The sequence below is a fragment of the Rhinolophus sinicus genome, chromosome 3 (genome assembly GCF_057876585.1).
Source record: "Rhinolophus sinicus isolate RSI-liver-muscle chromosome 3, RSI-T2T, whole genome shotgun sequence".
NCBI classification, from domain to species: domain Eukaryota; kingdom Metazoa; phylum Chordata; class Mammalia; order Chiroptera; family Rhinolophidae; genus Rhinolophus; species Rhinolophus sinicus.
This window is the reverse complement of record NC_142503.1, coordinates 102,009,177-102,071,545: the sequence shown is the minus strand read 5'-3', so window position 1 is coordinate 102,071,545 and position 62,369 is coordinate 102,009,177. Positions and strand designations below refer to the sequence as shown.

Here is a 62,369-nt window from a genome sequence, read left to right as displayed (position 1 = left end):
ACTTGAAAAGCCCTTGGCCCAGGATAAGCCATATCAATAAATGGTAACTCATTCTTTAAAAAAACTGAAGGCCCCAAATCTCCTCCTGCTCACCTGTAGGGGTCCAGGGAACCACCAGGAGCCTCCACAAGCAGGCTTCCCAGGGGCTGAGCAGGAACCAGGGGCTACAGGCCAGCACCACACCCCACCCAGCACCGCCTTGTTGGGAAGCCAGCCAAGATTTACAGGCAGAAAGGCCATCTGAGGGTTTGGTTTCAAGGGCAAAGTTTCCATTAGGCCTCCTTTATAAAATAAGAACAAAGCACATAACACCCGTGCAACAGGTGATGCGTGAAGGGTCAGGCAGAAGAGAGAAGAGAAAGAGAGGATGAGGAATTAGGAGGGTGAGGGCAGGGCAGGACACAGGCCCAGGATCGGGGCAGTGCTGCCCGCTGTCACACTGGGCCCTTCTTGGGCGTCCCCTAGGCTGTCCCCAGGCGTTCACTGGACAAAACCCCTCCTAACCTTTGTGGAGCTGGAGGAGACCCAAACTGGGGCCCTAGGCTGTGGGAGAGGCGGGGGAGGGGGCATGGGCCTCCTCAGAGCATCAGCAGCAAGGCCCATGTCAGCACTCCACCCTCCAGCGGCCTCCTGCTAATGGGATCGGACAGACCCCCTCATCCTCAGCAGTTTGCAGAAGAGGCAGGGAGACAGGGCTGCAGGGAGACAGGTGAGCACTCACTGAACCCTCACAAAACAGGAATGGCTGGGCCTGGGCTCAGGGAGGGGGAGGGGGCTGAGGCCCACACTAGTTTCCTCCTCACAGCCTGGGAACCCCCAAGAAGCCCCGACCTGTCTGCATGTCCCTGGAATGGGGGGGAGGAGGCTCTGGGGCTCAGGCAGAAACGGGCAAGGAATGCAGGCTGAGGGGTCCCCGGGCTCTGCCCGCCTCGCCCTGCTTCTCCTCCTCCTTCTCCTGCTCTCTGGTTCCTCTGTCAGTCCGTGTCCCCTCCAGCTGGGTCGCACACCCGCTGCCTCATCCCTGGCTCATACCTGTCCTGCTCCCAGGCCCTCAGCTGGGGAGACCTGGCCTAGCTGGAGCCCCCTCCCAAGCCCTCAGGCCTGTCGGGGGATGGCTGCTCTTCCCGTCCTGCTTTTACTCCCACTCACTCAGAGCATCACTTGCTCCATGACTGCCCCCCCCACCTGGTGTGATGTGAGGGCCACAACGAAAGCCACCTGCCACCAGAACTTCCCTTTCCATGGTGACGAACGCCCACCAGTAAGGCCCCGTAACTTAGAGCAAGGTGTTCGTCTCCCAGGCTCTGTCCTTCTCTTCCTCTGGTTCTTCTCGCCTTCTTTCGCCCTTCTCACCCTCGCAGGCAGAGTGAGGATACAGGAAATGTGGAAAGGTGGTGAGACAGCCCCTCTGACCCCCCCACTACTCTTTCAGGAAGAGAAGGACAGCAAAGATGACCACCTGCTCCCCTCACCTCCACCCTCAGTTCTCCAGTAATATGGGGATTTCAGGGAAATTGGTGGCACGCCCTGGCCCCTGCACGGCGTCTCCTTCCACCCATCCAGACAGCTCAGCCTAGTTCCCGGAGGGAGAGGGGTGCAGATCTCAAGTGATTCTCCTGAGCCCTGTTGGTCCCAGGGAGGAGTTGGGGAGGGTGGCGACAGGATTTGGAGTTGAGAAACGCCCCACCCCCCAGCGGCCAGATGGTCCCTCCTCAGACACTGGAGGCCCACGAGAGAGCTGGGGCATCTGGGAGAACGTCTGCTGAGCCAGAGCTGCTGGCCGTGCCTCCTGACCCAGCTGAGCCAGAGGCTGCTGGGAGGTGGGGAGCCATATGTGAGGGGACTGGAACGGAGCCACAAGGCCTGCTGCCCTGCCTCTAGCCCAGTGCCCACCAGGCATAACTGTTCCCAGAATCCGGGTGAGGCTCCAGGAGAGCAAGGAGGCCAGGGGGCGCTGGGTCGGGGGAACAGCGACATTGAGGCTGCCTCAGCCCTTCCTCAGCAGGGACTGTGCTTGCGTGTGTTGAGCATGAATGCAAGTCTATGTAGGATCAGCACAGTCTGTGAACTTGGACATGGCTTTTGTGTTTCTATGTGTGGCTGAGGTCTGTGGCCTGTGAGTGTCTGTGTGTCTGTCTGAGGTCTGTGGCCTGTCTGTGTGTCTGTGTCTGAGAGGTCTGTGGCCTGTTTGTGTGTCTGTCTGAGGTCTGTGGCCTGTGAGTGTCTGTCTGAGGTCTGTGGCCTGTGAGTGTCTGTGTGTCTGTGTCTGAGAGGTCTGTGGCCTGTTTGTGTGTCTGTCTGAGGTCTGTGGCCTGTGAGTGTCTGTCTGAGGTCTGTGGCCTGTGAGTGTCTGTGTGTCTGTCTGAGGTCTGTGGCCTGTCTGTGTGTCTGTGTCTGAGAGGTCTGTGGCCTGTTTGTGTGTCTGTCTGAGGTCTGTGGCCTGTGAGTGTCTGTGTGTCTGTGTCTGACGTCTGGCCTGTGTCTGTGTCTGTCTGTCTGAGGTCTGTGGCCTGTGTGTCTGTCTGAGGTCTGTGGCCTGTGAATGTCTGTGTGTCTGTGTCTGAGGTCTATGGCCTGTGAGTGTCTGTGTGTCTGTGTCTGACGTCTGGCCTGTGTCTGTGTGTCTGCCTGAGGTCTGTGGCCTGTGTGTCTGTGTCTGTGTGTCTGCCTGAGGTCTGTGGCCTGTGTGTCTGTGTCTGTGTGGCTGAGGTCTGTGTCTGTGTCTGTCTGTCTGTGGCCTGTGTCTGTGTCTGTGTCTGAGGTCTGTGGCCTGTCTGTGTGTCTGAGTGGTCTGTGAGTGTCTGTGTGTCTGTCTGAGGTCTGTGGCCTGTGTCTGTGTGGCTGAGGTCTGTGTCTGTCTGTCTGTGGCCTGTGTCTGTGTCTGAGGTCTGTGGCCTGTCTGTCTGAGGTCTGTGGCCTGTGAGTGTGTGTCTGTGTCTGAGGTCTGTGTGTGTCTGAGGTCTGTGGCCTGTGAGTGTCTGTGTGTGTCTGAGGTCTGTGGCCTGTGTCTGTCTGAGGTCTGTGGCTTGTGTCTGTGTGTCTGTCTGAGGTCTGTGGCCTGTGTCTGTGTGTCTGTCTGAGGTCTGTGGCCTGTGTCTGTGCATCTATGGGATTTCGCATGGATAGATGTAGGTGTTACTCGGTGGAAAGTGGCCACTGACATGTGCTCCAGCCTCAGGGTTGCACCATCTCCCTTTCAGTGAGGGCTGGGACAGCAGCGACCTCTGGGGACAAGAGCCCTCCTAGATGACCTCTTGAGGTCATCAAGAACTGAGGTTCAGTGACCTTTCACATCTCCCCAGTTAGCAAAAGAAGGGGCAGGCTGGACACAGGGACCCCTGGGTCCCACAGGCTGCTCCAGAAGGCCTATCTACTGCCCCAAGGCTGGCCCCTTGGGAGACAGGGGTTCCTAAGCCCAGGTGCTTCCCCAGCTTGGCCCATGCCAGCTCCGAGCGTGGGGCTGCGTGGAGGTAGGACAGGATGAGGTATCCAGATGCGGGAGGCTGTCTGCCCACTCTGGGCACTTTCACAGTGTTCAAGGTGAAAAGTAGAAACAACTCCCACCTCTAAAAGGAAAACAATTAGTTTTTAAAAGCAGATTAGCATATTTCCCATAGGTCTCTGCCATTCAACGAGAGCCCTGCAGAGCAAACCCTCCCTCCTCCTCTGGTCCTAGTCCTCTGGCTGGGCTGCCTCCCTCCTTGGCATGTGGCTCAGACACAGGACCAGCCTGGAGACCATCCAAACACTCTGCCCAGGCAGAGCCCAATCCCCTGCACGGCCCCGCTCCTCTCCACATCCATGTGTATAAGGGTTTCCGGCTGTTGTTCCCAGGCAGCCAATGCGGGGTCTGTGAGCCAACCCTTCCCCCCCATCACCATAGCCAGTCTCTCACCCCCCTCTTTCCCTACTTCCTCTCTCGTTCCCATCCAATCTTCTCCATTCATCCCCACAACTGGCTCCATTCATTTGCCTCATTCCTTTCCCTCCTTTACTTATTGAGGCTTTTTTGTTCAGCCCCTTCCAGAGATAACCTGAGTACATTTCTCTCCCTACATCTGAAAACAACATTGTATTGAATTCTCACTGTGTGGCCAGGTTCATGTACATCCTTAGATTCCCAAAGGGAACTTCACTTCATTGTTTTACTAAGGAGCGGGCCAGTCAGTGGGTCTCTTGGCAAGTGGCAGAGCCAGTTTAGTCCCACCTCCTACCCTCTGAACCACTGCTCTTCCATGTCCCTAGATGGCCAGGCCAAGGACTTCAGGGCAGAGCTCCCTCCCTCCCTGTGCAGGAAGCCCTTTAATGTAGGCTGGAGGGCTGCCTTGCTGGTATCTGATTACCGCTACAGAACTGCTGCCTTGGTGGCTGCCTGGGGGAAGGGTCCCCTCCCTTAAAACCCCAAAGATGCTCCCAAGTGCTGTTCAGACCAAGACCCTGGGGGGGGGGGTGAGGGACTGCTGGAAACGACCCCAGGTTTGGGGGCTCCCGGGAGGCTGGATATGAGCACGACATCCTGGAGGACGGACGCCCTTTTCCCTGTCCAGATCCCTGCTCACTCACCAGCCCAAGGGAAGAGGTAAAGGGAGCGTGCAGTGCAGAGCACAGGACCTACAGGACCAAACTCCTGCAGTGGAGCCACCCTTCTCCAGGTGCAGAGAGGAAGGGCCTTGCCCCCCCTCTAGTCCCCTCAGGTGGTGGGAAGGAATGGCAGCTGGTCAGCCTGACTCCTGGGTCCCCTGGGGGCTCAGAGCAGGAGGCAGATGTGGCTCTCCCTCCAGCCCTCAGGTTACCCAGGGTTTCCTGGGGCCCCTATAGCACTAGCCTGGGAACAAGGCGGCCCACCTTGACCTGCTCCCTTCTTTTCTTCCAGGGAAGAAATCAAGCACAAATTCAGAAAATAATTTAATAAGGAAACAATGACTGACACTCCAAACGGGCCTCTGGTAGGGCAGACAGATGGCTCTTCCAAGGAGGCGGTGAAGGGTGGAGGAATTAGAAATCACCAACACCCTCTGAGTTATGGAAAGAATGCCCCAAACAACTCCAGGTGTGTACAATCTTCTCCATGTAAAAGTCATTTTGTCCTCCTAAAAGCCCACATTGGGGACTGAGGAAATATTAGCAACCCCACTGGACAGATGGGGAAACTCAGGCTCAGAAAGGGGAAGGCGCTTGCCCGGAGCACACACTAGGGGAGCAGCCAGCCCAGACCTGGACGCAGGTTTCCTGGGCTGCCAGGCCCCTGAAGCCTGAGGGCTTAGCAGCCCCCATGCCTGCTCTCCCAGGCCAGGACCAGCTCTTCAGCAAGTAGGGGGTGTTCCCCAAAGAAGGACGGAGGCAGGAGGAATGAGCACTGAAGTCTCCTCCCCTCCGCTGGTGCCTCGTGGGCCAGAGCAGGAACAAGGCATGGGTTTCTCCAATTTGCCAGGCCACAACAAAGTATATTATTTTCATGTTTGAAGGATTATCTCAAAATACTGAGAGGGTGGGCAAGAATCAGCTTCCAGGAAGACTGGCGAGTTCCGAGTGCAGACCGTGGGGTAGGTGGTCCCTGAGTAGACTTGGAGTGCTCAGCCCAGCACAAGAATGGATGTGAGTTGCAATCAGGGCTCCCAGCAAGGACAGGGGTAGGCACAGGGCGCAGCTGCCCTCGCCCTCTTCTCAGAGCAGAAACAGAAGTCTTCATGCTCCCAAACTGATGGGCTCAGGGCCCAGCAAGCACCAACTACCCAAGGTCACATGAAAGAAACACTTCTCCCAGCGCCCGCCCCACCACCACCACCGGCCCCCGGCCAGGCCTAATGCTCCCAGCACGTGCACACATACACCCACCACCCACCCCCAGGCTGTTAGACCGTTTGGGGCTGGAGAGTATCCTGAGGGGTCGGGGATCTCGGAACTGTCCATCCAGGAAGGCTGCTCCACCAGGTTGCAGGGGGCACAGGACTCTGGGCAGCAGCATGGGGAGTACAACCTCCACCTCCGGGTGTCCTGTGGGGTCACTGCAGGGTGCAAGCTGTGGAGGGGTGGTGGGGGAGGGTCAGTGTCAGTCATCTTGCTAAAGGGACAGAAACCAAGGCTGCCCCCAGCCCTCACCCCTCCTTGGGTGGAGGGTAGGACACCAGGGTGGAACTCACAGCTCCGAACAGACTCTGACAGCCCCTCCTTATCCAAGGTCTCGGGTTCCCAGGGAGACTCTCTCCGCTGTGGAAGATAAAGGCAGCACGAGGGGTGAGAGGCAGCCAGGGCAAGTACAGGAGCTGCACCAACAGCCACTGAGCAACCGAGCATGAGGGACGGACACAGCAGTGGAGGCCTTTGGATGGAGACCAGAGGAGACACGCCCACCCGGGGGGGGGGTCAGACAGAGAGGAGCAGAGCCCACAGCCTCGCCCTGACAGGGTCCCGGGTCAAGGCCCACCTTGACCTGCTCCTTCAGGTACTCAGCTCGTGCCATGAGGTTCTGAACCTGCCAAGGGAAGACATGCCTGTGGGTGTGGAGAGAGGGGCCCTCAGAGTGAGCTCCTCACTCCTATGCTCTCCAGAACCCTTTGTCCTGTCAGAACAACTCCCGAGTCTTTTATCTGCTCCTTCCTCCAGGAAGCCTTCCTGACCACACAACCCCGCCAGCCTCCTGCTGCTGGATGCCCAGGTCCACCTGTCCCACTGCCCTGACCTGAGCACCCAAGCCCCAGTGGAGTGCATGGGGCCACCGACTTCTCCAGTCTGGGAGGTCAGACTCCCTGAGAGAACCAGAGGAGGTTCCCCCAGATGGAAGCAGGCTCAAAGGGGAAGACGAAGCGTCCCAACCCTCCCAACCCCCGCGGGCACCTCAGTGTGAAGCAGCTCCCGCCTCCGGCCTGGGGACTCCGCTGCAAAGAGAGGGAGGGCATGTGTGAGGGCAGGGCAGCAGGGGCTGGGAGAGTGTGGCGGCAGGGGCCTCACCTGCTAGCAGCAGCAGCAGCTCCCCCAGGCTGTGTTGGTACAGGTCCAGGGCGTCCTGCTCCCCACCAGCTTCCTCCTCCTGCACCAGGGGCACCAGGTAACTGAGGGTCATGACCTAGAGCCTCCCTGCCCCACCTGGACTCCTCCCACTGGGGACAAACCTTGGCCATGGCAGCTGAAGCCACTTCCAGGGCAGCTAGGAGGCGCGGTTTGTCCCGGGCCATCTCTGGGTTGAGGGACAAAGGCTCAGCGTGAGGGGAACAGCCTGTTTTTCCGCCCCAGGGAGCTGATCCCAATCTGCCTCCCCCCACAGGCTGGAGGGAAGTTGCTGGGGGCCTGGTGGTCAGTCAAAAGCTGGGCCTACCTCTGAGAAGGTCTCGCGCAGAGGCCCCCTGCCTCAGCAGGGCCCGATTAGAGGAGGACACGATGGCCTTGAGCTCCTCAGCCCGGGACACATACTGTCCCACCTGCAGGAGCACAAAGGGCTGAGGGGGGCAGTCCCGCCCTGCCCCCAAGCCAGCACCCACCGCCAGGTTCTCCCCCCAGGTCCTCAGGGACTGTTCCAAGCTGTACTGCCAGGGGTCACCTGAGGCCAGCCCGACCCCTTCCCAAGACAGGAGTCTCAGTCCTAAGAAAGCCAGTCCCTGCAGCCCCCAAACCCGTTGCCCGTTTCCTCCATGGGACTCACTCACCCACCTTTGCCTTAATTGCCTCCTTCCGCTGGGCGTCCACTTCGTCTGCAGAAAGTGGGAGTTCATAGGAGGAGTCTGAGGCAGGGGTCCTGACCCACACTAAACCCTCCAGAATCCCCCAAAGCACTAAGTTCCAGATATACTCTCTAACTCGTCTCCCACAAAATTCTGGATGGGGAGCTGCTTCTGGAACCCAGTGCAGCGCGGGCTGAGCCACCCCCGCGGCATGCGCACTCCAGGCACTCACAGCGCAGGGCCGGCACGAAGAAGTCCAGAGCCTTGCAGTAGAGAGACAGAGCGGCCACCGCGTCCCCCTCCTGATCCTTCTTCACAGCCTGCACTACCAGGGCAGTCTGGGGCACGGGCAGGTCCGGAGTCACAGCCACCACGACGGGAACAGAGCAGGTCCCCTGAGCCCATGCACTGCCCCCTGGGGCCAGCCACCTATTCACCACCAAAAGGGGTAGACGAGACCCCCAATCTGCCCTCACCCCAGCCAGTCCCCACTGGGCTGCTCACTGCTCGTGCCGCGCTCTCCCCACTGGGCATGTGCTCCAGGTCCACCCAGGGATGGGTGAAGAAGTCCTGGAAGGACATGCGACGACTCGGGTCCCGCTCCAGGAGCCGCTGCAGCAGGTCCCGGCAGTCTCGGGACAGCGGGGGCCGCAGGGGGAGCTGCAGGGAGAGTGTGGGGGGCAGGTCACACTGGGGTCCCACACCTCAGCGCCCACCCTATCCGGGGATGCCCCAGAGGTACATGCTTGACGGTGGAGAATCTGAGAGCCAGGAGGACACTGACAAGTCAAGGTGAAAGGCCAGGCCTCGCCCCAGGTTCCTGCCCGTGCCCTCACTGGAACCCCAAGCTGTTGTAGAACCCTGGTTTGGGTTTGTCGCCCCTCCCTGGATTATGCTCCTGGGAATGCTGGGTCTGGGTCTGCACAATGGCCTGTGGGCAGATCTGGGTCCCTGGGACTGAACGGAGCTTCAAGCATGCCCGTGAAGGGGGCAGTGAGGTCTCTCACCCCAGGGCCCCTCACTTCCTCTGCTCCCCAGTGAGTTGCTGAGGCCTTGCAGGACCCACCTCGATAACCCAGTTACTCCGGATCTTTTCTTCCAGCTCCGTAAACGACTTGGAGGCAAAGGGGGGCTGCCCGAAGAGGGCTTCTGTGGAGGGAGGCAGAGGGCAGGCTGGGAGGGGACAGGGTCCAGCCTGGCCTGGCCCACTCCTGGGAGGGCCTGACACCCCTCAGAGCAGGGGCCCCAGGGCAGTAGAATCAGCCTTCTCGCTAGAGCCCTTCAGGAGTGGCCAGAGAGACCTTGCCTCAGGACCCATAGTGCAGGACTCAGGGTGGGGGCAGGGGACAGAGCTCTCACCGTACAGGATGACCCCCACAGACCAGAGGTCCACACGGGCGTCGTACTGCCGCTGACACACCATTTCAGGGGCCATGTACAGAGGGGAGCCACGGAGCACATGCTTCTCATCCCACGGGGACATGTGCTGTGCGAAGCCGAAGTCTACAGGCAAGAGGCCAGGCAGCAAAGCTCAAATTCCAGCTGCTTCTGCTCTTGGCTTTTGAAGCCTCACACTGAGCACCAGCACAGGGCTCCTCCCCCTTCCAGACTCGCCAGGATCAACCCTCCTTCCTGGCCTCTGCTCATTATTAACTAGGAACACCGCTACATCTTCTTCTGGGACCATAAATCCTACCCGCCCTACACAGCCCCGTGCACCTGTTCCAGGATGCCTGCCCTGCTCACACCAGCCATGAGGACAAAGGCCACCTGGGGTTAGAACCCTCCCTCACTGTCCCATCAAGCTCAGGTTATACCAGACTCACTGGCCTCCAGCCTCAAGTCAATTCTTCTCCAAATCCTATCAGGGACTACAACCACCCCTCCCCCAGCGCACCCCCCCAACTCTTGCGGCAGATTGAGTCACAGTTTGAGCCCCAACCTGGTGCAGACCCGCCTTGACCCTGGTCACACACTGAGTCTGGATCCTGACGCCAAGCACTGCACTGCTGGAGTGCAGCGTGGGAGCCCAGGCACGGTCCTCCTGACGGTCAGGAGGCTGGTCCCTGGATCTCCCGACCTACGGTGTCTGATGACTCACTAGAGGGTTTCACAAAAACCCGGCCCTCTCTCCAAACCTCCCCCCTGCTGTTCCACACTCATACCTGCCAGTTTAAGGTGGGGCTTCTCCAAGGAGCTCAGCAAAATGTTCTGTGGCTTTAGATCCAGGTGAGATATGTTCCGTTCATGCAGAAACTGCAGGGCACTAGCTGGGGAGTAGGACACATGGAGAGAAATAGGTCAGAGGAGCCCATCTCCCACCTACCTTTCGCCTCCCCAAACTCACATCTGCTTCTCCAAGCCTGCACAACCCCAGTTCTGGCCTGGCTGGTCTACCGAATGTTTTGTGTATAAATACCAGGTTCCTTCCATTTCTAAGAATTTGCACCCCACTCCCGCCTCAAGGGCCCTCGTTCCTCCTTTGCCCCTACCCCAAGTCTCCCCTCCTCCTGGAAGCCTCCCTGGATGCCCCAGCCCTTTAGGCGCCTACTCTTTCTCTTAGAAACGCATTTGGACACTAGCACTGGAATGTTCTATTGTTCTATGAGGACCTTATATTCTGATCCACATGTGGAAAACCCAGCCTCTTCACTGATGGGGCTCCTTCCTCTGTCTCTTTCAGAGCGCCCTTAAGCCAGGGATGGGCACGTGGCAAAGATGGGGCCCTCAAACTCCAAACTGGGAAAGGAGGCAACTGCTAAGAGAGCAGGGGCTCTAAGCCTGGGGCAGGGGTGCAGTGGGAGGGCAGAGACCACGGGAAGGGTGAGGCTGGGGTCTGAGGCTTTTACCCAATTGCTGCATGAAGACCCGAGCCACCTTCTCTGGCAGAATCCGGCGGGTGTGGATGAAGCGAGACAGGTCACCTCCTGCACAGAACTCCATGATGAGGTAGATGTTGTCATTGTCCCACTGTGGTTAGAGGCAGAGGGACAACTTGAAGACAGTGTCCCTTCTCCAGCCCCCTTAGGGGGTGTCCCCACCCCAGGCCCACACCTGGAAGTCTTTCAGCTGCACAATGTGGGGGTGTCGAATGCCCTTAAGAATCTCAATCTCTGTCAGGAGGTTTTCCACAGATGCCTTGTTCAGACTCTTCTTGGCCACGCACTTTATAGCTACCACTTCTCGAGTGTCCTTCTGCGGGGACAGGAGATTTGAGGGCTCTGCCTCGAGGGAGCCAGAGCCCCTGCCTGGCCAGAAAGGCTGTGGTTCCCACTGCCCCTTTCCCCTCACTGGGTCTGCCCAGTCACACCAGCATCCAGGCTTCCCACCTTCCCCTCTCCGGCCAGTGAGGCCCCTGACTCTGGAATCCTGGCCTCCTCACCCAGCCTGGTGTTGTCCAGCCCTCTGCTCCATGAGCCCTTTCATTGTCTTCTGGGTGCCCCCGCTAAGGCATGCCATTCAGTGCTCTAGAACCGCCCCCTCTGCTCCCTAGGCGGTCCAGCCTTCCAGAAGCCTGTCCCAGACTCCTCCGGGCCCACCAAGTCTCCTCCCGGTTTTGAGCCTCGTCTCCTGCCACCGACACGAGGCTCCACCCAGGTGTTCACCTGCCTCTACCGACAAAACAGGGGTGTGTGAACTTGTGTTTGTTTTTAAGACCTAAAGGTGGCAGTCAGCTCCCACCTCGTCCAGCCAAGGTCAGATCGGGGCGTGGCAGGCCGCGGCCACCAAACTGCTCTCACGCTGTCTCTCACCTCCCGTTTCCCGCCCCAGCTCGCTCGGGGTCTGGCGGGCACCCGGCCAGGCCCCCCGAAGTCCTCGTGCCCTGGTTCCGGCCTCGTCCCGCACCCACCTTGGCGTAGGCCTTGTACACGGTGGCGTACGTGCCACTGCCTAGGCGCTCGGTGAGGATGAAGCCGTCCAGCCGCGGGGGACCCCAGCCGGGACCTGCCATCCCGGCCGCCCCGCGCCAGCCACCGGGCGCTTCCTGCTTTTAGGAGCTGGTTCCGGTCAGGAGTCCGACGAGAACGCGCAGCGGCAGGGCGGGACTCCACGCTGCCCCCAGAGCGGCTCGGCGGAAATGCAGCGCGGGGGGCGGAGCCCGGCTGCCCGCGCCCCGCCCCGCAGGTGCCACAAGTGCTGCGCTAGGAGCGTCCACCGCCCCCACCCGCACTGGAAATCACTAGATCTGATTCTCCAGTACCCGCAAGATCCATCTCAGGAAACTGAGGCCCCCGCGGGCCGAACATACTAAAAATAGAGGCGAGGTCACCCGCGAATCCCATCCCGGCTCGGATAGCATCCTAGAGATCCCCCACGTGAGAAACAGGAAGGGAGGAGCCCGACCCAACAGGTGTGTACGGTTGGGGGCGGATCAAAGACGCCCCTCCCCCCAAGACCAGCAGCTCTTAGAGTGGAAGTACTGTGACCTCCAGCAGCTCTTAAAGCAAGTGCTACATAAGCGGCCACTAGTGATCTCAGCAACGGGCTGGTCCCCAGGGGTGAGAGGCTTGTCCTGTCACAGACCAGCCAGGGGGCAAGTGGCCAGATGCAGCGTCTTGCCTGTCCCCTCTCACCTATCACTGGAGCCCTCAGCCCTTACCCCTGTGGGGCACCCCATCCTCCCAAGTCCAGCAGACATGAGGACCAGTGTTGTCTGAAAATGTCTTTTTATTTAAGCACAAAATTGAGACATAACATATACATCTGTACATGGAGAAAACATTCCAGAAAGAAGTCTGTAAAACCTTGGTCACTGCCTATCATTCAGTGGCTCTGGGACAGAGTGGGCTGGCAGCCTGAGGGCAGCCACTGGGTTGGCCAGCTTTTTTGAGATGTCCCCTCAGACACCCCCCCACTCCTACACCCTCTGGAAGACAGGGTGCAGGTGTTAACCATGGACTCCTAGTTGCCCATCAGTGACACACCTCTTGGGACATACCTAGGACCAGTGGCAGGTGACCTAGACTCCACAAGGGGTATGGGGGCCCCTGGAGGATTAGTCCGGAACCCTCAAAAAGGCGGCTTATCAGTCCAGCTCGGGGATGCAGTTCTGGCCTGATGGGCCTGCCCTCCCAAAGTGTTACACAAAGTAGATATTGCTGAGCTGAGGTGCAGAGTGGGTGGAATCAGAGGCCAAGGCAGAGTATGGCTGTCCCCCAGGAGGTGAGGAAAACTAACCAGCCAAACACCTCACACCGGAACAGTCAGAGCTCCCTCCTAGAAGACTGCTAAAGGCTGGGCACGACAACTCGAGGCCGTCTTCTGTCCTTCCCCACCCCCAAATCCCAACCAACCCCATTGCACATTCAGTAAGTCTAAAGAGGGAAGGGCTCAGGGAGAGCCCCAGAGGGCACAGGGTGCTGCCCACAGCAGGAGGGTACAAGGGGCCGAAAGGGCTATCATCTGTTTGTGAAAAACACAGGCAGGAAAGAGGCTGGGGAAGCAGGCGAGATGCTCTGGAAGCACAGAGACCTGTCCAGAGTGATCTGGGGAAGAGAGCCCGGATGCAGCTCATTGAAAGGGGAGCCGTTGGGAGGTTACCCAGTAGGGGCAAGAAGAGAGGACAGGGCTGTGGAAGCCACAGGCTGGGTCTGTGGAGCCGGGTTCAGGCCAGGCTGCTGGGGGAGGCATGAGGCCCAGGGTGCTGACAGAAATACAGTGCTAGCTGGGGTGGGCACAGGTCGGCCGGTGAGCCAAGTGCGTACGTGCATGCGTGAGTGTAGGGAAAAGACAACTTCAGTGCCACTGCTTCCAGAGAGACCAAAGAATCCTACCAAACCACCACCAGAGAAGGAAAGACCTTTTTTTCCTTTGTGTAAAAAAGTCCCTGTGCCTCCCTCTCCTTCCCTCGGGTGAAAAGGAGAGCTGGTTGCTGAGAGAGGAGGAAGAGCCACAGCAAACCCATCCTGGTCCGTGCTGGGCACACGTACTGTGTAAGGCACCCATGGGAAGTACGGGTCAGAAGGCAGGCTAGAGGCAAGGCCGGAGCAGAGGGAGGACAGCCAGCACTAATTCCCCTGGAAGGCTCCTTGGGCAGCAGACGAGGCAGCGCTGCGGAAGGTCCTGCTGCTGAAGATGCCCTGGGAAAACTCCTGCTGGGCCTGCTGGAAGCTGGCCCCCGTCCGGCGGTACAGGGAGTGCACCTGGGGCGAGAGGCTGTGTGAGAGCGGTCCCAGCCCACCGAGCTTCCCACCCAGTGCCGGGGAGAAAGCTGCTGGCCTCTGGGGACCCAGGAGGCCCCTCTGTGGAGCGATGAACACCCCCACAGTGAAGGCAGGGGAGAGGAGCCTGCTGCCTCTGTTTGCTGGCGGCCCAGCACCCACCACTCACCCGCTTCAGGAGGAAGAGGGAGAGCGCGGTGCAGAGGGTGAAGAAGCCAGCCGCCACCATCATGATGATCGACACAGCCAAGTTCTGCCTCAGGGTGGACAGGGCTGCAATCCAACCACTGCAAAGGGAGCAGGAAGCCAGACAGAGCATGTGGGGGAGGGCCATAGGGGTTCCCAGGGAGCTTCCTCCAGGTCGCCGCTGTGTGTGACCACCACCCACGCATCCCCCTGCAGCACCCAGCTCTGTGGGCCAGAAGCCTTTGGCCTGTGAGAGGCCGAGGGGCCCCCCCACTGCCCCTGGGGAATCTGTGGGCCACATGACATCTGAAGGGAGGATGTGGCTGTTGCCCTGAGTCAGGAGTAGCACTGGGTACGGCCTTTTCCTGCTGCTGGAAGGCCTGCTGCCCACTCCTTGAGGGCCCACCCTCTGGAAAGGAGAACTACTGGCCAACCCACTGCATTCATCCTGTCACCTCAGCGCCTCCCACTGGGGCCAGGGACAGCCCCTCCGTCAGTCATGTCTCTTTCCTTTCCTCATTTATACCAGGGAATATCCTCATACTTCGGGACTTAAACACTTCCTACTGTGTTTCCCCGAAAATAAGACCTAGCTAGACCATCATCATCATCTAATGCGTCTTTTGGAGCAAAAATTAATATAGACCCGGTCTTCTATTATATTATAAGATGGGTTCTTACATAAGACCTGGTACTATATTATATTATACCTGGTCTTAAGACCGGGTCTTATATTAATATTTGCTCCAAAAGATGGAGTAGAGCTGATGGCACGGCCAGGTCTTATTTTTGGGGAAACACGGTGCAAAGCTACAGATATGAAAACAGTGCGGTACTAGCATAAGGCCAACCATATATAGATCAGTGGCATAGAATTAAAGAGTTCAGAAACAAACCCATACATCTGTCGTCAACTGCTGTTCACAAGGGTCAAGACCAGTGAATGGGAAAGATGGTCTCCGAAACAGATGATGCTGGGACAATGGGATACCCACACACAGAACAGTTAAGCTGGAGCCTTACTTCAACCATACACAAAAATTAACTCAAAACAGATCAACAAGTTAGTAACAACTCACACTATAAAACTTAGGAAAAAACAGAGCTAACTCTTCATGACCTTGGATTTGGCAATGGTTCTTAAATATGACACCCAAAGCACAAGCAACAAAAGAAAAAGATAAGTGGGACTTCATCAAAATTAAAAACTTTTGTACATCAAAGGATACTATCAAGATTGAAAGAATAACACAGAATTTTAAAAAAAGAAACTGTAAATTACATATCTGATAAAAAGCTAGTATCCGGAATATCTGAAGAACTCAACAACAAAAAGAGAATCCAATTACTGAATTAGCAAAGGCCTTCAACAGATATTTCTCCAAATAAGATACACAAATGACTAACACACACATAAAAGATGAACAATCAGGAAATGCCAGTCAAAACCCATGAGATGTAACACCTGTAGGTTGACAATAAGAGAAAAAAGAAAAAAATAACAAGTGTTGGCAAGGACGTAGAGAAACTCTTATACATTGCTATTGGGCATGTAAAGTGGCCACTACGGGAAACAACTGGCAGTTCCTCAGTAAATTAGACACAGAACTGCCATGTGACCCAGCAATTCCACTCCTAGATACAAAAATCCAAAAGAACTGAAAACAGGTACTACAAACTTGTACAGAGATGTTTGTAGCAGCACTATTCACAACAGCAAAAAGGTAAAACAACCCAAATCCCTATGAACTGCTGGGTGGATGAACAAGATGCAGTTTACCCAAACGATGGAACATTCTGCCGTAAAAAGGAATGAGGTACTGATCCATGCTACAACATGGACCGTGCTGTGTGAAAGAAGCCAGACACAACAAGCCACATGCTATGACTCCATTTATATGAAATGTCCACAACAGGCAAATCCAGAGAGACCGAAAGCAGTTTAGTAGTTGCGAAGGACTCAGAGAAGGAGGGAATGCAGAGGCACTGTTAATGGGTGTGGAGTTTCCCTTTGGGGTGGGGAAAATGTCCTGGAACAAGACAGAGGTGGTGACTGCACAGCACTGTGAAGGTACTAAATGCACTGAACTGTATACTCTAAAATGGTTTTTGGGGTGGCCGCTTAGCTCAGTTGGTTAGAGCATGGTGCTGGTAGCACCAAGGTTGCCGGTTCGATCCCCGCATGGGCCACTGTGAGCTGCGCCCTCCTTAAAAAAAAAAAAAAAACACACACAAAAATAAAATAAAATGGTTTAAGTGGTAAATAAAATGGTAAATTTTATGTTACGTATATTTTATAATCAATAAGAAAAGGGGGGAGCGATTATATCCGCCCCACCGTGGGTGTTAGGAAGAGAGATGAGAAAGGCATTGGGAGGCTGGAGGCCACAGAGGCTGTGAGGGGTGGAGCCAGGACCAGAAAGCAAGCCTCGGGACTCCCTGAGTCCAAGGTGCAAACAGCAGTTATTAATCACAGCCTTTCTACCAGGACCTCACTGAGGGTACAGAGCAATGAAATTGGGTCTTCAGACAAAGAGAAAGGGGGCCAGATTAGAGACAACACAGAAGTAAGAGGGGTAGGGGGAGGGCAGCTTGCCCTGCTCGGACTTCCAGGTGAATCAGCCCCTTCCCCACTGCTCAGGACCTGCCAGCTCCTCTGGAGGAAGGGGACCAAAACAGTGCACCCCTTCCAGCCTCAGGCTTTTAGCCAAATATAATGTTTCCTGGGCACTGAGGCAGAAAGGAAAACATTAGCCATCAGCTTTTCTTTTTGAGACTAATTCTGAGCGGAGGCCTACAGCACCCAGGAAACTCAAACCAACCATATGCTCAGAGAGCAGGCAGAGGAGCCCACCCAGAAGAGGTTACAGGACCTCTGGAAAAAGTCACAGCTCAGGATCTGCAAAGACCAGGCTTCCATCAGCAGTCACTCAAACCCAAGGGCTTGTCTGGGACATGTGGAAAGGACACCAGCCTCTAGGAGGGCGTGGCAGAAGAAAAGGCAGCCTGAGGACTCACGCCAAGTTCACCCACAACACCCCAGAAAGTGAAGGGCAGGCAAGACAGTGAGTGGCTGGCCACCAGTGAAGAACTGGAGAGGGGCCCGCAGGCAGATCCACGCTGGCCCAGCCACCACTCTCCCCACCGTGGTGCAGGCGGGATCATCGGTGCGGGCTCTCTGGGGCTGTGAAATAGGGTGAGGGGCTGAACCTCGTCTCCAAAACACAGTTCCCTCTGTACTGCCCCAGGTCTCACCTGTCCCCCAAGTTAGGGATGCCGATCAACTGGATAATATAGATCCCTATTTGACAAAAAAATACAAAGAAGAACACGAAGAAGCTGAAAGAGTTGTCGGACCTGTGGAGAGAGGGGAAATCAGGAGTCACAGGAGGGCTTAGGACTGACTCCTCAGCATTCCTCACTTCATCTGCCATTTCTCCTCCCTAGGAGCCAGGATAGAGGAGGGAGAGAAGACAGCTCCAGGGGCCCAGCCACACTGTGTCTACAGACACAGACACCCCTGACTATAACCAAAAAGGGCCTGCCTTTCGCTGCCTTCCCATCGAGGGGTCAGTGCTTGACCCTTCCTCAAAGAACTAACAAGGTTGCTTCCCCAAAGGGACAATATAAAGAGCTTAACAGTCCATCTCCTGGAGTATTTGCATTTCCTAACAGGGAAAAAAATCTAAGCTAAAAGAATAAACCTCTGACAACAAAACTGTACACCTGGGTGGCAGAAAGGGTGTTTGGGGAGAAAACACTAGACAACACTGGTGTCTGGAGTACCTCCGTCTCCATGACCTTGAGGGCTGGAATACAGTCAGAGTTCAGGTCCTGCCTGCTCAGTGCATGGGATGGGGGTTCAGCCACCGCCCTGCCCCCTATTCCTGGGGCCTGCTGGACTCTTAGCACGGAAAACGTCAGCTCTGAGGAACAATCCCAAAAGCCCTAGGCGTCTGTGAAGCGGATCCATTAATGTCCACAGTATATTCTAGGGCAATCGGTCAAATATTGGCACTCAGAGATGCTCCGGAGGAACTAGGGAGGGCGGGGAGGGGTGTAGGTGAGCACAGAGTGAGTCACTGAGAGGATATCTGAGTCCGGCTCTAGCAGAGACACACCCTAGAGCCTCAGAAGGGAGCTGGCAAGTCCCCTCCCTCTTCCCAGGGGCTGAAATCCTGCACCAGACAGATCGGGCCCAGTGGGAGGACTAGTAAGGCTCCTGTTCTCCTCCCTAGGTCTCCTGGCCTGGTCCAAGGACAGTGCCCAGAGCAGACCTCAGCTACAACAAAGGGGAAGGACTCCAATCCCTGCCTGCTCAGACTGTGGGTGGGGCTGGAAGGGAATTTCCCATCATTCTCTTCTGCTCTGGCTGGGACGGGCCCCGGGGCTCCTGGCCCTTGCCCAGCTACCTGGGAGGGCAGCCATACACTACCCCCTCGCCCCAGCCCCACTCACCTGAAGGCCTTATAGATGGGTCGGTACCAACAAAGGAAGGCACAAGGGGTGAAGATCACAAACCACAGGATCGAGAGGCCAAAGTCCACTCCCTTGCTGCTGTCGACTAGGAACCAGGCCAGGCAGGCAAGCAGGTTCAGGAACAGAGTCACTGAGTGCACTGCGGAGGGGCAGAGACACATGGGCTGCAGCCAAGGTGGCTGAAGGGCCCCCGACATGGCCACCAGACCGGAGAGGAGGTGAGGTCCATGAGAAGGGCAGGCTGCAGCAGGAGTAGAGGCCTCCCAGGGGTAGCTCCCATTCCTGCTTTTCTGGGACCAAACCAGCTCCTAAGAAGTAAGGGGACAGCCCAGGATTCGACGGGTGGCGGTGGAGGTGGTGTGGACCCAAGGGCTGATCTGTGGGGAATGAAGTCTTTTCCTGGGGTGGCCCGGGGGTGCGACAAGGGGTCTCTGCCTCACTCCTAGGAGCCCAGGGGTCTGAGGGGACGCCTCTGTGCAACAGGCTCGCACCCTCCGGCTAATCCCACCCACTTGACCCGTTGTCTGGACTAGCCCTTGAGGGAAGGCTCCCAGGACAGGGAGCAGATGGGAGGGCCACGTTTCCCACAGCCCGGCCAGCCCTGAGGAAGGTTGCAATCTGCCAGGGAGGAGCAGCCAGAGCATAGAGGGGGTTCTCGGGACACACGCCACCTCCTCCTTGAGCTCAGAGGGGCAGGAGCCGACTCACACATCCAAAGATAGTAGAGCATCTTGCATATCCGCTGGTAGTCGGCCGGGATCTCTGTGGAGAAGTCCTGATAGAAGCAGGGCTTGACAGGGCACCAAAAGGGGAGGGGCGGCCAGTTGTTCTCTCTCACTGTGTGGAAAGACAGGACGAGATGAGGCCCACTTTAGCAGCAGCCGGCAGGGGGCACACACCGCCCAGCTATGGGCTCCCAGGGCTCCCGGAGGGGCACCAGCAAGCAGGGCACAGGGTCTCCATGGGTATGAGTGGGATGGGACACACGCCCACAAGCTCACTCCAAGAACAATGGACCCCAAATGCACTGGGAAATAGAGCTAAACAGCCTAAGTGATTATTTTTATCAACAACAGCCCATAAGCAAGGAACCGAGGGCCAGTGCCCCTGCTGGATCAAAGAATTTTAGGGCCGGGAAGGAGCGCAGAAATAAGCCACACCTACGAGTATCACAGTGCAGGCCTGCACTCCCACCCTGCCGCTCTCGCCAGGCCCAGCACCATTCTGAGATGACCGAGAGCTCCGCAAAGGTGAGGCTGCCCCAGGAACAAGCAGGCGAGGGCACTGTCCACCCAGGCCTGCTGCCCAGGGCCCGCCGGCCTCCCTTACCATGTAGGCTGGCCACAGTGTTCTGTAGCTCCCGCTCCTTGCGTTCCAGCTCGGCTGCCTTCCTGTCCAGTTCTTCCTGCTGCCGGAGCAGGCTTGCCTGGGCCGCAGAGGCCACAGCCTGGAGCAAAAAGGAGACATGGGAGCAACCGGACCCGAGAGACAGAGGGCTAGTGAGGGACGTGCCCCACGCAGGGAGAGCCAAGCGGGCAGTCCCAGGCCCTGCGTTGTAGGTGCCTGAGACCACCACAGAGAGGCCTGGCCCTCAGCACCTCTGGCCCTCGCCATTACCTGGGCTCTCCTCTCCCCTTCGTCCTGAAGTGAGACAGGAGAACCATTCCCTGTACTGGAGTCCAGGCCAAGTTCAGGTACAGTGACTTCGAGGTGATATCAATGAGTAAGAGGTCTCAGAAGAGACTGCCCCGTAGCCAGGGACCCAGGGACCAAAGCCTCATTTGAGAAGCCTGGCGGAGATGTGTATAAAGCGGAACAGTGCCAGCGTGCTAGCAGCGAGGGGGGAAGCGAGGCATTGGGGGATCTCTAGTTAAGGCCCTTCCCCTGCTGTGCTGCCAGGAGCTGCCCCGAGGTCCCCCTGCACTGTGACCGGCTGCAGCCCAGGAGGGCCCCTTAGGCTTGGGCCTGCTCTGCCTGGCTTCCATGGCGTGCAGAGTCCAAGCACTATACCCTCCCCAGGCAGAGCAGGGCCTCTGACTGAGGCAGCCAGGGGCCTGTATGTGAGGCTGAGCAGAGCTGGGCCTGGAGTTCTAGCCCACGGCTCTGCTCCTCCTGGGAAGTGCAGCTGGGGGGCCCAGTTCCTCCGAAGTCTAAAGTCCTTTTCAGGGAGCAAATATCAAACTGGTCATCTCACTGAATGACAAGCCCGGCATATGTGTACATACATATGTGTGTTTCCTCTCTCTCCTCTCTCTTTCATTCTCATTCTCTCTCTCTCTCATTCTCTCTCTCTCTCTCTCTCTCTCTCTCTCTCTCATTCTCTCTCTCTCTCTCTCTCTCTCTCTCTCTCTCTCTCTCTCTCTCTCTCTCTCTCCAAAAGGAGTGCTCAAATAGCTAAGGCGGGGAGGCCGGATGGCTCAGTTGGTTAGAGCGCGAGCTCTTAACAACAAGGTTCAATTCCCGCATGAGATGGTGGGCTGCGCCCCCTGCAAGTAAGATTGAAAACGGCAACTGGGCTTGGAGCTGAGCTGCGCCCTCCACAACTAGATTGAAGGACAATGACTTGGAGCTGATGGGCCCTGGAGAAACACACTGTTCCCCAATAGTCCCCAATAAAAATAAAAAATAAAAAGTTAAGGCTGCCTTCAAGAGGAAAATTCTGGGCACTGGGGTAGTAGCAGGACCAGAATCGACCACACTGAGGGTGTTCAGTCTCTTCTCCCCAAGTCTGACTTTAGTTGAGCAGGACCCAAGACCCTACAACCCACCACCACACCACCCAGTTGGACAAAAAAGACGCCCTTGACTCTAGGCCTTGTCTTGCAAGATTCTGGGGCCATGGATGGGACCCAGGCACCTAGGCAGGGCAGCACTTCCAGACTGAACCGGCCAGACAGCAGGAGCAGCTGGGGGCCCCCGGGGCCCAGAGCCCAGCTTGGGCAGGCTCGGGCGCCGTGCTCACTGCACTGCCTACCTTTGGAAGCTTTCGCATGTAGCTGTCTCTGAGAATACTCTCTCCTCCTAGTAGCATCTGCCTTTCTGAGAGCTCGCTCACCGCCAGAAACCTGGCGGGCAGGAACTTGCTGGCCTGTCTAAGCAGGAGCTGCAACACACAACTCACTGTGGGTCATGCTCACCAGGGCGGCGAGGAGCGTAAGGCAGGGCAGTGAGGCAGCAGGTGGAGAGCTGGGCGCCAAGCAGACAAGAGTCAGTGTTTGGTGACAGAACAAAGGAAGGCAGGAATAAATGAGTTTTAAAAACCCAGAAAGATCCTGGGCCCTGAGTAAGAGAACAAACCAAAAGCCCAGGGAGGATGTGGAATGGCACGGCCAGGGCACTGTTCTGTCTGAAGACACCTGGGAGCCAGCCTGGTGAGTAGGGCTTGTTTTGTGCTGACAGTGGGGTGTGGGGTGAGGGTATGCGCAAGCAGACCCTCAACGTGTGAGTGACGACCCCAAAGAGATTATCAAGAGGGCCCTTGAAAGGGAGCCAGGGGTGAAGGCCCTCTGCCCACCCTCCAATCTCGGGACTCAGCTACTGATCTGGGTGCTTTCATTTCTGGGAAGAAGAGACAAAAGGGACCTCTGTCAACAGTACCTGCGGTGTTGGCTGGGTTGGTTCCACCGAGGGCTGGAGAACTGCTGGCTGGGAGGGCCCCGGGACCTGGGTGACAGGAACCGTTGTGGCTGCATTTGCCTGCGTGGGACGGATCAAAGGAGCGAGGTGAGTGGACTGCACTCATTAGCCACACGGGGGCAAACCCACAGCAGGCTGAGTGATGCCCCTGCACTCCCTCTGGGCTTCCCACGGCAGCTTCTCAGCCGAAAGCCTCTGGCTTGGCGGTGTGATGCCTGACCCAGCACCCCTGGCCTTTCTGGCCCCAGAGCACCTGGCACTGCCCTACCCACCCTTTTCAGGGAGGGGCCCAGATCGTGGACCCCAAGGGGAGAATTCCTGACTTCCTCATCTTTCCCCACCCACAAGTTCACGTTATTGTCTCCTGGCTGCCGTGGGCTGCCGTGTGCTGCTGTGGGCTGCCGCGGGCTACCGAGGGCTGCTGTGGGCTACCGTGTGCTGCCGTGTGCTGCTGAGGGCTACCGTGTGCTGCCGTGTGCTGCCATGAGTGGCTGGCCGTTGATCGATAACCAGCGACCGGCTGCCTCAGCCGGGGGAGCGCAAGGCTCATAATACCAGCAGGGGCCAGGGAGCTGTGTCCTACACAACTAGGCTGAGAACAACGGCTTGAACCGGGGGTGGGGGTGGGGTGGGGGGGGTGGAAAGAACCCGGGAAAGGGGGCATGCTCACCAACCTCTGAGAAGGGGTTGAATTCAGCCAGGCCACCTTGTGGGGCATTGGTCAGCTGGGTCACAGAGGGATCCTGAGAAGGTGAAAAAGAGCCATTAGGCGTGAGGAGAAGAGAGAACGTTGATGAGACGGAGAAATGTCACCAGCTCAGGGCCAACAGGCAAACCCAGAGACACGGGGCTGAAGCGAGGCTGGTGAAAGTCCTTCCTGGGGCCCCGAGCAGCCTTTCCTGAAGGCTCCTATGCACGGCCCGCCCAGCCACACAGAGTTGCAACCCCTGTCCCTTTTCTGGAAAGGGGCTGGGTTTCAGCCCAGATGACTGCCCATAAGATACAACGCAAGCTTTACCCTCTGAGGCCTGGGAAGTGACACCACACATGCTGCTGTCAGTGCCCTTTATAGGTTCACTCGGTTCATAGTATTTACTTCCAGGTAGTAGGGGTTGGGGCGGGGGCGGGGTGGTGAACGGGGTGGCGACTTTTCCCTTTATAACCTTTCTATACAGTTGTATTTATTATTTTACAGAAAGCCTTTATTCCTCTTAGTTTTTAAAGGACAGCTGAAGGTTCTGGAACAAAAACATACTGCTGGCTGCCTGTGCTGATTTGATTAAACCAGGCAGACTTGCTAGGAATAAAGTGATGTGAAGGGTGCAGATAAAAACCCGGAAAAATGATTTTCGTTGTTTTTATCTGGATTCTTTTGAAAAAATGCAAAAATGTCCTGAGAACACAGCCTTTTCCTAAGTGTTGAATCTCTCCTTTCCCATCCCTGGCCAGAGCCTGCACAGGGCTCCCTGCCACCCCTTTCACCCTGACGGTTCCAGCCAGGCTGTCTGCAGCCTGCCCTCACCCAGCAGAGCTCTATCACCTGCCCTGCCCCATACATAACAGGTATGGGGCTCAGGTCCAGCTCCGGGCTCAGCTCAACAACGATGCTTGGGCTCTGGGGGAAACAGCTGTTGTGAGGGTGGGCAGACAGCCACTGCACTCTGCCAAGGCCTGTTGCAGGCTCCCATCTGCACACCTCACCCTCCCACCCCCATGTCTCACTACTCACCCAGAAGCTCCTATCCTTCTGGCCGAGCCTCACCTCCACCAGGAAGCCTCCACAGGCCGCATTCTTAATCACAGCATTAACATTAGACAGGCCCCCAGAGAACACCCTCAATTTTCCTACTGAGGGGGTTCTGTGGGGGTATGCAATACTGGTCCTGGGTCTCAAGATAGGAGCTGGCTCCCTAGTCTAAACATTTCTAGGGCTCAGGGTCAGGTTGAGTATGTTCTCTAACCTTTTCACATGTATCAACTCTCATTTTCCCAGCTGGGCCACCAGTTCCTAGAGGGTAAGACTGTCTGACCGGCCCCAGAGCCTAGCTCAGAGCTGGGCACACCCACCAACTCACTCCTTGTCTCTGGTTGGGCCTCACGCTCTGTACCCCCACCCACTCTCCTCTGCAAAGAAGCAGTGTAGCTATGTCCTTTTTGCTGGACACCATCCCTGCCTGGTGGCTCCTGCAACTTGGACAAAGTGACGAGGTAGGTTCAGGAGAATACTTGGAGATGGAGGAACTGGCCTTGAGGTTATGTTTTGAGGGAACGACTAGCAGATTTCTCCTGGAATGAGTGGGCTAGCTTCCTGCAAGAAAGATTTGGGCTCAGTGTCTGTTCCCCTTTTCGACTGAGCAGACACGAAGCCACAGCAGAGTGAGGGAGCTGAAGTCACTGACATGAGACCCACCATCCGAGGAACTGGTTACTCCAGCCAGACTCGCCACAGCACACAGGACGGAAGGCAGCTCTGGTGGCAGTTTCAGGAGCTGGCATACACATGCTTAACAGGCACCTCCAGGCCCATGAAGAGGTGTCACTTCCTTTACCAAGGTCAGCCAGAAGAGGACTCTGGGGGCAGGGCGCCGACTACCCTGTCCACATGGATCCCTCCTCCTTTTTCCAAACTCTTGAAGACACAGGCTCACCATGAACAAATCCCACCTTTACAAACAGGCTGTAAATGCTGCAGCCAGGCGCTTCTGCGCCCGGTTCATACCCTGCGCTCAGGGAAGCGCTTGCAGAGCCGCAGCTCAGACTACATCCGAGGATAAACGCTGCAGGCCGGAGGGCTCCTCTGCCTTCTCTTGGAGGCACTGCCCAACGCCAGGGCGCACAGAGTAGGGCACCGGCACCGCAGCGGCAGCCCGAGGGCCCAGAGCACCTTGCTTGGGAAGAGGAGCCTGGAACACTCTGGGAGACACGGGGACTTCCCACCTGAGGAGACCTGGGCTCTTTCCGAAAGATGTGGGTGGTTTCAAGAGAAGCTGAGGCCTGGGAGAGGGAGGAAAGGAGGGAGGGAGAGAAGGAAGGAGGAGGAGAACTGAGGAAGGGAGCTGACATTTACTGAGTGTCTACCGTGTGCCAGGCTCCCCACACCAGGAAGCTACTATGAACTTCTAGTCACCCCAGAACTGGCCACTGTGCCAAGCCATCGGAAAAGAAGGATCTAGCAGCCTTTCTCAAGCTGGTTCCTTGAGAGGATAGAGCCTCACTGCCCTAAGGCATCCTGTTTGCAGTGACTGGACTTCTCCCCGCTGTGCATCTAACACTGTCCTCCTTACAGTCCCTCCTTGGGAGAACGGAGAAAACAGTCATCAAATCAATTTGTGTCCTGCGGCTCAGCCGGAACCCTCCTCCCATTCCACCACCCTGGGAGGGGGAGTATTTGTCGTTTGCAGCTGGAGAAAGCGCCGGTCTGGAGGGGAAGCAGCTCATCCAGGATCTCAGGGGTACCGACTGAGCCCGAATCTGAATCCAACTCTGTCTCTGAAGACACAGTGGCAAACCTGAGTGAGAGGGAAAAGCCCAGGTCTGCCTGGGTCAGCAGTGTACCCCACAGCCAGAGACATGGCCCACAGATGGAAGGTGCTCCATCATGTGTGGCTGAATGGACGAACTCCACTCCGGAAGGACTTGACAAGGGCCCCAGGAGTGGCTGAGACAACTGCTTCTGCTCATTTCTTTATCCCTGGGCCTCAGAGAAGTCCTGGGGAACACCCTCGGCAGGACACACACAGTCTGCCCACTGGGGCTCACCCCGGCTGGCCTGAATGAGGACCCTCAGTCACAGATACAATCAACAGCAGCAATCCTTCCCACTCCCCAAGCATCAGCTGACTCATAAGTGGGTCAAGCAGTTATTTAAAAGGATGGTAAGAACTAAGTTTCACTTACAAAGAAGTAACCTAAAACCCCCTCGGTGTCAAAGGCCTCAGACTGGCGAAGGCCTTGTACTAAATTTATAACAAAAAGCTGCTGCACTCAGTTCTTTTCATTCCGTGAACAGTCACAGTGCGATGGACACACCAAGATGAACAGGGCGCAGCTCCTGCCCTTCCAGAGTCTGCGAGCGATCAGGAGCTGAGACCTGGCACTCAGAAGGAGAGGCAGGGCAGGCGGAGTGAGAACAGGCAGGGAGGAGAGGCTTCAAGAGCAGGGGAGGAAGGCCCACCACAGCCCAGGGGCAGGGGAACACTTCCTCGTCACAGGGTGTGAGGGCCGCCCCCCGCAGAGTTGGGCCAGAGCTCTGTGGGAGAGGGGGCCTTGACAAACACACTTGTTTTCACTGGTTTGGCAATCTCTTCCCCTGCGTCTCACAGGTCCTGGCTGTGCTCGAGCTCTGTGACTTTTCCTTGCTTTCCCACCCTACACTCCACCCAAGCTCCCAGTGTGGGGTTTATTTCAGGCTCCAAATAAACACATTAAATAAGTACCTCATGGACTAAGAAAACTCAGCCGTTCTCTCTGGGAGGCGTAGAGTGACCAATACTTTGGAACAACTGTGAAGTCCTATTTGCTTTGGAGGCTGTGTGTCACAGAAGAAGGACAAGCATCCCCAGACAGGCTGGCAGGGTCCCAAGCACACAGCGTCACAGCCAACCTTGGCAGTCTCTGCCCCAGAACCTGAGAATCCGTCCTCAGGAAATATATCAAAAACATGTAAAAAGCTGTATATGCAAGATATTCATTGCACCAATATTTGCAACAGGAGAAAAAGCAGAAGATGACTTAAATAGCCACTGACAGTAAGCACAGTATGTTTTGTTGCTTCCTCAATGGCCTCAACAGCCATTAAAAATCACAGCTATGAACACAGAGCAGCAACACAGAAAACGCTTTGTTACATGAATACATTTTTTTTTTCTTTTGTCAAAAGCACTCACATGAAAAGAGACTGGCAGGAAAACACATCAAAATAAAATGGTTACAAAAACTGGTAGAAACATGACTGATTTATTTAGTTTTCCAAATTTTCTATAATGTGATTATGTTATTTTTACTTTAAAAACACACATACTTTTAAAAAAGAGCTTGAGTCCCCACCAATGAGCAAGGGCCCTCTCGGGGCCCTCCCTGCATGGCACAGAAGCACCCAGAAAGCAGCCTCAGCTGCCTGGCCTGGCCTCTGGGCCCTGCACCACCTGCTGCACGCACTGCTGTCCGCACAGCCCATCCGCAGTCACACGGAGCCACCTGCCACCTCCTTATACAACCCATTACACACCAAGCACAGGGCGAGAGCACCAAGGACAAGCATTGGTTCTTGGCCTCAAGAAGCAAACAGCGCAGAGCAGGAAACAGAGGCCGGGGCGGCGGAGACAGCATGTGGTCAGTGCTGTAAAGGTGGGGGCACAGACAGAGGGACGCAGGGACGAGGCTCTCTGGGGGAGTCAGGGAAGGCTTCAGTGCGGTGGCATCTAAGTGGACCTTAAGAGGCTGAAGGACTTAGCACGCACTAAAGTGGGAGGCAAAAACTGTTTGCAAACACACGGCATCTTTAACAACAGCTTGCATGGGAAGGAGGTGGCAGAAGAAGGTAACTGGGGTCAAATATATGGTGATGGAAGGAGAACTGACTCTGGGTGGTGAACACACAATATGATATCAACCAGGGATGCCAAAAAATGTGTACAAGTGGACACTTTGGTCACTCTGTTCAAGCAGTAGGTCGCCTTCATCAGAAGTGTCTGGACGCTGATGGTAACCACTTTGAGCACCTCCTGTAATTGCAGAAGTCAAACGTGACTTGTATTCATCTTTTGTTATCGGTATATATTACTACAATTTTAATAGTTTTTTCCTTTCTTAAAGTGTGTATACATTTTTTTGGTACCCTCTGTGTAGATGATGTATTACAGAATTGTACACTTGAAATCTGTGTCAGTTTACTAACCATTGTCACTCCAATAAATTTTAAATAAATAAAAACAGCATGCATGTGCCCAAAGAATGGGAGAAGATTCTGGGGGCTGGGCAGTGGGGTGTGGAGCCAGGAGCAGCAGGGTACCAGCCTGAAGCATCGGGCCAGAATGCAGGAGTTGGGACTTTGGCCTGTGGGCCATGGATGGAGAACCCGAGATTGTGAGCAGGGAGTGCTGTGACCGTCTCCTCCAGTAGCAAGAGCACGCCACACGGGGAGAAGGATACTAGGAAGACTGGCAGGGACGCGACAGTCCACAGGGTGACAGTGAGGACTGAACTACGGCAGGGCAGCTGGGGATGGACAAAGGGGACGGACTCCAGGGACCCTGCTCAGGTAGATGCCACAGGCTCGGCCACTCTCTGTATTGGTCAGGGTATGGTGCTACTGCAGGGCGGGGGGGGGGGGGTAGGGAAGGGAAAGGAAGTTGAGTGACAGCTTGCTAGCTTGGGTGATGGGGGAACAGGGCCACCAATGAGCAAGAGAAGTAATGATGGGAGAAGAAGAACAGGTTTTTCAGGAGTGGGTGTGTGGGAGCAGGGAAGAGGACCCAAGAAGGTACTGGGTTGGACTGGAGATACCTATGGAATATACCTGGTTGCAACGGTAGGAAATGGCCAGGTGACAGCCGAATACTGGTTTGAAGCTCAGGAGAGAGGTGAGGGCTAGAGTTCTAGACCGGGATCATTGTTATGTGAATACTATTCTGAAGCCATGTCAGTGGAAGAAATTACTCAGAGACGTATACAAAACCAAGGACAGAACTCCAGGACACCCCTAAATACATGAGACAGAAAGTGAAAACAGGCGGAGGAGGTGAGAGTTACCAGAGTTAGAGGCCAAGGATGGAGAGAATTTCAAGAAAGGACGGCCAAACGTGTGTGTGTCTCACAAGCAGTGGACGACCGCAGGCCCATGGCTCCAGGCGAGTGAGGAGGTGTGGGGGCCGTGGGGGTGACGCACGTGAGTGGCCTTTGGTTCTTGGTGCTCCTTGACCTGAAATACCCTGTTTCCATCCGCCAGGCTTTGTGCTCTCGGCCCGAGCCTTTTCTACCACAGGAGTCTGCCCTTCCTCTTCCGATCCCTTTGGCAAGTTTGCCTGCCCTGTCATACCCGTGGTGCTGTCACGGTCAGTGAGCTCTTGCTCTCCTGCCAGATCAGAAGCTCTGGCAGGCCATGTGCCCATTTACCTGGGTGTCCGGCACGGACCCTCAGGGCAGCAGGGTCTCAGGGATGAGCAGAAATGTGTCAGCACCTCAAAGGAGCACTGCCGGACAGGTACGCGTTTGCTAATGTGCACACAGCACTCGTCTCTGAACAAGTGACAGCTACCCTTTGTTTGTCCTGCGCAAACGTTACCTTTCCTCTGCACACGGAATTAGTCTTAACACAAGCACAGAGTCAAAGTTCAGCTGTCTCTGGCCAAGCGCTAATACCCAGCCTGGCTCTGAGCACCGACCAGAAAGGCAGGAGACAGCGCACCCGGGCAGCTGTCTACAGTTGGCTACACAATACGAGCCTTGCCATTTTCAAAATTCTTGAGACAGTGCTCCTGTTCCAGAGGAAAGCTCTACCAGGTCCACTGGTGGTTTTGAGAATTCCCAGTTACAGTGAAACTGGAGCCCATCCTCTCTGGGAAGTGGCAAAGCCCTCGATGTCTGTGCACAGAGCCTCATGTCCCTTCATTCACACCCAAGTCACGTTTCTGCCACCACTTTCTCCTCCCACAGGAGAGAAATGTTTTAAATCCTTGGGAAGCAGCCACACCACTGAGATTATCTTTTAACTGCAGGGAGGCAATGTGTGAAAGCGATATTGTGTGATCTGGCACCCACAAAGCCGGAAAGGCTTTCTCTGTTCAGCACCAGCAGCTGGTCCAGCCCCCTCCAGGAGATCAATGCGGGCATCGGGCGCCGGACGCCGGGGGGAATCTGGCAGAAATGCCGAGGGGAAAGCAGCCCTGGGCTTTGCCTGGTGACCTGCTTGTTAGCGTGCAGCTGAAAAATCAAATGCCTGCCTTTAGCCCTCCACCTCTTCGTTACAGGACCGGACAGGAAGACTTGGGAGCAGACACACTGGAATCAGTCCAAAGCAGGACCCGCACACGCAGAGGGCACCAAGCAGACGCACCATCATTAACACAGGGACTAGGGAGTGCCAGTGGAGGTTGTGAAATCAGTCGGCAACACTTGGCTTGCAGTTTCCTGCTTCCTCCTACATATTTGGTAAAACTTCTGCTGCACTCCTGTGACAACTTTCCTTTCAGGGCTCTCACTTTGCAGGAAGTTTTCTAGTAATCCCAGTTATACCTGTAGGCAAGGAACAGGTAAGAAGCCCACACCCACAGTGCGGGCTGGGGGTGGGTAAAGAACATGGGTAAGGAAGTCAACTTAAAGTGGCACGAGAGATTCGCGGGACATTGCGAGTTACCAGAAAAAGGATTCCATGGTTGAATAAGTTTGAGAAATGCCGGGTCAAATAAAGTTGAGTAAATGTCTTTACTGTAGGATTCCTCAGAGCCTTTAACAAACTAACAAGCCTTGTCAATCTTCAGGTAAAATGGAGTAAGCAGAGATTCCCCAACTTACTTGAGCGCAGAACCCTGGGCATCTTTCAGGGCTGGTATCCCTCAGAAGATACGCTGCTTCAAAGTACCGTCTTAAAAAGCCCAATACAGTCTGTATTATTCCGGCCCCACATAATGGGGGAAATAGCTTCGCTAATCCTAATTGTTACTTTCACCCCTACCAATTCTCTCATTTCAATGGTGACCGTGGTGATGATGTCACAGCCTGTCCTTAGCTGGCCTAAATAACTCCAAGGCCGTGTAAGACCAATATCTGAACTTCAAAAACCTTTAAAACAACACTGTCCTGGCAACGAGACCCAGGTCTGGGGCCCTTACTGCTGCGAATTAGCTGGTGACTCTGGCATGTCCCAACTTCACTGGGTTCTTGGTTTTCTCATCCCTAATGTGAAGGGGCTGCGATGGATTTCTGAGGATGTTCCCAGCTCTGACAGTCCCCCATGGACTCTGAACACCTAGCAGATTTTCATAACCCATCACCAAGTAATGGAAAAAGGGACTCTGCTCTGAAGGCTGGCTAAGTGTGACAGTGTCTGAGCCTATCACCTCTCTCCTGAGCTCTGTGCCAACACCCTGGGTAAATGAAGCTGGGCTCGCACCCAGCCACCCTCCCAATGTTCCAGCCCTGGCAGTCAGGGAAGCAGACACTACCATCACAAGGAGAGGGAGGGCAGCTCTCCAGGAGAAGGAGCCTGGGGCCTGACTTCCAAAGCTCCTTCTCCCCACACAACTGTGTGCCAAAAGGAACAGCCCAGCCCAGGGTAAGGAGGTGGAGAACAGCAGCCAGCCAGCTCTCTCCTCGCCACACAGGATCCCCTACCAGATGTTGCTCTTCGCAGGACCACAGCTGCTTCCTGTCCTGCCGTATCTGGGGTCTGGCTGATGGACGGTTGAATGCAGAAGTTACTGCTACCACAGTTTGCACAATCATTTCTGGGTTTGAAGATGTGGTTTAAGACTTTCAAGCTGCTATTAATACAGGACCAACACAGGCCAATTATTTTGCCCACTGCTAGCACTGGGAACAAGCTCTCTGCATCTTTGGACAGCTGACTGCCTCTGTCAGATCGCAGTAGACATTTTATTTCTGATTCTGACAGAATAAAAAAAAAAAGCAAATGACTACACAGCACATACACACCAAAAGGCTACTAGATCCTTAATACAGCTCAAACTCCAGTATTATATAGCAGTTTTGTAATTAAAGCAGAACAATTACCAGAAGACACTAGCAGAAAAAAAATGCAAATAGTCTTTCTTTACTCAACTAATAGAGATGAGTGCGTTACCTAAGAGACAAGGTCCTGGCAAAGATTCTGTCAAGAAGCATTAAGTGACAAGAGGAATGTCCGGAATTCTGTGACGTTACAAAGAACAAGCTACCAAAATCTGCCTTGAGGGCTGCCATTGTCTAAGTCACCTTGAGAACAAGAAAGAAGCATAAAATTTTCACTCTCCTGACAGTGTATAATAATTTTGTTCTAGTCTCCTTTGTCTTGGCTTTGACCCTTGAAGGGATTCAAGGGGGGGAAAGCTCATGCTGTGAGTTGCAGGAAGGACCCCTCCAAAGACTTCCCTTCCACTTGCAGGAAACTCTGAAGCTGCCAATGACCCGAGTACAAGCAGGATAAGTTAATGCGCCGCCGGGTGACATCCTGACAAAGCAGAAACCTCAGGGCTCATAAATCACAGTCAGCACAAGCAAGCTTTCCTAGAACTGGTTGTGAGCAGACACAAAACAAGATGTCAGAGGGGTAGTTGCATGGGGCAGGCGTATAAATGTCTATTACATTGTTTTGTACACCTGACACTAATAAAACATTTTTTTAATTGAAAATAATAATGCTATAACAGAAAGCTTCTCAAAAATAAGTAAATAAAATAAAGTAAAATAAAGAGCCATAGGAACTTGACGCTAACAGGAGACCCAGCCCTCATCATGGAAAAAGAATACCCCTGTGCTCTTAGTTCAAAGGCAGAAAGGTTTTGGCTTTAAGTAGGAAGACTTGTTTCTTCCTCCATCGTTTGTTGAAAAGGTCAGGCCAGCTCATAGGTCAGCGCATTTCAACCACCCTGCCACCACACACGGGTCCCTCAGACCAACATTCCCTGTGCTTCAAGGCCCTCAGAGCCCCCTCACTTCTCCTCCCTCCCTAACCTGGGCTCTTCTATTCAGCCCAAACCAGTTCAAACCAGGCCCAATGGCCAAGGTTTGAAATTCATATCAAGGCCCTATTTCAGCTTCTCACCCTCTCCCAGCCTTCCTTTCCTGACAAATCTCAGGGGGCTCTCCTATATCTTATACGCTAATTTGGCTGTCGGGGGTGGGGGGTGGGAGGTAGTCCTGGGATTTTCCACATTTCTCCATCCCACTGGAGGCTTCCACCTCATTATGCTGCCGTCGTCACTCCCTCTCCTAACGGCACTCAAGCCAAGACTGCGGCATGTGGTAGCCACATTTTCCCCTCAGGTGAAGTCACTTCTCTCCCTGACGCTAAGGGGGTCTCCAGTCTGCTCCAGTCCATGTCTTCAGCAGTGTCCCGTCAGAAGGGCTTCGCCTGCTTCCCAGGCTACAGCACCCCGCCCCTCCAGTTCCACCTGTTGCTAGTCCCGCCCTCCAGACGCTACAATAGGCCAGCCCTCAGAGCCCGCTCTCCCATTGGACAGTGAGCCCCTCTCTCCTACGCCACGTCTCCCGGCTCTGGCGAAAGCGGCCCGGGTGGCGGCCTTTGGCCCTAGAGAGAAAGCTGTGAGTTGGAGCCTCTACCTGGAACGGGTTTATGTCCACTGGGTCCGCGAAGGGGTTTGTCTCGAAGGCCGACATGGCGATCGGGGGCCGACGAGCGAGCTCCGCGAGCGCTTCTGCCTTCGGGCACCTAGACCCAGCGGCACTCTTCGTGTAGACCTTCCACTTCCGGGAGTGAGACAGACGTTCTGGCGCAGGCGCAGCGTCCTCCCGAGCCGCACGGTCCCGTGCGTCACAGAGGTCCGCTCCGCCCTCTTGCCCAGCCCCCTGCGGCGCCCGTGGTGTGCGCTTCGCTTCCACGTACAGCTTACCTGTGCCTATTCTTCCTGGGTCCCGGCGGCACAGAGGGACCAGGGAGCCAGAGGCGGGGCCGAAACCGTCCTCAACTGTCTCTCGGTCTGATAGCGTCCAAAGAAACTCCCCAAAGTAAACTTCCCAAGTTAACTGCCCAAAGTGGCGCCGGAAACTTAACCCTTTCATTTCCCTGGAGGCAAGTTTGGGAAGCCCGCACTGGTTCAGGCAGGGGACAGGAGTGTGAGCCTACTTATATGCGGGAGGGTTCTGACGGTAGGGGCCGAGCAGAGGGCTTCTTTTCTGAAGAACTGACCGTGCAGCTGTCTCCACGTTAGCTGAGAGCTGCTGCGTTTTTAGGCCTTGCCCGCTGATGCCCAGACAGGTTTAGGGCTTAGGCTGGGATTTGAACCTGGGCATCAAGCATTTGTTAAGTGAATGCGGGAGTTCAGCAATAGAGCCATCAGCCATATTTATTTATACCTTATTTATTCATATCTCTCTGGCTTTGTTAGTCTCTGCTGCCACTGAATGCAGCCCAGCCACTGTCATTCTTTACCCTGGACTAGTACAGGCCTGCTAATTGGTCTATTGTTCATGTAACCAGAGACCTATTTAAAGGGGACAAAATTATTAGGGAATTTTCTGTTTAAAATCATTCAATTATTTTCCATAAAGGCCCAAATTCTTAGTTTGGTCTCTAGGTGCAGCAGTATTTGCCCCCGCCTACTTATCCTCCCCACCCCTTTATTGTGCCCACCCCCATGCATTCCAGCCCTCCTAGTGACTTTTCAGTTCCTCAAACTTCCTTGTTCCCGTCAGCCTCAGGACCTTTGCACCTGATAGTCCTTTGTCTGGCATGCTCTTAGCCCATGCTCTCATCATCGCCTAGTTAACTCCTACTTATCCTTCAAATCCAAGCTCAGATGCTCCTTCCTCAGGAGTAGCCTGTTTTCACTCTGTAGGTTAGATCAGCTCCCTACCCCACAACATAAACTCATTACCCTCTACTGTTTTCTTTATCACATAGACATGATCGATTGTTAACTCGGTGTCTCCCGTAACTCCTACCTGGAGGGTGGAAAGTGGGGCTGAGTGTTCCAAGCTTCTCACCAAGGCTTGGTGTTACTGGTGACAGCCCCATCCTGAAGCCATCCAGGAGCCCACCAAGAGTTGCCTCATTAGGACAAAAAGTGTGGTTGATCACCCATGAAATTCCAAGGGATTTAGGAGCTCTGTGTCAGAAATGGGTCAAAGACCAAATATTAGAACAAAAGATGCCCCGGTACCCTCACTGCTTAGGAAATTACAAAGGTTTTAGGACTTCTGGCCAGGAGCTGGTTATTGTATCACAGCATCACAGGCAGCATACAGAGATCTTTGCTGTCTGTAGCCTGAGACAACAGTCCACACAACACAGGCCATCCTGTCTCTCCTTGTCTGCCCAGGATGGTATAATGCTGGGTGGTGCAGAAAGAATGGAACTTGATATCATCAGTGTGGAGCTTGCCTACCCATCTGTCTCTGAAGAACCCTGGGATCTGTCCACTTCCCTGGGAAAAAAAGCGTAATGCAGTTAGTCACTCATTCACTTATTCAACAAGGGAAGAGGTATAGCACGTTGGCACTCTATGCTCTTGGACCAGTTACTTCATCTCTCCACGACCCATTTTTCTCATCTCTAAAATGGGGCTCATGACAGTATTTATCGCATAGGGTTGTCTTGAGAATGAAGTGAGAGAATTCTTGAAAGGGGTTTAGCACAGGATTTAGTACATAACAATAATTGTTAGCTACTATATGGCTTGAGCCCTCAGCTGGGCACTGGCAGAAATGTGACACTGAATTATACACATGGTCTAACGGAGGAGAGAGAGGAAAGCAGATCGTCACTGGGTAATAAAGTGTGATCAGTTCTACTAGAGACAGGCAAGCAAGAGGTAAGGGTGAAAGGTTCTAGGTTCTCTAAACACCCTGGTTTTCCCTACAGATACATTTTTCTGGCATGGGGTACGGGCTCTGCCCCAACAATCTAGGTTCTTCCTTCCCTCAAAGGTACTATGAGGAAGTGACTAACTGGCTTCAGTGTGGTGATAGTGGAAGGTGCTCCAAGAACCCCTGTGCCTAAACTAATTCCTCATTCTTCTCCCAGAAGGTTCATGGCTGAGGAGGGGGAGATGAGGAGGAGAGGTATTCAAAGGTAGGAGATGTGTGAGGTGTAGGTGTGCTGTTTGTGTGATTCTTGTGGTTTCCATTTTATTATTCCTTAGTGTATGGTGAAACTTCCTTTGAAATGCAGGCTGATTTATCTAAGCCAAGGGACCCCAGGGGAGGTTGATATTCACAGCTAGACAGAAAATTACAGAAACAGTACCCCCCTCTTTTTCTGGACATGTGTGGTAGAGACTGCGGGAATCAGTGTGGGGGGAGGGGAGAGAAAGTCAAGTCAGGACTGTAGCCCCTCATTCATTCCAGGTTCCCTGGAGCTTTGGCTGCTGTGTTCCTGGGCCCCTCCAGCTGGCTGTCCTCCTGGGCTTTTGACTGAGGAGGTCCGGATGTCAGAGCCTTTCTCCACAGGATATAACAAGATTACTCCACAGCCAAGGCCCAGCCCATCCTTTGCCATGGAGAGTTCTGGGTGCCTCCCCCTGACTTCTGCATGGGCAGCTCAGCCTGGAGGAGGGGCTGCGGTTCTGAGTTCTGCGGTACTTGGGACAAGGAGGATGAGAGGAGCATCTGGCACTGACTGCTTTTCTGCATCTCACTCATCCCAGCTGCCCCTCCCATAAGCCTGTGAGCTTGGCATTATTATCCCATTTTACAGAGGAAGAAAATAAGGCTCAGACACATTAAGGGCCTTGCATGTGACATGTGCCATCATCAAGCATCAGTGAGGCCCTGCTTAGGTCACAGCAATTCTTTTCTCAAATCCACTAATGACTGTGATACTCAGAGTACAACCTGAAGTCCTCACAACAGTCTCCAAAGTTCTGCCTAGGACCTTTCCTCTCTGACCATCCCTGTTCTATCACTCAGCTCCAGCCACACTGGCCCCTTACTGGCTATTTACTCCAGAACATGACAGGCACATTCCCACGATCCCACCTTAGGGCCTTCACTCTGTTTCTTCTGCCCAGAACACTCTCTCCTCCTCACCTCTAAGTCTGTGCTTAAACCTCAGCTTCTCAATAGAGTTTACCTAGACAACCTTTTAAATTCTGCAAACTGCCTCCCACTCCCACCCACCCCCTTACTTTTTTTTTTTTAAATTATGGCTCTTTATTTTCACGTCACAGTTCAAAGGAAGTCATCAGTAGCTTTTGTTTAATGTAAAAATACACCCCCCCACACACACAAAAACCAAAACCTTGGGCTTAAAGGAAACCCATCTGTCACTAGGAACCTGGTTAAAGGATTCATATTTTTAGAAGGGAAATACAGTGCAGAATTCTCTAGAGAGTAGTTTTTAAAGTGGGGGGGGGTTAAAGCTAGTTTGGGGAGCTTATTTCCCAGGCTCAAAGTGATTTGGGGGAGGTATCACAGTGCTAGGTATAGGGTGATGGGACAGTGGTCACTGCCGAGGGTCTTGGAACACATCTTGCTGTCACACAATGCAGGTAACAAAGAATGAGATGCCAAAAAGTAACCAAGGCACCAACAAACATTTTTGGATGGAGCATTCATCATATAGGTCCAAAAGGTGTAGGCATAGGCCGTGTTGGGTTAGAGGTGCTGGAAACAGTCAGTGGCACAGACTGTAGCAATTCCCCAAAGCCTTGACGCTCTTGTGGAATGAAGCCAGCATTCTTTTTTTGTTTCCCTTGGGGTTTCAAAGGTCAGTTTCTTCATGAGCCACACTGAGGTCCCCACAAAGCACAAGAGACTTGCAGGAAGCCAAGCCCTTCAGGAACTTGTGAAAGGCTCCATCCCAGCGCTGCTGGTACTCCAGGCGCACCAGACCTCGGCCTGCATTAGGTACATAGGCTGTTACCAGCACAAATGTGTCCAATTCAGCCACAATCACTCGGCCTTCCTGGTCATGTTCCTCCTCCCCAGTGCCTTAGGAGACTTTGAGTGGGCACTGGTGGGCGAGTAGTCCCATACCCCTGTTCCCTTCCTTGTCTGAAGGAGCTGACCAGTACTGATGGGATAGTCCCGAAAGCTCTCGATGTTCAGCTGGTAGTTTATTCTCTGAACATTTGGTCTCTTGTAGGCACAGGGTATCTGAGGCTTCTTCCTTAATCCAATCTAAACCCTTCTTCTTAATCCAGGCTCGAAGCCCATCCACATTGCAGGAGATCTTGAGTGTGGCTGATTTGCCACTGAGTAAGGTTTTCTTATCTGGGGATCCTCGTACAGGACTGGCCCCTCTTCTGCCACTTTTTAACTTTCCTTTGCTCCAGCTCCCACCTTGCTCTTCTTGGCCTCTGACTCAGTCTTAGGCTCTTCCCCAACTGCTGCCACCGCTCTCTTTTTCCCAAGCTTTGGCATCACTGTAACGAATACCCTCCTGCGCCACGTCGCCCATCGAAGCAGTATTTTTACCGTTACCTGCTTGAATCTCAGCCTGGCTCTTCCTTACCCGAGCACAAAGAATGGAGCCCCCACCCCTTACTTTAATAGCACTTATTTTTCAACATACGATAAGACTTATTTATTATACTTGTTTGCTTGTCTTCACCAGAATGGAAGCTCTACAAAAGCAAAGGCATCCGTATCTTGTTCTCGGATGTTATATCCAGCTCTTAGAACAGCCCACGCATGGCATTTAGCAGGTTCTCAATAAATGTGTCCGGTGAAGGAACGAATAAACACTGAAACCTAAGATTGCGGGCTAGGAGCTTCTGAGCTGGTGGGGGCTCCTCCTGGTTGCTGAAGGTGGGAGACGGACTCAGAGTGCGGGGATAGCCGCACTGGGCTCACAGGACCCACAGGAGATTCTTGAGGAACTACATTTCCCATGAAGCTCTGGGCGCAGAAGGGCCGCGGGTGCTGCCGGGAAGGTCATACGTGCTTGAAGGCTTGTCGGGTCCCGAGAGGATGGCGGCTCCGAGAGGTGTGCTGTACACCGGGATGCAGGCGAGCGTGGGGGTGGGTCGCGTCCTGGGGACACTTCCCGACATGATTTGCCAGGTCGAACCCACCCTTGGGGCTCCGCGGAAAAATTGATGGGCGCCGGGCAGAGGAGGGACACCAGCGAAGGGGATTGAGCCGTTATTGCAGCCCTCGAGGGGAGGGGGCCGCGCGTGGGTCACTCAGATGGCGTGCGGTGGAATAGGTTCCTCCCGCTCCCTCGCCATCACCTCAGCACAACTATCTGCCTCAGGTCAGCAGAAGATCCTCACTGCCGGATTTGCAGATGGGAACACAGACTTGCAGAGAAGGGTCTCAACTAACAACCTGCAAAACCCCTTATTTGACTTTGTCTGTCAGACAAAACCCTCAGTTCGTGTCTACTTTCCCGGGGACAATAGGGTCTGGCCTAAGGGGTGGAGGGGAAGCTGACCCTCTTTCTGTGCCCCCAGTATTCCCACTTTCCTGTGTGGTGCAGCAGTATGCCTGGGGGAAGATGGGTTCTAACAGTGAAGTGGCTCGGCTGCTGGCCAGCAGTGACCCCCTGGCCGGGATTTCAGAGGACAAGCCATATGCAGAGGTGAGACCCGGGCTGTATTTCAGCCCACTTGACCAGCAGGTGAGACTAAGGGACTTCTCCACTCAAAAGGCTTGAGGCGAGTCACATGGATCAGCTGCGAGTGGGGGAGGCAGTGAAGAGGGAGAAGGCGCTCTAGGCTCTTCAGAGGGGGTTGATGAAGATAGATGTGGCACCAGAAGAAGAAAGGTTTTTGTCATAATAGGCCGAGATTTCCGGTACCTACTTCCTCCAAGAGCTCACAGCACTTACTGAGTTTTAATTCAGCTGTCTTTGACAATTAGAATATTTACTTTGACTAACTTTTTACATTTTTAAACCTAAAATACTAAATATTTCTCCTGCCCGTTTAGTGGAGAAAAAGGCAAAGCATAGGAAGCCTTTAGCCTCTACTTCTGAGACTGGAATAAATGAATGCTAACACCTCACAGAACCATTTGAGAGTCAGAGTTTTTCAGTGACCTTGACAGTTGCAACTGTCATTCTCCTTATGGGACAGATGAGGAAACTGAAACCCAGAGACAGGAAATAACTAGTCCAAGCCTCCCCAGGTGGCTAGAGGCAGAGCCTGGACGAGAGCCTGGGTCTCCTGACTCCTGGTGTTCTGCGGTCTGCTGTCTCCCTTTATGTCCTTCATGGCATAAGCCTTTATGCCCAGTCCTGGGAGCCCCATCTCGGGACTCAGCTGCCCTATGGGGAGCACAGGGTAACTGTGATTTGGGCAGGCAAACTGGTGGTGCCAGTTTCTTTCCTTTGCCCCCAAATTTCCTGTTTTTCCAGCTGTGGATGGGGACCCACCCCCGGGGCGATGCCAAGATTCTTGACAACCGCATCTCACAAAAGACTCTAGGCCAATGGATTGCTGAGAACCAGGACTGCTTGGGCTCCAAGGTCAAGGACACCTTTAATGGCAAGCTGCCCTTCCTCTTCAAAGTGCTCTCGGTTGAAACGGCCCTGTCCATCCAGGCACACCCTAACAAGGTACAGGATCAGTGGGACACAGAGGCCAGGGTAGAGAAGAGCTTATGTTAAGGCCCTCCCATGACTTTTACTCCACCCCTGCCAGGCTCCGGACCAAAGCTAAATTCAGGTCTGACAACTCCGAATTTAGCTCCACAAGGCCCTTTGCTGGGACACATGCTGGCAGGCTCAGTCTAAGTGAACTGCCGATACCTATGCCAGAGGAGTTTCTCCAAGCTTTTTCTTGGGCTCCCTTGACCCAGCCCAGGACTATTCATATCTGCCATTTTCCCAAATGGTTCTTTGGGGGAAGTTCACCCCTTCTAGCGCAGGGCAGGTACCTTCGCCATTGCCTCAGCTCCACCCCCAGGGAGTCTTTCTGCAACAAGCCCAGGAGTCACAGCATAAGCATTGTCTGTCTAAACTCATTTCTAAATGAGCAAAGTAAGACCTAGAGAGGTGAGGGATTTACCCAAAGTCACAGCTTGTTAGCGTCAGAGCTTGGCTTGGTGTTTGGGTGTCCTGATTTGCAGTCCAGGCCTCGTAAAGTCTGCCCCTGCTGTCCCCCAGATTTAACCCATGTCCCTGCCCTGGGTTGGCTGAACCCAGAGTTTCAGCATTATGCCTTGACTGGACTTATTGCCAGAGGTAGGAAGCTACTGCTGTCTGGCGACTGGGGAGCATAGAGAGCAAGCGCTGGGTGGGACTGGTGTCCTGCTAAGTGACGGCACCTTGACCGTCCTCTTCCTCTGGCCATTCCACAGGAGCTGGCAGAAAAGCTGCACCTCCAGGCTCCACAGCACTACCCCGATGCCAACCATAAGCCAGAGATGGCTATTGCTCTCACCTCCTTCCAGGGCTTATGTGGCTTCCGGCCCATTGAGGAGATTGTGACCTTTCTGACGAGTAAGGCTGGGCAAAATGCTGAGAGCGTGCATATTGGGCCTAGGATGCATGGGCAACCCAGGGCAGAGCTGGACAGTGGCCAAGAACAGAGGCTGAATGTCACAGGAACAGAGGGGCTGGTTGGCCTCATGAATTCTTGAAGTCACTGAGAAAGGCTCATGAGACCAGGCTCAGGTGTGGTTGCAGTTTGGTTAGCATTGCTTGGCTCCTTGGTTAGGGATGGGATGGGATGGGATGGGATGGGATGGGATGGGATGGGATGGGGAGGCCTCCTCAAATTTCCCACTTCTACGGGTTCCATCTTGCCTTTCCTGATGTGGGCCCTGGCCTGGCCTTGCCTTCCTACAGAAGTGCCCGAGTTCCATTTCCTAGTTGGAGATAATGCAGCAACACAGCTAAAGCAGAGCCTGAGCCGTGACTCCCAGGCTGTGGCCTCTGCTCTGCAGAGCTGTTTCTCCCACCTGATGAAGAGCGAGAAGAAGGTGGTGGTGGAGCAGCTCAACCTGTTGGTAAAGCGGATCTCCCAGCAAGGTGGGTATCGCGGCCTGGGTGCAATGCCCCGCCCGGGTCCCCGGCGCAGACACTAGGCTGTGGGACAGGGTTCTCAACCCCTTTGCACAAGTGGAACTAAAGTGGGTCCGACTTAGATGGCCTGCTGGTGACTTAGCATTTCTTTCTCAGTCTGTGGAGTAGGGCCCTAGGTTGAATGCTGCTTCCTAACTGGCCATGCTCTCCAGGTGGCTGGAGACAGACTAGCCTGGAAGACTGTTAGGATGTCTTTCTCCCAGGCGTTCTGAGGTTTCCCCAGCCCTACAGCTGCTCCCCATGGCTGGATTTGTACTTTGGGCTAGAGAGCAGGAAGAGGAAAGGCGATCCACCCTCTCCTCCAAAGGCCTGATGCCCAGAGCTCTCAATCAGTAGATTTTTCCTGAAACACCTGCTCTGTGCCCAACCTTGTGCTAACTAAGGAGAGTCCAGGAAATGACTGGTGGGTTTGGTCATGTCACCTTTGGGTTGGAGAGACAATACAGTGAAAAACAAGGCAGAAGGGACTCAGCCATGAGCTTATGTGGCACATGTGATGAGACCCCAGCCCCTCGTACAGGTGACCCCAGAGCTCTCCTGGTACTGCCTCTGCACATTTCCCCTGCTACCTTTGAGCCACAAGGACTGTTTTCTGTTTTCTTTGTTGTTTGGTGTTTCCTGTGCTTGCAAGCCTGTCCCTGTAGGATTCCTGCACTCGCAGCAGAAGTGATTCTTCCCGCTTGCAGCTCCCGTAGCTCATGTCAGGTATAGCCCTTAGCACCTGTGAGTCTGTCACCACATGCAACTCAGGCCAGGGACCCATCTCTGTGAGCTTTGTGTGGCCCAGTGCTTAGCAGAGTAAGCATTTGGCACGTCTGTATGAAGACATGAAGACTCAGAACCACCCTCCAATCCAGACCAGCTGGTTTCACTGTGGCATTGACACACCCTGCTTTTACTTACAAATACCCTCCCTCCTACACATTCATGACAACTCAACCCTTTCCCAAGAAGCCTTCTCTCACCACTAGCCCAAGCTGATTCGCCCTCCTGATCAGACTGCAGGACACATTTTGGCCCTTAGCACATTCTGCCTCATGCTGTCTGGGGGACCAACCATCTCCATTTGCCTGGGACTGAGTAATTAGCTGCGATGCAGTACTTTCCATGCTGGAAAAGGGGAAGGCCTGGGCTAACTGGCACAGCTTGTCACCCGACATGAAACTCTTGGCTTATCTCCTAACTAGATTTTGAGCTCCTAGATTAGTGGTTCTCAACCAGGGTACATTGGCAGTTGTCTGAGACACTTGGTTTTCTAAACCTGGGTTGGGGTGCTAGTGGTGTCTTGTGGGTAGAGCCCAGGGATGCTGCTGTACATCCTACAGTGCATAGGACGGTCTCCACAACAAAGAATTACCTAGCCTAAAATGTCCATAGTGCTGAGGTTGAGAAACACTGTCCTAAAAAACCACTCTAGCCCTTTTAATGCCTCGTGTAGTGCTGGGCATTTAGATGGTTAAAACGGGAAAAACGGCATCTGTGCAGGCTGGGATCTCAGGGCTGGCTGGCCCCCAAACGATGGGCACATAGCCAGGAGAACATGCCCACCAATTTCTGCACTGCTGTGGACAGGGACTACTCCTGAGTGTTCCTAAGTGGCCTTGGCATGCTCTGTGACCTTCAGTGGCTGCTGGGAACAATGTGGAGGACGTCTGTGGGGGCCTCCTGCTGCAGCTGCACCGGCAGTACCCAGGTGATATCGGATGCTTTGCCATCTACTTCCTGAACCTGCTTACCCTGAAGCCAGGGGAGGCCATGTTTCTGGAGGCCAATGTGCCCCATGCCTACCTGAACGGAGGTGAGCCACGTTTCAGCAGTGAGCCCCACTGCCATCCCCCTTGGGCCTTGTTTCCCCATCCGAACGGGGGAGAGGGTGGTCGAGGAGCCCTTTAAGGTCCCATCGAGCTTTGACCTCCTACGGTTCCTGGGGTCAGCAGGGAAGCAGGCAAGAGGATGATGGGTGCCAGGTCGGTGCTGGGCACTGCTGGAATCGTCACAGCAACCCTGGAGGGCATGACACAGTTGAGCCCTGTCAGCCTGTCAGTGCGTGTGGGAACCAGTGTATTGCACTTCCCCTGCGTCATACCGCCTTCATGTCCTATCATCCCAGAGATGGTTTACATTTAAAGTGCACGTTGCCTCTTTTGACGCTGGCTATTTATCCACTCGTGGACAGGCTATTGCAACATAAGAGTCTGGGGAGGGTTGCGGCTCCCCCAAGAGTGAACATGACTCCCTGACAATAGCAGGTGACCTGTCACCTGTTTTTGGTGTATTTTAGCTCATTCTCCCAGAGATGCCATTCACAGTTTTACCTAACTGCAGGAGGTCATGGTGCTCAGCTTAGAAGGCCCAGCCCTGGAGAGCCAAACTCCAAGGCTTCCTTTCTCAGCGTAGCACATGACAACTCTGTCCCCAGACTGCGTGGAGTGCATGGCGTGTTCAGACAACACAGTACGTGCTGGCCTGACACCCAAGTTCATTGATGTGCCAACTCTGTGTGAAATGCTCAGCTACACCCCCAGCCCCAGCAAGGACAGGCTCTTTCCTCCAACATGGAGTCAGGAAGACCCCTACCTCTCTATCTATGACCCGCCTGTACCAGATTTCACTGTTATGAAAATGGAGGTAAGGAGGGGGCCAGGGTGGGTGTCTTTTGTGGGGTATGGAAAACCATGGCAAAGGCTACAATGTGGCCTATTCCCTGGGCTGGGTTTCCTTTGTGTCAAGTTCACTTGCGGGGCGGCGGTGGGGGGACAGCCGTAGGGCCTGTACATCCCCTCTATACCAGGGATAAGACATGGGCCTCCATGTTGGCAGGAGCCTGAGCAGGGGGCAGAGGCGGCAGGGCTCTCCCTCATTGCCCCACGAGCTGGCAGAGTGGTCTGAGCTGCACTGGCCTCGTCTCTTCCTGACCAGGTCCCTGGCTCTGTCCCTGAGTATGAGGTCATGGCACTGGACTCTGCCAGCATCCTCCTGATGGTGCAGGGTACAGTGACAGCCAGCTCTCCCACGGCCCAGGCGGCAGTCCCCCTGCAGCGTGGCGGGGTGCTCTTTGTTGGGGCCAACGAGAGCGTCTCACTGAAGCTCACAGTGCCTGAGGACCTGCTCGTGTTCCGTGCCTGCTGCCTGCTGTAGAGGCCACAGCCATCTCCTGCCGTCCCCCGAAATCCTGGCCTCCCTCAGGCCCAGCCCGCCTCAGGCCTAGCCCCGATGCCTTCCCTGCTCTGGACGCTCAGAGGACACCTTAGGAGAGCGGGTGGAGTAGTGAGCTGGAAGGCAGTGAGCAGGCCTAGGCTGACCCATCTCCTTCCCTGGAGGGGCCCATGTCAAGACCAAGGGCTGACATTCCCCTTGTAGTCTCAGCACACCTGAGCCAGACTCAACGCAGGAGACAGCAACTGTTCCACCTACAGCATTAAATAGGCTGGTGAAATCTATGATTAGCTCAGCATGTTACAGCAGAAGGGTAGGTAATTAATTTCTAGGAAGCGAGTTCTGGCCCTGAGGCTGCCTGTTTCATTGGCTGAAGAGAAGGGAAAGGGTAGGCATGTGGACCAGTGTCACGCGAGAGACCCTGCTCGCTGCGCCATTTGCCATGCAAGGCAGCCTGCAGGGTCTCTTGTCCTGCTCTCCACATAAGAACGCAGGACATGGTGAGGCCAAAATAGAACACCCACGGAGCCATAGGTAGGGGAGTCATACCACTGTAGTCTCACTGGAGGCTGGATCCACACGACCTGCAACCTGCTGTCTGCTTCTCTGCCTGCCAACCAACCGACTCTCCTTGACTTGACTCACCAGTGCAGCCGCAGCAATTATATCAGTGGCTAATTGGCTAACTGGTTCCAGCCGACGGCCATCCACTACCCGAGCCAGCGCCTTTCCACGTGAGGCCGAGAGCCTGGAAATTGCTCTCTGGGGCTCTGTCCCCACAACCAGTGTAGTTCATGGTTACCCTCTTGCTCTGTCAAAGCAATTAAAGATCACTTGTGTTGAGGCTGTGGGGGTGCAGAGCACCCAGCCTTTGTCTGTCTAGTCCCTGAAGTGGGTAGGCTAGACTCCAGAGCCCTTTTCTAGGAAGGAGAGGGAGAGGCAGCCAGCTTCAGCCTCAGATGTAGTGTGCAGGCTGCAGGCAGGCCTTGGGCCCACCAGCCCTGCAGACAGTGGAAGGTGGGTCTAACAAGCAAGCTTCTCCAGGGTTTCAGTTGGCCTTTGGGCAGGGATCAGCACGCTAAGGCCAGCAGGCGGCATTTACATACTGTCCGCCTGCTTTCTGGTTACAATGGCAAAGTGGGCCCTTCACAGAGAATGTCAACCACTTCTCTAGAGCAGTCATTGTAGATACGGGGACTCAGGGACAGAACAATCCCATCTGTGTTGTGCACAGCAAGCTAGCTACTTGTTCTAAACAGGCAGGACGTACCTAGGAGGGCATCTACTCCCCTAGTGCCTACCCTCTCCGAGCTGGGACACACCTGTGCAGGAGGCTGCACAGCTGTCTGTTTGCCACTGAAGTTCCGGACTGGCAGTCTGAGATCTTCTCACCCCCGATGAGGCAGAGACCCAGGCTATTGGCTCCTATATAGGGTCAGGGTTTAGACTCGCACAAAGGATCTTTCTGGGCTGCTGCCCACACTAGGCCCCCTGTACAGGTGAATTCTAGGAAACTACCTTCAAAAAAGTTCTGGTTTTGAGGTGGCCGGTTAGCTCAGTTGGTTGGAGCGTGGTGCTGATAACACCAAGGTAGCCCGTTTGATCTCTGCATGGGCCACTGTGAGCTGTGCCTTCCTTGAAAAAATAAAACAAAACTGGTTTCTTTGGCCCCCAAATTTCCTCAGCTAGGGGGAAAAAAACAACAAAAAACAAACAAACAAACAAAAATGGGACCTGGGAAGAAAGGGAACTCATTCTAAAGAGATTTGATGTGCAAAGGCCTATTCCATCTATGGTCTCCAGGCCTGAAAATGACACCCATTGAGTACAATAAAGAGGAGAGGTCCTAGGAGGAATGGTCATGGGTGGGGCTGCTAGGCCATTTCTTCATTTCAGAATTCAGAAGGGGCAATGACTGTGGCCTCGGCCTTTCTTATAGTCTTATTGCAGGGTGGCTGGTTTGCTAAATGGTTAGAGCGCAGTGTTTATGACACCCAGGTCGCCAGTTCAATCCCCACATGGGCCAGCAAGCTGCACCCTCCACAACCAGATTGAGAACAAAGACTTGACCTGGAGCTGATGGGTCCTGGAAAAACACACTGTTCCCCAATATTCCCCAATAAATTAAGAAAAAAATCTGATTGCAACACAAAGATATCTCAGCTAGCATGACTGTATTTGTTATTAACTTACAGAGCTGGAAAAGCCTAAGCCAAGAGCTCTGTAGAGTACTCTGTAAATACCATACATACCCCTCCCATGTGCGAGGTAAGCCCGAATATACCCCTCTCCCCAGGGCACTGTCACCTGCACAATACCCAGTGCTCTGAATTAAGGCAGTTGGGCTCTGGGCACCTTTGTGGGTGACATTTCAGCCTCTGGCCTCTAGCCGCAAACTGACCATTTCTATCCTGCTTCACTGCAGTGCCTGTCCCCCATTCCAGGTTCCTGCAACTTTCCACAAAGGTAATGCCTTGCACACAGGGTCACTCCGCTCTGGAACAGCCTCCCCTGGGATGGGCGCAGCCAGATACACTAGTGTTGATTAACAGCAACAACCACCTGGGGGGCCTTGGTCTTGGGGTCCTGCTGCCACTCACCCCCAGCAGCTTCCAAATGCTTAGGTTGCTCTGCCCTAACCAACTCCCCCACAGAAAAGTGGAACCACGCTTGGCTGCCACAGCCACGTTTGGCCCCCACTAGGTTTCCTGTTACCACCAATGTCTTCCTTTACACTGTCCTACATCTGAGCCCTTTCTTCATGTACACTGTCCACCTCTGCAGAAACCAGAGACCTGGATACAGTCTCTGTGGATGGGCAAGGGGTTCAGAACGGAGATGGCTCACTCACTCCCTGTATAGAGTTGCAGAGCCTCATTCCGGAACAGAAGAACCATCTGCCTCCCCTGCTCCTCGGGCTCTGCCTGCCTCCCTCCTGCTGTGACACTGCTAGATTGCAGAACACAAGCCAGCCACAGCACCCTGGGTACCATCTATTCCTCTGTTTCCTGGGAGTTGAGAAAAGCACCAAGACGAATGCCAATCAAGCAATAGCATTACGCTGATGAGGGTAGTTGACAAATACGGCCTTTTTCTCTGATGTTCGCAGTCTGTCAGTCACCTCACTGACATGGTAGGATGAGTCTGTGCCATCCCTCATATACTCCTCGTGGCCACAGGACGGCAACGGAAACAACAGACCAGGCACTTTTCTCACGTGGGCACACGCGCCAATCCTGACCACCATGCCCCTTTGGCTGGGAACCCTGTCCACTCCCGTCCAGCGCACACCACTGTTCTAGGTGGGGCAAAAAAACAACAGAGCCACTGTAAAACACACATTCTAGGGAGGTCTGTGGTCTCCCGAGATGCTGTCTAGTAGGGGTCATGGGCATCTGCCTGCCTTCTGCTGTGTTCACACGGGGCTAAGAGGCTACGTGGCACCCAGAGGCTTCCTGTGAAGTCCAATCCTGGCATCCACTGTGAGGCCCCTGCTGTGGTCAGAGGACTCGGGAGGTCCGTACACAAGCTAACGGTCCACACAGGGGTAAGGGAGGCCCCCTGCAATGGCAAATTGTCTCCTCAAGCAGGGCCTTGGCAGGGGGCACAGCTCGTCCCGCCATCCCATCTGAGGCTCCGTCTGTGTCAAATCCAGCACAGCTGCGCCAGCATACTTCTCACCCACTGCTACTTCTCAATTTAAAAGGCTAAACAAATAGGAAGGCACCCGATTGCTCCCTGCAGCTCCCTCTGCTGGTACCAAAAATGGAGGCTTCTGGGGAAGCTCCAGTCCCTTCACCCAAACTTTAGCTCAAAGACGAGATGGAGAAACTGGCTGAGATCAAGGAGAAGAAAGGCGACCAAGGAAAGACAAATATGTACGTAGTGGAGCAGTGTGGAACTCTTCTCTAACTAGGGCTGACCAGACTCACTAAACCTACCCAGACAGCTGAACCAGTTGGGGACGCTCTGGGTTCCAAGGTTCTGGAAGCCTTGATCCTGCTGTGTCATCAAGTAAGCTGCTGTCCTCCCTGCCATAGTAGGACAGGCACAACCAGAAGAGGGCCAGGGGGCCCTGCTCTACGCTCTCCTGAAGGGCAAACCCGTAACCAATCTTAGAGGTAGGAAAAGGAGAGCTTAACGAATTTCTTAAACTGGTCCCAAATAGTTAAGTTCTTTTTCAAAGATTCTCAGCTGCAAGCCGCAAGTGCTATTTTCTGCCTCCACACACCACCACCCAGCACTGCCTGGGCACGAAAGCTCTATTTTTTCCCTCCAATAGAGCATGATGACAAATACCAGTCACGATATCTTCAAAAGTCTTTCTTAGCCAAACTTGTCACTCACTATTAAGAGCCATAATTCCTCTATTCCTGCCCTTATGAAAATGGCTTCGCCAAACTCTGCTCCAACGGCAGAGGAAAAACACAGAATTCCACCTATCACCCAGATGGGGGCCCTGGCCTGAGAAGCACCGGGAAGGGGTAACTGCAGGTCACTGACCTTCCTAGAGGGTCAGTGCCTCCAGTGATTCTGGGGCTGAGGCAGTTCCCATTGCACTGTGACCTATGAAGAGCCAACAGGGCTCTGCAGGTATGGCGAGCAGGGCCCATCTTAGGGGTTCTGTCTACTGGAGGTTACAGGAGGAAGAGTCCCCAAGACAGCACCAGCAGCAGGAACACGTGGAGGAGGCCGCAGACTTGGGGGGGATGAGGTCCAAGTCCTCATCATCCGGAATCTCATCCAGGTGATACCCATCCTGGAGCAGCTGGCGGCTCACATCCTGGCTCACCTGCTAAGAGCAGGAGAGAGAACTGTAAGCTAGGTGGCAAAGCAGAAGTGACCGCTGCCCAAAAGGCAGACCCACGTTCCCCTCACAGAGTTTCCTGTCCACGCTCCACCCTCAGGCCAACCCCACATCCCCGGACTACAGGAGGCAGTGCCATCTCTTCCTACTTGTGCCTCGCCCAGCAGCGAGGGGTACCCAGGGGCCTGAGCCAGTGCTGTCCAGGCTGCACTGTCATGAAACCCCAGGGGACGTGCTCTCACTAAATACTGAGGCATCTGATGTAAATACCAGATTCCAACTTATGTTTGAAAACCAATGCTCTGACCACTCCCACTGGGAATCCAGACTGGTCCCCATGAAGGCTGAAGAATATGGCACAATGATACCAGAACAATGGGGTAGCATAGTGAAGGAATATGAATTACAGTAGAACGGGGTGGAGAACATGTCCTTCGATGCCAGCAGAGCTCGTTCCCTGCAAAGTGGAACCCGTCAGCCTGGCTTTACCAGTTCCACTGAGCAGAAGGAAAATCAGTCTGGGTGAGTGTAGGACTTTCTTTGACTCTTGGTTAATTTTTCTTTTCTTAGTTTTAACAATCTTAGGTACCCAGCTATTCAAGGAGGACACAATTTACAAAGTGCCTCGATTCTCTTTGGCAGAAACTCGGGGGTAGTCAAGGGTTTCCAGGAGAAAAGGGAAGAAATACCAGTGGAGTACAGTCAGGTCCCCAGCACTTCACTTCTGTCAAAGGCAGTGAGCTGCACATGCCACAACTTTATGTCCCTCGTTTCTGTCTGGGACAATCACTGAAAACATGTCCAAAAGGCCAGCCCAGGAGTATCTTAGTCTGAATTGTTCCATAGATGGAACAACTGAAGGAACAACAGTTGTTGGGCCTGGAAGAAAGCAAGCTGGGTGGGGCAGGGACAGGAATGCTGATCTCAGATCAAAATCAAAAGAAGGGAGACTAGAATTACTGTGTGACACTGGAGGGCAGGTCTAGGGACACTAAGAGCAGGCAGCAGGAGACGTCTCACATTAGTGAGGAAGACCTGGCTCTAAGAGCTGCCTGAAAAAGGAATGATGTGTATGTGTTGTGGGGAGGGCAGGCAGCGAGGTTTCTTGGAGGCAGTGAGTACCCAGTTGCAAGAAACATCCAAGCAAGCAGAGGCTGGTAAACACTTCGCTGACATTTATCTAGAGGATTCCTTTTTCCAGTGCTGGCCTGGACTAGAAGACTGGTGAGGTCATTTCCAGCCCTAAGAGTCCTGGATTTTCAACAGTGCTCCTTAGACACCTATAGCTCTGCTAGGGGACAGGGGCAGAGTAGAAGATTGGAGAACCAACCGGAATCTGGCACAGTGCCGTGCATACAGCAGGCACTAGACAAATGCCTGAAGCCTGGCCCCGCACAGGAAGGCTCTGGACTTGCCTCTGCAGAGGAATACCCGGAGGAGTATGTGGATTCCAGCTCCCCATCACTAGGAGAAGAGGCAGACAGTCAGTTCACAGGGGTGCCTGTGGGGCACAGTTGCAAAAGGCAAGGTGGGGAGCATGCAAGGGGGTCTGCAGGCCTTAGGAAGCAAGAGCACACCACACAACTCCAGCCCAGAATCTGCTGTGAGTACAAATGGTTCCTTCAAGGGCTCCAGAAGGGACGGTCACTGACACGAACAGTGCAATACGAACTCCCCCAGACAAGGCTGGTGCCCCAAATCCAAGAGCAGCACGAGTCCCGAGTCCTCTAAGCAAGCCATCTTGGGAAGGGATGGCGCTCCAAAGGCAGTCCTGAACATGCATAAGGCTCCGCGAAGAGCAGGAACTAGTGAAGCGACCAAGCAGCCTGCAGTTTTACCCCATCGCTCCCCAAGGGCTACTTTCAAGGGGAGCACTCACCTGTCAGAGTCGAGGGACACGAGGTTTTCATCTGGACTCTGACTAAGCGCAGTATAACCCTTGTTAAACTTCACTGACCTGAGGGGAGATGGGGGAGAAATCAAGCATAGATGAAGCACCGGCATTGACAGAGAAAGCCAGAGTCGTCGCCCTTATGGAAAAAGAACGGACTGCACTACTCCTGACTTGCCTTCCATCTGGTCACACAGCCACCACCGCCAGCCATGTATCTGGCTACAGCTCCTCAGAATATGCACTTCCCTGCACCACGCCCCCTAGTGCTCGGGAGGAAAAAGCACACCTCCTCTTTCATGAATCAGAAAAAGCAACCCCCAAACAGCTCATTTAACCGGAGAACAGACAAAATGCACTGCTCAGGCAAATCCCCTCACCTGAGTTTCAGCTCTTATCTGTAAGAGAGGCCCTGGACAATGTCCTACCCAGCCCTCAGAGTGTAACCATTCTGTTTTTAAAAAATAACAGCAAGGGCTGTTCTCACTGCTCTCCATCTTCACTCCTAGGGACCCAGCCATTATGCTCCCCCTAACTTAGTGAATGAGTCTATGCCCTGACAAAACTCTCTTATTCCACAGCACTTTCCCTGACACAATCACATCTTTAAGGGGGGCTGGGGTGGGGGTGGGGTCCTTCCTCTTCCTACTTTAAAACAGTGAACCTGACAGGTTGGCGTCAGGGGAATCCCTAGCTCCGCCTTAAACGTGCGTCCTCGGTCTCCCAGTCCGAAGACTAAGGCCTTCTCTGCAAACTGCTTGCACAGAGGAGGTGGCGCCTGCTGACACCTTTTCCCTGAAGAGTCGGGGCGGTTCGGCGAGGCCCCCAGCATGCCTTTTCTCCGCAGAACGGCCTTGGCCAGGTCCCGGTGCTTCTCTGGAAGTCAAAGGGCCCAGGTCAGCAGGGTCTCCCCCACTCTGCCGTGTCTCCCAAACGCCAGGAACCCACTCTTGCTGAACAGATTTTCGGAGGCGGGAACAGGCTATAGGTGCCCCTCCGGAGTCGCCCCAGCGGGGCTCCGGATCTCTCACGGGGGACGCGGCAGCCCGCCCAGGCAGAGACCCCCATCGGGCTGCACTCACGCAGCTTCGCCTGAAAGGAAGGCGCGCGCATCACCATGTACGGCCCCCGCTTCTCCACAGCCGCCGAGGTCCGCTCCCCCAGCCGGGGGATTCTGCGGTCGCTTCGCCCGGAGGGCGGCTCCGCAGCTCCTGCCACGCGGCCCGAGGCTTCGCTGGGCCGGGGTCCGGATGTAGATACCCGCGCGGCGTACCCGCTGGGCTCCACGGTCGCCATGGCCTGGTCACGCCCCGCCGAGTGGGTAAAAAGCGCTCAGCCGGGAAGGAGGCGGTCTTTGAACACGACGGCTGCGCGCAGGCACGGGCCGTACCTGCACAGGCTTCCGGCCCCGCCTCGCTGGGCGTGGCCCGGATGCCCCGCCCTTCCGTGGGCGGGGTAGTTCCAGTCCCGCCTTTCTGGCGCCGTGCCGTTCTTGCAGTTCGTCTGAACCTCGGGCTGCCCAGGGTATTTCTTTCTCGAGTCAAAATCAAATATAGGTGTTTATGGAGGGCCGCGGGTGTGCGCGCGCGGACCGAGCCGTTTACGCTGCTGCACACACGTGCTCTCCGCGGTCTCCCGGGTCAAATGGCCACAGCCGGACTTCCCCCAAGGGCGGGCCCTGGAGAGCTTGGGTTGAACCTGAAAGAGCTGTAAGAGAAAGGGAAGTATTAGCGCTCTTCTCCAGAAAAGGAAACAGGCCCGAGGAGAGGTTCAAGAACCCTGCGGAGGTCACATAACTAGAGGCAGTGCCAAACCCACGTTATTTCCAACACTACGCGGTGTTTGAGACCTTGGGCGAGGCCAGATCCTCTATGGGCCTAGTTTCCACATTTTAAAATAGAACCAACGTCACTATCCGTCGTACAGCGACAAACAAGGGTAAAATAGGCTGTAGAAAGAAGGGTGAAAGTGCGCTGAGCCTGTGTGTGGTAGGGCACGGAGCTGTCACTGCTCTTGACTTCTCTGGCCCTCAAGGGATGTGCTTGTAACTGGCTGGAAAGAAGCTCCAGATCCTTGTAGGAACTGCCAAATCTCATGAGGCTGTCCAGAGGCTAATTTATTGGCCTCCACAGGGTAAGTCAACAATGTGCAACTTCTGAGCCCCCAGGGGCTCAACCACCCAAACAGTTGAGCAAGACTGTGCGTTAGGATAGAAAAAAAGAATTTAGGGATGGAGTTTTTTAAACATTAGAAGCACAAAGGAATGCTAACAGTTTTGATAGATTCTACCCATTTTGACCTCCAGAAATGCCAATTTCCTATGACCTAACTTAATGTTGAAACCTCCTGACCTCCCAGTGAAGCTGGTTACTTACCCCTGCTACTCAATGAGACTGAGACTTGGTCAAATTCACTAGTTAAGTGGTAAACCTAGAATTTGAACCCAGCGCCCTGTGGACTCGAAAGAAATGATGTTGCCTATTAAATTGATGGGGACTTCAAGAGTCAAAGAAAATGTGATTGAAATCCACTCAATGTCACAAAATCTCCAGGAACTTGTAGTAAAAAAGAGGCGGGGTGCCCTAATCCAAGCCCCTCCTGAGTCTCATCAGCGCTCAGTTAATTGCTATGTGATTGAACATGGACCCTGAATCCAGATTAATTGCTCTGTCACTTGCTGGCAAGTTATTTAACCTCTTTATGTCTCAAGTTTCTTTAGCTGAGAAGTGGGGATGATAACAGTACCTGTTTAATAGCATTGTGAAGTTAAATTGTCATGTGCTTGCAGTGGCACTGAGCGTGTAGTAACCACTCAGAAATGTAGTCTGACAAAGCTTACACAGTGTTTTAAGTACTCAGTGTTTATTATCTCACTTGGCTGTGTGCTCCCCAAGGTCAGACTGCCTTACTCACTTAGCATCCCTTGTTTTTAGCACAAAGTCATAATTTACATATTGGTTGAATGAATGTCCTGTTTCCTCCTCTTTAATGTTTAGTTAATTTAGAATCATAGAACTTTGGGGCTAGGAGGAATCTTAGAAATTATATAGTCCAAACTCATTTTATTAATGAAGAAATTGTGATTGCCCAACTGTCCTGACCTGGGTGTGGGCAGTTCTCTTTCCTGTTTAAGATATTATGTTCACCAGGAATCTAAGAAAAATAAATTACTTTCCACTGCCCAAAACAAACACAAAGAATAAAGACTAGGTTGAAGTGGATGAGTCTCCTGGCAAGAACTGCCACAGCACACAGGGCACAAAGCCCCTCTTCCTCCCCTTCTACTCAGTCCTATAGTTTTTAGTGTACAGGTCTTTCACCTCTTTGGTTAAATTTATTCCTAGGTATTCTTTTTGATGCAGTTGTAAATGGAATTATTTTGTTAGTTTATCTGATATTTCATTGTTAGTCTATAGAAATGCAACACATTTTTATACATTCATTTTGATTCTTGCAACTTTACTGAATTCATTTATTAGTTCTAGCAGTTTATTGTTTTTTGGTGGAACTTTTAGGGTTTTCTATATATGTACTATGTCATCTGCAAATAGTGACAGTTTTATTTCTCCTTTTCCAGTTTAGTTCTTCTTCTTGCCTAATTACTCTGGCTAGGACTTCCAATACTATGTTGAATAAAAATGTTGTTCCTGGGCCAGCCCGGTGGCTCAGGCAGTTAGAGCTCCATGCTCCTAACTCCGAAGGCTGCAGGTTCGATTCCCACATGGGCCAGTGGGCTCTCAACCACAAGGTTGCCAGTTCAATTCCTCGAGTCCCCCAAGGGATGGTGGGCAGCACCCCCTGCAGCTAAAGATTGAACATGGCACCTTGAGCTGAGCTGCCTCCCAGATGGCTTAGTTGGTTGGAACGTGTCCTCTCAACCACAAGGTTGCCAGTTCAACTCCCGCAAGGGATGGTGGGCTGTGCCCCCTGCAACTAGCAACGGGCAACTGGACCTGGAGCTGAGCTGTGCCCTCCACAACTAAGACTGAAAGGACAACTTGAAGCTGAATGGCACCCTCCACAACTAACATTGAAGGGACAACTTGAGTTGGAAAAAAGTCCTGGAAGTACACTCTGTTCCCCAATAAAGTCCTATTCCCCTTCCCCAATAAAATCTTAACAACAAAAAAATGTTGTTCCTGATCTTAGACAAAAAGCTTTCAGTTTTTCACTGTTAGTAGGATGTTAGCTGTGGGCTTGTCATACATATATGGACTTCATTTCATGTATGTATTTATGTATGTATGTGTTTTGGTAACCTGCTCCCCCAAACAAGGCTTGCCCTTTATATATGGCCTTTATTATGTTGAGGTACATTTCCTCTAAACCCATTTGTTTTTATCATAAATGGATGTTGAATTCTGTACATTTCCTCTAAACCCATTTGTTTTTTTTATAAATGGATGTTGAATTCTGTCAAATGTTTTTTCTATATCTGTTGAGATGATCATACGATTTTTACCCTTAATTTTGTGTTTCAGGTTGATTGATTTAAGGATGTTGAATCATGCTTGCATCTCTGAAATAAATTGCACTTGATCATATGATCCTTTTAATTTATTGTTGATTTTGGTTTGCTGATTATTGTTGGTTTATTTAACCTATTGTTGATTATTATTTGATTTGGGTTTAATATTTTGTTGAGGATTTTTAAATCTGTGTTCATCAGGGGTGAATTTTTTTATCCAGCAGCTTCCGAGGCTCTCTTTCCCGTCTCACTAGATTTCAGACTCTAGCCTTCGACTTCACCCATTATTGGTAGAGCACAGAAAACTAACAGATAGAGCCCATGAAGCTGCAGGTCCTTCTGGGCTCTCAGGTCACTTGCCCCACCTTCATCCCCACATTAATTCGTGCTACTTCTCTCTAGGGAGAGAGATTTCCCAGTCTTTGGAACATCCTCATATGGCAGTGCCTTACCCACTTTATATACGTATAAGGAAACTGATGATTACTGGAGCTGACTTTCCTAAGACCACAATGTTGTAGAATTGAGAGCTGAATCCTTATCTGCCTCAAAAAACTGTCCTCTTTTTATACCAGTCAGGTATCTTTTTTTTTTTTTTTTAAGATTTTATTGGGGGAGGGGAACAGGACTTTACTGGGAACAGTGTGTACGTCCAGGCCTTTTCCAAGTCAAGTTGCTGTCCTTTCAATCTTAGTTGTGGAGGGTGCCGTTCAGCTTCAAGTTGTTGTCCTTTCAGTCTTAGTTGTGGAGGGCGCAGCTCAGCTCCAGGTCCAGTTTCCGTTGCTAGTTGTAGGGGGCGCAGCCCACCATCCCTTGCGGGAGTTGAGGAGTTGAACCGGCAGCCTTCGGAGTTAGGAGCACGGAGCTCCAACAGCCTGAGCCACCAGGCCAGCCCCCAGGTGTGTATCTTTAATGTTATGGACCGAATTCTGTCATTTTCCCACCCCCACCCCCTAAATTCCTATGTTAAAATCCTAACCCCCAATGTGACTGTATTTGGAGATACAGCCTTAAGGAGGTAATTAAGGTTAAATGAGGGTAGGGTCCTAATCCAATAGGACTGGTGTCCTTATAAGAAGAGGAAAAAACACCAGGGTTGTGCACACAGAGAAAAAGGCCTTGTGAGGACACAGTAAGAAGGCAGCTCGCTATCTGCAAAGGCAGGTAGACAGACCTCATCAGAAACCAACCCTGCTGGCACCTTGATCTTGGACTTCCAGCCTCTAGAACTGTGAGAAAATAAGTTTCTGTTCTTTAAGCCACCCGGTCTGTGATATTGTTATGGCAGTCCTAGCACACTGCTATAAATGACAGTCTCCAAAATTTTAGAGAGAAATGTGCAGAATCTGCCTCCAGAGCATAACACTTGCTCCAACAAAATACTTTTAGAATTGAAACACTGGGCAGAAAGCTAATCATAAATAAAGGCATGGCCACAGCTGTGGAGAGCATCATGGCTCTTGTCTCTGTTTTTGAATGAACTTCCCCAATGTAGGAAAATGATGCAAAACTGGGCAAAATGAACAATGCCTTTGCAAAATGTGAAGATGGACTCCTTGTGCTAAGGACAAGCTCCCTGGCAACTAGTTAAATAGACAGCAAAAACCGTGGTGGCAGCTAGCAAAGCTTGGTAAAGAATGGCTAGGCTACAACCATTTTCCCCAGCACCACACTCATGATGATGACTATAATTAAGGCCTAGTTTTTCATTCTCTTTATAACCCTGCAAGGTAGCTCCATTTTTAGATAATAGAACTGAAGCATGGGATGGGTAGGTAACTTAACCAGTCAAGTGGGTAGTAGATTGGAATGTGAACACAGGTCTGAACCCCAACTTTATTTCTCCACCTTATTATGGTCATAATGCAACATATTATGCTGCATTACATTGCCTTACATCAGCTGATGGGTAGATGCAATAAAAAGATGTTAGGGCATACTGTCATCGTGTCCCTGTTGAGGGGATATGATTGGAATTTCCCATCATCTCTGCCATATTCTTACCAAAAACATTTAACTGGATTTTAATGATGAGGAAACAATCTGGCAAATGCAAACTGCAGTGCATTCTACACCACCATTGGTCTTGACTCTTTTTCTTTTTTTTAAAGTGTTACTGGGGAAGGGGAACAGGACTTTATTGGAGAACAGTGTGTACTTCCGGGACTTTTCCAAGTCAAGTTGTTGACCTCTCAATCTTAGTGGTGGAGGGCGCAGCTCAGCTCCAGGTCCAGTCCCCGTTGTTAGTTGCAGGGGGCAGAGCCCACTATCTCTTGCGGGAGTCGAACCGGCAACATTGTGGTTGAGAGCCTACACTCCAACCAACTGAGCCATCTGGCCACCCAGAAGCTGAGCGGCAGCTCATTGACTTCATTCTAGTTGCGGAGGGTGCAGCTCGCTGGCCCATGTGGGAATCGAACCGGCAGCCCCGTTGCCCAGAGCTCGTGCTCTAACCAACTGAGCCTCCCGTCCACCCCTGGCCTTGACTCTTTCGAAAAATAAACTATTTTATGCCAAACTTTTTGAAGCATATTGACAGTATTGTGGTTATGTAGGAAGAGAAAGTCCTTATTCTTAGATGTCTACTTAAGTATTTAAGGGTAAAGTGTCATGTCTGCAACTTGCTTTCAAATGGTTGAGAGAAAAAGTGTGTGTATATACTAGATATAAAACAAATGTAGCAAACCATTAATTGGTCTGAAATTTTTCAAAATAAAGAGTAGGAAAGAAAAAGCTAGACACCCCATTCTGTTAGGATAGAAACCATCACGTGGTGGAAGGATCCTCCTCTTTACATTGTGAACAATATTTACTATTTACTTCTTTTAGGTAGAGCTAGAATCCATCGAGCTAAAAGATGTACCTATTTTCTCCAGCACAGCAAAGGAGTCAATCCAACTTGACCAACGGGAGGGGGGAGGCATAAACATTTGATGGCAGTAAGAAATTTATCTAGTCACCTTTGCCTTTTAGTCATAGGCTTGTGATTTAGATGTTGGCTTCCTTTGAAAATTTCTATTAATTTAGATTAGGGGTTGGCAATCTTCTTCTATAAATGGCCAGGTAAAAAAATGTTTTTGACTGGGTCCATGATGGCGAATTAAGTGGACGCTATGCCTGCTGCCTGCTAGGATCACATCAAAATTACAACTAAATTATAGAAAAATCAACCTCAAGAATCATCTGAAGAGCAGCTGAACAGAACCCCTATAACTAAGGATATAAAGAAGAGGCCACATCGAGACTGGTAGGAGGGGTAGAGACACAAAACGGGCTGATCCCAAACCCACAAGTGGTTAAACACCAGGAGGGGTCCTGTGTGGGGAAGGGGAGTCCGCACAACATCTGGTAGTGAAAAGCAGCAAGGACCGTCTGTCCTGGTGAAATAGAAAGCGGCTGGAAACCCAGATAATCTCTTAAATGGCCTGCACATAGACTCGCTTGCAAACACTCAACTGGGATCTGGTGTAGGGGTGGCAACTAGAGAGGTGCCAGAGACACATGAGGAAAGACTAAGTTGTGTGGCTCTGGAGTGAGGGCTTTGTCCCTGTGTGGAACATGACTCATGTGCAGCCTAAAAGAGGGCATTATCTTTTTTATGTTGAACCCTCCCCTAAAAGGCCAAATCTGAGACTGCATTGGTCTGGTAGAATCCACGTGTGTGCACCACCTTGGTGATGCCCTGTGTCCCTGCCCCACCCAGCTAGTGCTGCATCACCCCGGACACTCTCAGCTCCTGGGCAGCCGGCCCCGCCCCAAAAGCTGCAGGAGACTTTCAAAGCAAGGGGTGGCGCATAGCAGCCTGGAGAACTCTTGGTGCCGGGCAGTTGGCCACGGCTTGAGCTGCTCTTGGGTGTCTCATGGGGATCTGTAGACCTCAGGTGAGTGGTGGCTGGCCACAGTGTTCTCAGGGTGTTTTGAAAAGTGGTCATGGGCCCAGCACTGGCTCAGGAGCTGAGTCTGCAGACTGTGAAACCCACCAGCCATGCTTTGTGACTCCCTGGGACCTTGCCCTGGCCAGCTAGTTGCTGCATCACCAGGAACACTCTCAACACCAGGCTAACCAGCCGGGCCTGTGAAACGAAGGAGGCTATTTCAACGGTTTAGCCTTAGAGACAACTCTTAGGTGGCAAGAGGGCTGGGGCAGAAAGGATGGGCCTTTTGCTAAGCAGCCCCAGGTCCAATACTGGTGGCAACTGGCCTCAGTTCACAGTGAAGCCAACCCCACACACCTCTGGGTCCAGCACAGGCAGCAGCCAACCACACAGCCAGCCTGGGAGTCAATACCACTCATGTGCCTGGTCACAGGCAAGTCTGAAACTGTCCTTCATGGGAGCCCCTCCCAAGAGACACCAGAAAAATCACATGAAAGCACTATCGGATTACCCCACAAGGTGTACACCCAAAGGGTGGTCTCAACAGGCATAAGAGCCCACTGGGGTGACGCCCCCTCTGAGGAGTCTGCCCCCACACAGCAGCTCCTATATTGTACATGTAGCCAAACTACACAGCCAGCCTGGGAGTCAACCCCACTCACGTGCCAAAAACAATCAAGGCTGAAGTACTACAGGAGAACACATACAACACAAAGAATGGACACTCCTGGAACAGACGCACAGGTGACCAGGGAGACTGCACCACTGGACCACACAGGGCACCTACTACATAAGGCCACGCGGCAAAGACTGAAAGACATGGATCTACCTAATACAGAGAAGCAAACACAGAGAGGCAGCCAGAATGAGAAAACAAAGAAACACATCCCAAATAAAGAACAGGAGAAACCTCCAGAAAAAACTAAATGAAACGGAGGCAACCAACCTAACAGAAACAGAGCTTAAAACACTGATTATAAGAATGCTTAAGTGAGAACTTAAGCATTAAGTGAGGAACTTAGTGAGAACTTCAACAGAAAGATACTGCACAGCATAAAGGACACAGAAACCATAAAAAAAGAACGAGTCAGAAATAAAGAACACACTAGAAGGAATCAACAGCAGATTAGATGAAGCAGAGGACTGAATCCGTGATTTAGAAGACAAGGTAACAGAAAACACCCAATCAGAACAACAAAAAGAAAAAAGAATAAAACGAAGATAGTTTAAGGGACCTTTGGGACATCAAGCATAACATTTGCATCATAGGTGTACCAGATGGAGAGGAGAGGGAGCAAGGGTTCGAGAACCTCTTTGAAGAAATAATGACTGAAAACTTCCTAACTTGGTGAAGGAAATAGACATACAAGCCCAGGAAGTATAGAGAATCCCAACCAAGATGAACCCAAACAGGGCCACACATTATAATTAAAATGCCAAAGGTTAAAGACAAAGAGAGAATCTTAAAAGCAGCAAGAGAAAAGCAGTTAGTTACCCACAAAGGAGCTCCCATAAGACTGTCAGCTAATTTCTCAACAGAAACTCTGCAGGCCAGAAGGGAGTGGATGGAAATATTCAAAGTGATGAAAAATGAGGGCCTTCGACCAAGATTACTCTACCTGGCAAGGCTATCATTTAAAATTGAAGGATAGATAGAGAGCTTCCCAGACAAGATAAAGCTAAAGGAATTCATTACCACCAAGTCATTATTATAAGAAATGTTACAAGGACTTCTTTAAGGGGCTGCCGGTTAGCTTAGTTGGTTAGAGTGTGAGCTCTAACAACAAGGCTGCCGGTTCAATCCCCACATGGGCCACTGTGAGCTGCACCCTCCACAACTAGGTTGAAACAACTACTTGACTTGGAGCTGATGGGTCCTGGAAACACACACTTAAATAAATAAAAGTTAAAAAAGAAAAATAAAAAGACCTTTTTAAGAAGGGTGAAAACAAACAAAAGATAAAAATATGAATAATAAAATGACACTAACTATGTACTTATTAATAATCACTTTAAATGGAAATGTTTAAATGCTTCAATCAAAAGACATAGGGTAGGGGCGGCTGGATGGCTCAGTTGGTTAGAGTGTGAGCTCTTAACAAGGCCGTCGGTTCAATTCCTGCATGGGATGGTGGGCTGTGCGCCCTGCGACTAGATTGAAAACGGCAACTGGACTTGGAGCTGAGCTGCGCCCTCCACACTAGATTGAAGGACAGCGACTGATGAGTCCTGGAAAAACACACTGTTCCCCAATATACCCCCCCAACAGAACCCAAACAAACAGAACCCAACCAAAACATTAAAAAAGAAAAAAACATAGGGTAGTTGAATAGATAAAAAAACAACACCCATGTATATGTTGTCTGCAAGAGACCACCCACCTCAGATTGAAAGACACACATAGAGT

At 53.0% G+C, this 62,369-nt stretch overlaps 4 protein-coding genes and 1 pseudogene across 17 annotated transcripts; 1 reads left to right on the top strand and 4 right to left on the bottom strand.

Annotated features, from left to right (window-relative positions):
* Positions 1–4,892: 4,892 nt before the first annotated feature.
* Positions 4,893–11,729, bottom strand: ULK3 (unc-51 like kinase 3). Of its 6 annotated transcripts, none has more exons than XM_088796825.1 (16): positions 11,506–11,728; positions 10,710–10,850; positions 10,505–10,625; positions 9,821–9,925; positions 9,015–9,158; positions 8,722–8,804; positions 8,160–8,315; positions 7,888–7,993; positions 7,645–7,685; positions 7,313–7,415; positions 7,110–7,174; positions 6,953–7,027; positions 6,835–6,875; positions 6,425–6,491; positions 6,141–6,207; positions 4,893–6,019 (listed from the first exon to the last, which is right to left on the bottom strand). In XM_088796825.1, exons 1-16 carry the CDS (start codon positions 11,605–11,607, stop codon positions 6,003–6,005), a joined length of 1,434 nt encoding a protein of 477 aa, XP_088652951.1. In that variant the 5' UTR covers positions 11,608–11,728; the 3' UTR covers positions 4,893–6,002. The 6 variants fall into 6 exon arrangements, 4 of the variants coding, with proteins under 4 accessions (XP_088652951.1, XP_019606582.1, XP_019606586.1 ...); XM_019751023.3 differs by having other exon boundaries at positions 6,425–6,472; positions 6,949–7,027; positions 11,506–11,727; XR_012494875.2 differs by having other exon boundaries at positions 5,949–6,019; positions 6,949–7,027; positions 11,506–11,727.
* Positions 11,730–12,305: 576 nt separating this feature from the next.
* Positions 12,306–33,573, bottom strand: SCAMP2 (secretory carrier membrane protein 2). 2 transcript variants are annotated; one of them, XM_088796827.1, is made up of 10 exons: positions 33,395–33,573; positions 22,792–22,860; positions 22,079–22,177; positions 21,456–21,584; positions 19,811–19,928; positions 19,190–19,318; positions 18,461–18,620; positions 17,258–17,359; positions 13,986–14,103; positions 13,073–13,798 (listed from the first exon to the last, which is right to left on the bottom strand). In XM_088796827.1, the coding sequence occupies exons 1-10, from the start codon at positions 33,449–33,451 to the stop codon at positions 13,664–13,666; spliced, it is 1,116 nt and encodes a 371-aa protein (XP_088652953.1). In that variant the 5' UTR covers positions 33,452–33,573; the 3' UTR covers positions 13,073–13,663. The 2 variants fall into 2 exon arrangements, with proteins under 2 accessions (XP_019606554.1, XP_088652953.1); XM_019750995.3 differs by lacking the exon at positions 21,456–21,584 and having other exon boundaries at positions 12,306–13,798; positions 33,395–33,572.
* A 3,380-nt stretch (positions 33,574–36,953) lies between these two features.
* LOC109457832 (DNA repair nuclease/redox regulator APEX1 pseudogene) lies at positions 36,954–38,777 on the bottom strand (annotated as a pseudogene).
* MPI (mannose phosphate isomerase) lies at positions 38,593–47,078 on the top strand. Of its 5 annotated transcripts, none has more exons than XM_074328293.2 (8): positions 38,593–38,720; positions 39,190–39,317; positions 40,095–40,295; positions 41,039–41,180; positions 41,529–41,711; positions 43,390–43,563; positions 44,185–44,393; positions 46,861–47,078. In XM_074328293.2, the coding sequence occupies exons 1-8, from the start codon at positions 38,705–38,707 to the stop codon at positions 46,894–46,896; spliced, it is 1,089 nt and encodes a 362-aa protein (XP_074184394.1). In that variant the 5' UTR covers positions 38,593–38,704; the 3' UTR covers positions 46,897–47,078. The 5 variants fall into 5 exon arrangements, with proteins under 5 accessions (XP_074184394.1, XP_019606573.2, XP_088652950.1 ...); XM_019751014.3 differs by lacking the exon at positions 46,861–47,078 and adding an exon at positions 44,685–46,589 and having other exon boundaries at positions 38,661–38,720; XM_088796824.1 differs by lacking the exon at positions 38,593–38,720 and adding an exon at positions 38,789–38,990.
* FAM219B (family with sequence similarity 219 member B) lies at positions 47,079–53,067 on the bottom strand. Of its 4 annotated transcripts, none has more exons than XM_019751012.3 (5): positions 52,702–53,067; positions 52,408–52,495; positions 51,608–51,685; positions 51,059–51,192; positions 47,079–49,716 (listed from the first exon to the last, which is right to left on the bottom strand). In XM_019751012.3, the coding sequence occupies exons 1-5, from the start codon at positions 52,913–52,915 to the stop codon at positions 49,661–49,663; spliced, it is 570 nt and encodes a 189-aa protein (XP_019606571.1). In that variant the 5' UTR covers positions 52,916–53,067; the 3' UTR covers positions 47,079–49,660. The 4 variants fall into 4 exon arrangements, with proteins under 4 accessions (XP_019606571.1, XP_074184396.1, XP_019606569.1 ...); XM_074328295.2 differs by having other exon boundaries at positions 47,079–49,713; XM_019751010.3 differs by having other exon boundaries at positions 51,144–51,192.
* Positions 53,068–62,369: the final 9,302 nt, after the last annotated feature.

Bases quoted from the DNA above. Each gene is read 5' to 3' on its own strand.
- SCAMP2 (XM_088796827.1), bottom strand. From the start codon at position 33,451: ATGTCGGCCTTCGAGACAAACCCCTTCGCGGACCCAGTGGACATAAAC. The intron at 21,585-22,078 runs GTACTGTTGACA...TGTGTGTTGCAG, and splicing joins CAACCCAGCCAACACCGCAG to CTCCTGCTTAGACAGGCCAG. The intron at 19,929-21,455 runs GTAGGCAGTGCA...TTTTTGCTCCAG, and splicing joins ACATGCGAAAGCTTCCAAAG to GCTGTGGCCTCTGCGGCCCA.
- MPI (XM_019751013.3), top strand. From the start codon at position 38,924: ATGGCGTGCGGTGGAATAGGTTCCTCCCGCTCCCTCGCCATCACCTCA. The intron at 40,296-41,038 runs GTACAGGATCAG...GCCATTCCACAG, and splicing joins TCCAGGCACACCCTAACAAG to GAGCTGGCAGAAAAGCTGCA. The intron at 44,394-44,684 runs GTAAGGAGGGGG...CTTCCTGACCAG, and splicing joins TCACTGTTATGAAAATGGAG to GTCCCTGGCTCTGTCCCTGA.
- ULK3 (XM_088796825.1), bottom strand. From the start codon at position 11,607: ATGGCAGGTCCCGGCTGGGGTCCCCCGCGGCTGGACGGCTTCATCCTC. The intron at 9,926-10,504 runs GTAAAAGCCTCA...CCTACTCCCCAG, and splicing joins GGTCTTCATGCAGCAATTGG to CTAGTGCCCTGCAGTTTCTG. The intron at 6,876-6,952 runs GCAGGTGAGGCC...CTCTCTTTGCAG, and splicing joins GGGAGCTGCTGCTGCTGCTA to CGGAGTCCCCAGGCCGGAGG.
- FAM219B (XM_019751010.3), bottom strand. From the start codon at position 52,915: ATGGCGACCGTGGAGCCCAGCGGGTACGCCGCGCGGGTATCTACATCC. The intron at 52,496-52,701 runs GTGAGTGCAGCC...TTTGACTTCCAG, and splicing joins TTCCTTTCAGGCGAAGCTGC to AGAAGCACCGGGACCTGGCC. The intron at 51,686-52,407 runs GTGTCAGCAGGC...ATCTCCCCTCAG, and splicing joins CCCGACTCTTCAGGGAAAAG to GTCAGTGAAGTTTAACAAGG.